The 72,089-nt window shown below is 41.4% G+C and overlaps 1 protein-coding gene, 2 long non-coding RNA genes and 1 pseudogene across 6 annotated transcripts; all 4 read right to left on the bottom strand.

The window, feature by feature from the left end:
• Nucleotides 1–10,295: 10,295 nt before the first annotated feature.
• Nucleotides 10,296–15,171, bottom strand: LOC113015110 (zinc finger protein 836-like; annotated as a pseudogene).
• A 20,650-nt stretch (nt 15,172–35,821) lies between these two features.
• LOC113011016 (uncharacterized) lies at nt 35,822–40,201 on the bottom strand. Its single transcript, XR_003270418.1, has 3 exons — nt 40,168–40,201; nt 36,252–36,343; nt 35,822–35,852 (listed from the first exon to the last, which is right to left on the bottom strand). It is a non-coding gene; the product is annotated as an uncharacterized LOC113011016 (long non-coding RNA).
• Nucleotides 40,202–42,216: 2,015 nt separating this feature from the next.
• LOC113010669 (uncharacterized) lies at nt 42,217–49,587 on the bottom strand. 4 transcript variants are annotated; one of them, XM_026149864.1, is made up of 10 exons: nt 49,562–49,587; nt 45,043–45,158; nt 44,952–44,993; nt 44,791–44,862; nt 44,643–44,708; nt 44,290–44,378; nt 44,062–44,173; nt 43,873–43,981; nt 43,717–43,787; nt 42,217–43,180 (listed from the first exon to the last, which is right to left on the bottom strand). In XM_026149864.1, the coding sequence occupies exons 1-10, from the start codon at nt 49,575–49,577 to the stop codon at nt 43,088–43,090; spliced, it is 786 nt and encodes a 261-aa protein (XP_026005649.1). In that variant the 5' UTR covers nt 49,578–49,587; the 3' UTR covers nt 42,217–43,087. The 4 variants fall into 4 exon arrangements, with proteins under 4 accessions (XP_026005649.1, XP_026005639.1, XP_026005643.1 ...); XM_026149854.1 differs by lacking the exon at nt 49,562–49,587 and having other exon boundaries at nt 45,043–46,125; XM_026149858.1 differs by lacking the exons at nt 44,791–44,862; nt 44,952–44,993; nt 49,562–49,587 and having other exon boundaries at nt 42,218–43,180; nt 45,043–46,125.
• Nucleotides 49,588–65,705: 16,118 nt separating this feature from the next.
• LOC113011360 (uncharacterized) lies at nt 65,706–66,171 on the bottom strand. Its single transcript, XR_003270531.1, has 2 exons — nt 65,980–66,171; nt 65,706–65,900 (listed from the first exon to the last, which is right to left on the bottom strand). It is a non-coding gene; the product is annotated as an uncharacterized LOC113011360 (long non-coding RNA).
• Nucleotides 66,172–72,089: the final 5,918 nt, after the last annotated feature.

Genomic DNA, 72,089 nt, shown 5'->3' with positions numbered 1-72,089 from the left:
GCACCCTAGTAACCTCTCCACTCAGAAGGTAGTGTTTGGCAAACTGTAAAATATGTTACAGTAATTGCAAATGATTAACTTAATTCTAGTTAAATACATTAAATACAGTTGCTTATTAAATACCTTCAACACTAAAACTCCACAACTGCTGGAGTCCATCTGCTTGTTGTGTGGCAGAGTCTCCATTCTCCAATCCACTCGGGACTCTTCCTTTCCTTTCATCTTCAGAAAATTCCTAATAAAAACAAAACAAGTTTTTAAAATGTAGCCAGCATTTTGCTCTAAATAAAAAGAAAAAAAAAGAACCCCACAAACCAAACAACCTAAAACAGATAATTAATGAATGATGAATACCTCCAGTTACGCATAACTTTCCTTTCATAACAACCTTCATTTCCAAGAGGGTCTAACAGCAGTACAGATTGTGAGGAGATTTTGACAACCTAAAATAAAAATTGTATTTAGTAGAATATGTGTATTATTATGTGTGTGAATGTGTGTGTGTATGGGTGGATGACTGGATATGTAAAGCGCTTTGGGGTCCTTAGGGACTAGTAAAGTGCTATATAAATACAGGCCATTTACCATTTTATTACACTCACTTAAGTAAGCATAATCAATTGTAAGCATTTTCAAAATAAGAATATGCTGCTAAAAAGAACAGTAAAACAAAAAAGAGAAAAAACACATGAGGTGTGAACATGTACCACAAGGATCCAGTGTGCACCAGAGTTCAGTGGGCACAACCAAATGTCCTCAGCCGGAAACAACATCTGTGGAATATTTTTAAGTTTATAAAGGTTTAGATTTATTTACATAACATACACTATATAACCAATATAACATCTACATTACCTTGCTGACACATTTAAACTTCACAGAAAACAGAGAGGTTGCAACAACGCAAGACAACTGATACACGGGGTTCTGAAAAATGCAAGATTTTTTTTTTTTTTAAATGATTACAAAATTGTATAAAATACTTTTGTGAAATAACTGGCATACGTTCTTACTTGCCTTTTGTTTCTTAATGAGGCAGTGCAGGTATGCATCAATGACCTTATTTTTACAGACCACCACTAGGACCAAAAATGATTATTTCACTTACCTCATCAGAAAGCCACCCACTATCCTCCAGTGTGCGAAAAGAAGAGTCATACAATTTGTATGGCCCAACGACTGCCTCAACACGCCCGGTGTCTTTTGCAGCCCAAAGCCACTTCACTAAAAAACAAAATATGATAAGTTTCTTTAGTAATAACAGTTGCCATTTGAAAATCACGGTCAATGGCCAACGGGCCACAAGCAGACAAGGGCCAACGGGCCACAAGCAGACAAGGGCCAACGGGGCAACAACATAAACATGCCAGAGGGGAGTAGCTTTATGTAAATCAGAAATTAGCCAAAATTGGACCAAGAGGTCAACATTAGCAAGAGGGGAGAAAAAAATCAAACATTCTATCCATTTGACTAGCCAAACAGGCAACAATTGACCAACCGGTCAGAATGAGATTTTTAGCTATGCCATCTTTTTCTTGCGTGCTGGGTTTCTGGGGGGTCACTGGTACAAGCTCTTCTGGTGCTTGGACTGATTTTACCTGAGCTATTTTTGGTGCAAACTGAATGACAGAGGATCTGTTATTTTGCAGCGCTTCATGTTGATGCTGAGGACTGCAAGGCCACATCTCAGAAGATGGGCTACTCTCAACAGGTTCAGCAGGAGTTGAGACTTGGACAGGGTGGCTTGTTCTATAGGGTTTAATGTGGTCAATACTGTATAGACTTTTTAAAGTATTTCCCTCAGTGTTTTTCAGTCTAACACATTTTCCACTGAAGTCATCAATTGTGTAGGGACCTGAAAAATCCGGTTCAAGTCTTCCTCCTTTTCGCCCATGTTTCCTCATATTTAGAAGCAGAATTTGATCCCCTACATTGTACACAACATTTTTGTACTTTTTCAGGGCCCGCTTGGCGTATGCAACCTTTTGCTTGTCTTGTGACTTCACAATGTTTTCTTGTGCAGTTTCTTTAACTGCATGTTGTGCTTCACTTTCAGACTGTACATAGTCTCTGTACCTTTTGTCGTCTGGCAGAATGATGTTGGAAATCTAAAATTTTGTAGATATTAGCAATTAAAACAAGATGATATCATATTCATAAAGACATTACTGGGTTTTTTTCTTAAATGGTTTCAATTCTTAGTTCTAACATAGAAAGAATTTGACAAACACTCACCGGCACTTGAGCAGGCGCTTCTGATGGAAATACTGCCTCTCTTCCATACATCAGAAAAAAAGGTTTGTATTTTGTTGTGGTGTGTACTTTTGACCGAAGTGAAAACAGGGTGGGCTCTAGATACAGATCCCAGTTATTCTGCTGGTCATTCACCAGTTTTCGGAGGGCTCTAAATGCAGGCATAGAAATATGTAAACACAGTAAGACAGAAAGTTTAATTAGAAGTAAAGAAATTAATAAATTATTAAGTAACAATTAAGTTTGAATAACATAAGTAATGTTATTAAAAACTGATAGATAAAAATTAGGCATACCTTTTTATGTTGTCATTGGTCTTTTCATCTAGACCATTGGTCTGTGGATGGTATGCTGCTGTGACACTTCTTTCAATTTGCAATAACTTGCAAAGATCAGAGTTGAGCAGATAAGGACAAGGTTATACTGCTTATACAAGCACACAAGAAAAAATCTTTGACCCCAGTGAAGTAAAGTTAAAAAATGTAACTGAAAATTATTTAACACTTACTTCATTCACAAACTCTCTGCCTTGGTCTGACAAAATCCTTTTGGGGCAGCCATGTCTATATATAATGGAGCACAAGTGCTGGGCTACCTCAGATGCAGATTTCGTTTTTAATGGGAAAGCTTCAACCCATTTTGAAAAGTAGTCAGTTGCAGTAAGTATATACTGGAAGCCGCTTGAAGTTTTAGGAAGAGGTCCAGTAAGATCTATACCAATAAGTTCCCACACTTCAGACACCTATCAAGGACAAATTAATAATTTGAATAACAATTTGTATAATGTACACATTAACATTGATGGTTAAAATTAGTTGGCAAACCCTCCTGCCTTTATGAATATGAGCTACAAGCATAGTTTGATGGGTAAACGGGGCATAATATTTACCTGAATACACTGCAACGGTTGCACAGCAGTCAGTGGTTTCCCAACTTTTTGACACTGGTCACATTCCTGAATCTTTAAGGTAAAAATATTTATGGAGTTCACGTAAATGTTCAACATTCTCATTTGTAAAAAACAAAAACACTTAATGACATATTCTCTAACGAACAAACTATTTAGCAACAATAGTTTGTGTGCGTGTCTTCAAATCTCTGCCAGGCCTACAGGTTATTACTGTAATATCACTAATTAACCATATTTATTTATATTTTGCAAGTGTACAGTTTCTCTTTTAACTGATATAAAAAAAATTGCTTATTTTAAACACTATTTAACAACAGTACAAACAGTTAATACATACCCATGTTTTAATGTCAACTGTCATACCAAACCAGTAAAATCTGGAACACACTGCATTTAGCGTTTTGTGTGTGCCAGTGTGTCCTCCAATTGGAGATGAATGAAACTCATGAAATATCTTCCTGGCACCATCCATGGTTTTTACTACTCTTCTGGTTCCAACAAAGAGTTCTCCATCTGCAGTAAAACAATATATATTTAGAAATTAATTTAACCACATATATGAGTTGTTAGTATTAACAGTAAATTACTGACCCTTTTGTTTGAATTTTGAGGCATATCTTCTGAGGTTTTGCCTCTGAGCCTTGTCATATCCTGAAGGGTAGGAGCCCGCAGAAATGAACGCGTAAATCTCTTCCCACTTCTTCTCCATATCTACGAATGTCAGTAAACATTTTCTTATGAGCTTCAATATGTGCAGTTGACAATGCAAATAATTAAACTTATTAAATAACGAGATTACCGAAAAAGCCTTAAAACACCGAAGCTGCGGACTCAAAAGTGTTGTGTAAATACCACGTGTCCAGTAACTTGACAGCAGACTTCACCGAATCTGCAAATTCGACAGTTTTGTGCAGAAAGCAGATAGCAACTTCACTTTAATATTGACAAACAATCACAAAGGCTTAAAAAATCAAGTATCAACGTCAATAAAAAGTACTAGTACTTACTACTTACCTATTCTCCTGCAAATATGACAATGGAGTAGCGTGAAATCACAGCCGGATGCGCTTAGCTTCCCTTTTTGTGTTGTGTGCATGCGCGCACATGCTCAGGAACAACGGGTAGGACGGTTTACGGGGTAGGAGAAATTCCCAGAACACCGGCTCCCAGAAGAGCCTGGCTCTCCCATCGCAACGTTCGGGGAAAGGTTTGTGACTGTTTGTTTTCATAATTTGCCTCACTTTACAAATCTGTCACTTCTATAACATATAAAATTAAATATATAATACAATAAGTACTTTGTGAAGGACTTTGCTGACATCTTGGCTGAATACATGCCAAAATATGATTGTGTTTCTATTGTTGGGGGTTTTGATATTCATGTGTGTTGTCCTGATATGCCCATTGCAAAGGGCTTTTAAGGCCTTATTGATTCTTTTAATGTTGTGCAATGTGTGACCTGTCCCACACATGAATGTGGACACACACTTGATCTTGTTTTATCTCATGTTTTGTTTTGGGTTTTTTGTTTTGTTTTTAATGTAGAGATTTGTGATGCTGTGTTTTCTGACCACAGTCCTGTGATGTTTGAAGTTCCTCTTGCCTGTACCTCAGTTAAACCTCACGCTGCTGCTCGGCGCTGTCGAGTTTTTAACTCCTCCCTTGCTGAGCAGTTTTCAACAGTTTTAACCAGAACTGCAAAATCCCAGATTTTTAATGCAGCCAGAACTGAGCTCATGATTTTATTCCACCTGCCAGACTGCTTTGGACTGCTTTGCACATGGCTTAATTAAAATCCAGCCATTCTAAAACTAAATCTGAGCCCTGGCTGAACGACACGACCCGAGCTGTCAGACACGAGTGCCGTCGAGCTGAGCACATTGTCAGATGTAGCCCCCAAAATTTTTTACACACTGTAGTCAAACACCTGTTTAAAAAAACCTGTTCTTGATCTTACGATTCTTGCAAATTACAGGCCTTTCTTCTAACTACCTTTTCTTTCCAAAATTCTTGAAAAGAGAGTTGACAGTCAATGAATGACCTTCCTGAAAAAGCAAAATGTTTTACACATTTTCCAATTTGGTTTTAAACCCTTTCATAGCACTGAATCAGCCATTTTACAAGTTTTTAATGACATATTTTTAGCCACTGATGCTGGGGACTGTGTTGTTCTTGTACTTTTAGATTTGACAGTTGCATTTGATACTGTGGATCATGCATTTTACTCTGTCATTTGGAGCACTGGGTGGGCACTTGAGTGGTTCAGGTCCTACTTGGCGGGGCAAACATTTTGTGTCAGTCTCTGTGACCGTGTGTCGTCCTCCGCTCCTCTCTTGTGTGGTGTCCCACAGAGCTCAGTTCTAGGCCCCCTTCTCTTTTCTTTGTATCTGCTCTCTCTTGGATCTATACTGAGAAAACACAGCATTGCATTTCACTTCTATGCTGATGACTGTCAGATATATGTCCCTCCACAGAAAAAAGGCACATATTCCTTACAACCATTACTTCAGTGTCTTGATGACATTAAGGCTTGGATGTCTCTTAACTTTTTAAAATTCAATGATAAAAAGACTGAGGTGATGATTTTTGGTAGCCCCACTGAGATGCCAAATGTATATTTAGATTCCTTGGCTCAGTATGTTAAGCCAACTGTCACAAACCTGCTGGTCAAAGTGGACTGTAATGAGAAAAGATGACATTATATGCCACGGTAAATGCACTGCCTAATTGTTACCTCTCCCCACTGCCTTCAGTGGCAGGCAGCAGGAAACAGATCAGGAGGCAGAGATGATCTTTAAGTTTAACATTACTCACAATATTGCCAAAGAGTGATATGGAATTTAAGCACAAGTGCGTTTCAGTAACTTATCTTTCTTGTAGATCTGTGCTCCAAATAAAGAACTTTATGCTGACAAGATTATTAGTTAAAATAACAAATTTTAAGTTACAAATCAATATTGTCAGCATGGACAGATATTCCACATTCCATATATCATCATTCAGGTCCTGCATCAATACATTTCCATATTTTTATATCTATAAAAAAAGCTGACACTTGCTAGACTCTATCAAAGGTGTGAGCATCACAGCAGATGCCTTTGTGTCAAAGTAGCTGAGGATAAAACACAGAAGAAACACGAAGTTGATTTTCCTGGCCTGGGATTTTATAAAAATATTCAGCAGTACATCAAAAACGAAAGAAAACCATTAATCAACATATGAACCTCAGCTGCTGCTGCTGAAGTGAAGCAGAGCAAAGTTACAGAGGTTTTATTAGAGACACAGCTAAGCGTTTTGAAATTTCGCATAATTTTAAAAAGTTTAATTTTAAAAAGAATTTGTTCAGTAGCCTATTGAACAGCAAAAACGAGACTTTCTTTTCAGAATTATGTAAAAGGGAAAAAACAGCGGCCGACAGCGCTGTAAACAACGGTAGACTTGTGCGTAATAAACAAGCGAATAATGCAGAAAATAGATTTTTTTGACGGGAAACTGTTCTTGAAGTACACATAGACAGAAAGAGAGAGAGAGAGGGAGAGAGCTGTGCATGAAGTGTGATTTTATTGTTGTGGAAGTAAAACAGCAAAAGTCAGAGGAAATTATCACGATGTTTATGTGAAGGGTTGGATCTGCTTTTGCTGCTGGTTTAGTCAATATTGTTTTGAGAGAGAAAAAACCTGCAGCTTCAGAATCTAGTGGACAAAGGGTATGAACACAAAGCACGGACCCACCGAAACATCAGCGAGCTGTCGGCTTTCAGCCCCGACCGTGTCCGTGCTGTCGTGAGAGAAAGGCGACATCTCGCTGATTCTGATCCGTCGGTGGATCCACGCTTTGTGTTTACGTCTTTGTGCAGAATCGTGTTCCTGCTCTCATTTACTATTTCAGCTGTTTGGTTGTTGTTATTTGTTGAAATTTTGTGAGGTTTATCCTGAAATTCTGGCATTTTGGTCAAAATAAATTTGTATTAAAAAATCTATTCAGGATTTTAATGAATCGATGGTAAATGGCCTGCATTTGTATAGCGCTTTTCTAGTCCCTAAGGACCCTAAAGCGCTTCACACTACATTCAGTCATTCACCCATTCACACACACATTCACACACTGGCGATGGCAAGCTACATTGTAGCCACAGCTGCCCTGGGGCGCACTGACAGAGGCGAGGCTGCCGGACACTGGCGCCACTGGGCCCTCTGACCTCTGAATCGATATCACATTATCCAAGCCAGAACCGATTTTAATCGATAAATTGATAATTAAAAACCCACCCCTATACATAACTTTGTGGACATGTAGCCAACAGTAATGTTATAACGTTCTTTGCAGATATATAAGTGATCTAAAATTTAATACTTGCTTTTAAAAGTTTATTCTTTGGCCACCACGCTTCAGCCATCTGCTGGGGTTTTTTCTTTTTTGAAAAAAATAGCCACAGCCACCACTGCGCTATGAATTCTGGCCTATGTTGGGACATAATCAGCCTTCAAATGGGGCCTCGAGGGATGCAGACGAAGTATAGATAGATAATATAAGTGTAGATACTTACATGAAAACAAACATAATAACTTGATACTGTCACTGGGTTTAAACTAAAGGAGTGTTCACAAGAAATCATCAGTATCAAACTGTGACAATAACACAATGTTCATTAAAGCAATCAAGAATGAGTTTGATGTGAATCTTTGGTAATGCATGGGGGAAGCTCTGTGCCAATTTTATCAACAGCTACGGATTTTATTCTTTTCTGGATGCAATACCTTGGCCTCCAGTAACACTATATGGAATCTTAGAGTCATTTTGACCAGGATTTCTCCTTTAATGGAAATATTAAGCAAATATTTATGACTGCTTTCTTTCATTGCTGCAATATCTTGAAAATCAGAAATATCCTGTCCCAGAGTGATGCTGAAAAACTCATTCATGCATTTATTTCTTCTTGTCGGGAATATTGTAATTCATTATTATCAGGATCTTCTGTTTTGCGTTGGGACACAGGCAGGATGCGATGGCTGCTGTTTTATCCATGTGTGGATGCACATACCCAGCTCCCAAATTGTACCCAAATACTGTACGTCCCTCCATCCAACCACACACTTTAGGGACTGTGACCACCCACTGCACATGCTCCACCGTGGTATCACTATGAATGACAACATCATCCAGGTGGCAAACAGCATATGCAGTGTGAGGACGCAGCTATCGCTACAGGAGGTGCTGAAAAATGCCCGAGTCTTCAAACAAACCTAACAGAAGTGTGATGAATGGTACGAACCCTGCACTCACTTCTTAATTACCTGGAAGCACCTTAAAGACAACCGGCCCCTCTCAATTGTGACAAATCATCTGGAGAAAAGGTAAGCATAGGAGACCAAACACTGAGGAACAAATCCTCGTTTCATCCTATGATAACAGCATTTTCACCATTTCAGCCAATTCCTTTTGCACAATTTGTCTCTTGTGCTTAGGCAACCTGTAGGGCCATGAACGCACTTTCCAGGCTGTGTTTCAAATTGGTGCTGCATGAGAGTCTTGCAGATGATCGGGGGATGACCACATCTGCAAACTACTGTTGCAATGCAGGAACATCTGCTTTATTGGAACGTGTGAGATGCTATTCACAATGCATCTTAAACACACTCGTTAAAACTTCATTCCCACACCTTGTTTTTAAGAAAAATTAATCATCTTTTCCTTGAAGATCATTTCAGAGTTTTTAATGAGCTGCAGGAACCGTGCCGAGAGCAGCCAAGTCTCCTCCTCTGATAAACCTCCACATGTACCACTAAAAACATTTAAATTAGTTTGAATCGGAAATCATGGCTCAAACTACTTGCTGTGAGACCATTTCTTTATTTTTCACACCAAACTATTTAATAAACTTTACACAGAGTTCATCAATTATAACTGATGCTTTAACAGTATCAGGATTTCATAATGCAAACTTCAAATCAAAAGGCAAACAGCTGCAGAACATGTGGATCAAAATGAATTCATTAAAAAAACAACGTGGACTTCAAGGATATAGTAAATACACTAAAGTGAAAGGAGCCAAAAATAGATGTTTAATAGGATTTAAATTAACTAAAAGTAGTCACCTGTGATCTTTAAAATGGTTCTGATGTGTGCTGCTGTTTTTAACTTTTAACAGTTCTTTGCTGCCACTGTGAATATTGTGTTCTTTGCCTAATTAAATAAAGGTTACACAGCATCACTGCTCCATCTTCTGGAAAAAAAAAAAAAAAAAAAAAGGTATTACATGGAAATACAGCCCAAAACCAGTTCAGCTTGAGTTTCTTTTTTCTGGACATAAAGTCACAGCAGGTGTTGTTTCAAAGCTGGTGGACAGATTTAGTTCATTTTGGAAGTTTTAAGAGCAACTGCTGTGAAAATATTTGCTTGTTTTGGGAGAAAAGGATTTAAGAGAAGATTTTACCACAGCAAAAGTTTAAATATGAATGAAGGATTGAAATTTAACTGAGGTGAAACATGCAATGAATACATAAAAAAATAAGTTAATTTTGGAAAAGCTAAAAAAGTTCAAATAAAAGAAATGATTTACATATCCATATTTGATTTTTGATAGAATACCAGTTTGGTTAAAAAAAAGAAAGAAAAGACATTCCTATAACTTTAATAGTACAACTACTAAACACTACTGTGTCCTAAGGGAACAAATGTTAAAATGTAACAGGGATAACATTTTAGAGAATTAAAATCCCTCAAAGGAAAAAACATAAACTTGATATACATATCTATACATGCAGCTTCCTAAATGTAACATTCAGGATTATTCACTGCAGGTCCAGAAATCAGAGCTACCTCATCAGATCCAAGTGTGACATCAGCTGACACTCTTTACAGGAGATTCCATCTGAACTCTGTGGAGCCTGATCTCAAGGTTTTTAAGTCTGAGCCTGAAACCAGAAGATTCATTGTGATCCAGTGATTTCAGTCCTGCATGATCAGGCTGATGTTTGTACAGAGCAGATAATGAAGGTTTTTGCACATTGGTAACAGTGAAACAGTTTATTTACAGCGTGGGATCGTTTGTGTTCGGAGTATGAACTGAGATTCCTGAAACTCTTGTCACACTGGTCACAGCTGAAGTTCACTTCCATGTGTGTACGTTCATGTTTGTTACAGTGACCTGATTGTGAGAAGCTTTTGTCACAGTGTCTGCACTTGTATGGTGTCTCTACTGTGTGGATTTGCTTATTCTTGTTCTTTAAGCTCACGTGGAGTGGTGACGGATGACCCACACTGGTCACAGTGCTTTTTGAACACACTGTGGAATAGTTCATGTATTTTTAATGCACTTGGTGTGTGGAAGCCTCTCCCACATTCTTTGCAGTGGTTCATTTTGTCTCCAGTGTGGATACGTTGATGTGGTTTTAGGTCCCGTTGATGATTGGAAGTTTTTCCACAAAGGTCACAGAGAAACGTTTTCCCACCACCACAGTGACGACAGGGTTGAGAACTGGATCCATCTGTGTTGCTCTGCTTCTAAACAATGACAGCGTAAGTGATCTCTGCCAATGTCCAATTACGTTTTACTGTTTACATTATAACACTCAGCTTACCGAGCGAAAATGATTCTTCATTTTCCAAAACAGTTCTATCAGGATACCTCCATAGGTTTACTGATCAGACTTGTTCCAAACAATCAGGTTAAAATGACAAGATAAAAAATCAATACTTCCTAACAGTATCTGCACTTGTAGAGTTACTTTCTGGTGTGGATCTGTTGGTGTTTTTTCAGGTAATGTGGAGATTTAAAAGTCTTCTCACACAGGTCACATTAATAAGGTCTCTCCTCAGTGTGGGTAAACATGTGTATTTGTAGTTGTGCATCTGTTGTAAACAGTTTCCCACACTGATCACAGTAGGAAAGATCATTTCCGGTGTGAATGCGTAGGTGAATATTTCGGTACCTTTTTTCACTGAAAGTTTTTCCACAAAAGTCGCAGCGTGGGTATTCCAGAGTGGGTAACTAGATGCTTCTGTAAGCTTCGACTTTGACCAAAAGCTTTACCACACAAGTCACAGCTGTAAGGTTTAACTCCACTGTGGATGACTTGGTGTTTTTTTAAGTCTCTAGCCCGGGTAAAAGACTTTCCACACAAGTCACAGCTGTAAGATTTAACCCCACTGTGGATGATTCTGTGGTTTTTTAAGTCTCCAGCCTGGGTAAAAGACTTTCCACAAAACTCACAACTGTACGCTTTAACTCCACTGTGGATGAGTTGGTGTATTTTTAAGCCTCGAGCCCGCGCAAAAGACTTTCCACACAACTCACAGCTGTAAGGTTTAAATCCACTGTGGATGATTCTGTGGAGTTTTAAGTTTCCAGCCTGCAGAAAAGATTTTCCACACAAGTCACAGCTGTAAGGTTTAAATCCACTGTGGATGCGTTGGTGTGTTTTTAAGTTTTCAGCCCGGGCAAAAGACTTTCCACACAAGTCACAGCTGTAAGGTTTAAATCCACTGTGGATGATTCTGTGTTTTTTTAAGTTTCCAGCCTGCACAAAAGATTTTCCACACAAGTCACAGCTGTAAGGTTTAACTCCACTGTGGATGACTTGGTGTCTTTTTAAGCCTCCAGCCTGGGTAAAAGACTTTCCACACAACTCACAGCTGTATGCTTTAACTCCACTGTGGATGAGTTGGTGAGTTTTTAAACTTCCAGCCTGGGTAAAAGACTTTCCACACTCATCACAGCTGTAGGATTTCTCTCCCTTTCTTCTTTGACGTTTGTCAGCCTCCTGAGAGCGCTGACTTCTTGCTCCATGTTGGTCCTGCAGTGACAGAGATACAAACAGAGGCAGTGAGTGAAATGCAGTCCTGGAACAAACTGAAACTCCCTCCATTGGTGGAATCAAACATGTCAACAAACACCTTGTTGGTGTGTTACCACCACCTTCTGGTGATGGTGTCACATTACAAAATGTGACACAATGAGAGGTATAATTAAAATGACATTAGGAAATATTGATCAGCAGAGAAAATCTTTTATTTCATAAAAAATTCAAAGTTCAACTGATGATATTGTTGTTTCAATGTGTGTAGATAAAATATGATCTTTGTATTTTCTTGTGACTTCTGTGGTTTCTGATTTTGAATGTAGATTCTTTATATATGGAGGAGCCCAGGATGGAAGCTGCTCTTAACAGAAAACTCTAATACTTTTCTCACCTTTTGTGTTGAAGACATTGTTTCCACTGTAGTGGCTGAGCTGAGTCCAAATGGCTGAAATTGTTCCTCTGCTGCACCACCAGACTCGTCTCCTGTTACTCAGCAAAAAAGAAGTACACACACACACACACACACACACACACACACACACACACACACACACACACACACACATATATGTATATATACACACATACACATATATACACATACATACACATATATACATATATTAGGGGTGCAACGATACAGAAAATTCATAGTTCGGTTTGATAATTTGGTGTCACGGTTTGATATTTTTTCGATACAAAAAAATGTTCATGCATTTTTAATTTGTCATTTATTAAAATTATAAATATATATTTTAAATCAAAAGTACAGTTTTTAAATTTAATGTTGCTGAAACAATAAAGTAATAAAAAATAAATCTGATCGAGAAATCACTCATCTTTGGAAAAGAGAGTTTATTACAGAGAAATGGCTCTTTCCAAAATAAAAGCTATACTATACGCTTCTTCAGGGCTATATTCTCATCAGCATATTAAACATATCAGGTCCCCATAAGGAGAATCATGTGCTAACGGCTGTCTAAATGACTCGGGTAAAGTTTGTAGCATGCGTGCTTGTTGTTTTTGTCTGCTTCCACTTGTCTTTGCACTAGGATGATGTCGGCGTAAATGTGCAGTCATATTCGTTGTGTTCCCACTAGTGCTGTCAGCGTTAATCTGAAATGACGTTAACGCCACAACACGGCAAATCTCCGTTAACGAGCTACCGCGGATCGCCCCGCGCGTGGGGCTGGATGGCGTCAACACGTTAACGAGCAAACTGCGCTAACGCAGTAGTTTCCACCCATGTAATTGAGCATTGCGTGGCACATCCGACATACTGTTTTACTTTTGTCCATGACGCGTGTAGAACATCTGACCAATGTTGTTCATTAATGCTACTTTAATATACCTGATCCGTATTAGTATGCTGCGCATGCACGCAGTGAGATGGGGGCAAGAGAAGGAGGGACCCGGCCCCTGGAATGGAATGACTAACGTGTAATGGTTGCTTTGTTTCGAAGTAAATGATGCTCGATGATATTCACGAACCCTGAGTCATTATTAAACGACAAACATGGTGTCAGAAGTTGTGGTTCGGTCATCTACTCCAGCACTGCTGACGGAGTGGTAAGACTAAAGTTTTCCCAACACTTTACGGACGAAGCAAGCAAGTAACCAGCTAGCGTTGCTAGGCTATCGTAGCAAGAGACTATTAAACGTCAACGACCATGTCAGACGGATTCCGTAGACCAGACCCATTGGTGTTTTGTGGAAACATCGCCGAGAAGTGGCGTATATTCGAGCAGGAATACGACATATTTATAGCCTCATTCCGATAAGGATGCTCGGACCAGAGCGTTCATCCTGCTAAACCTAGCCGGCTCTGAAGCCATCGAGCGGGAGTGCGCATTCGTTTATACACCCGCTGCGCACGCGGGGGAAGGAGAACACAGACGACTGGTGACCGAAGCAGAATCGAGAGAAGACCCGGAATGTCTAAAGCGCAAATTTCGTGAACTCTGTAATCCCCAAACAAACATAACAATGGAAAGGCACAAGTTTAACACCAGAAACCAACGGCCAGATGAAACAATTGAGTCTTATGTGAGTGACTTAAAAAGTAAGGCAGGCAGTTGTAAATTTGGCCAGCTTAAAGACAAGCTCATCAGAGATAGACTCGTTTGTGGCATAAACAGCGACAGCATGAGAAAGCAATTGCTGCGCGACAGCGACTTAACTTTGAACAAAGCAATTGAAATGTGCCAGATATTCGAGCAGACAGATCGACATACGAAAGCTCTAGCGGCTCCAAAGCAAATGGCAGCAAAGGTCGACACTTTGCATCACACAATAAAGAAAAAACATCCACACAAAGTCAAGACAAAGACAGGCAATGAACGGCGTGCAACGCATCCAGAACATAGGCTCGCTCACGCAATCACAAACTGTAACAACTGCGCCCCCCCCCTTGCCACGAGGCAAAAAGGGACAAATGCCCAGCATATGGCCAGCAATGCCATAAGTGCCAAAAATGGAATCATTTCCAGAAATGCTGCAAGTCATCACAAACACGGCAATTCAAAAAGAGACCCGTAAACCACATTGAAATGCAGGCGCACGGCAGCGATGAAGAAATGTTCTATGTGAATGGAATTGACATAGACACTATAAATCCCTGCTTTCCATACAAGAATGACATTTTCACCACGGTGCATATTAATGGAAAACCCTTAGAGCTCAAACTGGACACTGGCGCCAAATGTAATGTCATACCAGCTAACCTTTTTGAACAACTGAGACATGATGAAAAACTCATGCCATCACGAAACACTAAACTGGTGGCATATGGGGGAGAGGAAATTCAAACAGCTGGCACAGCAACACTCTCATGCCACTCTGCAGGCAAGGACTACCCTCTGCAGTTCTTCATAGTGAAACGAGACGTACAACCCCTACTTGGCTTACCAGACTCACTTCACTTACAATTAATCACACTAAACAAAGAAGTCCACCACGTGACTAAGGAAGTGGAAAGCACCTTTTCAGAACAGATCTTCTCAGAGTATTCAGACCTCTTCGAAGATAAACTTGGTAAACTTCCGGTTACCTATTCCATGAAAATAGACCCAGAAGTCACACCAGTAATAAAGCAGCACGCAAAATACCGGTTCCAATGCTAGACAAGGTTAGAGCAGAATTAACCCGTATGGTCGAGTTGGGTGTGATCACCCCTGTCACAGAGCCAACAGAATGGGTGTCGTCCATGGTGGCGACCCACAAGAAAAATTCAGATGAGATCAGACTCTGCATCGATCCAAGAGACTTGAATAAAGCACTAAAACGCCCACATCATCCTATGCGTACTATAGAGGAGATAGCCGCCCAAATGCCTAACTCCAAAGTCTTTTCCGTCTTGGATGCGAAATGCTCCTTTTGGCAGATAACACTTGACCACCAATCATCCATGCTCACAACTTTCAGCTCACCGTTTGGCAGATTCCGCTTTCTAAGAATGCCATATGGAATTAAACTCAGCCAGTGAGGTGTTCCAGCGTGCAATGGAGCAGATCTTTGCTGGATTCCCCTGTGCTATCATTGTTGACGACATACTCATCAGTGGAAGAGATATGAAAGAGCATGAACACAATCTCAGAAAAGTACTCGACCGTGCAAGGGAAGTCAAGCTGAGACTTAACCCCCTGAAGTGCAAATTCAGTCTCAAAAAAGCCTGCTACGTTGGCCACGTCTTCACAAGCGAGGGCTTGAAGCCTGACCCAGCAAAGACCAAAGCAATTGAAGAGATGCCCACACCTGAAAACGTCACAGCTCTCCAACGCTTCTTAGGGATGATTAATTACCTAGGAAAGTTCATTCCTAATTTCAGCGAGCTTTCAGCCCCACTTCGGGAGCTAACGTGCAAAGACGTACAGTGGTGTTGGCTCAAGCAGCATCAAGATGCATTCCATGCTTTAAAACGAAGCCTGATCAGTCCTCCTACCCTCAGATACTACGACGTAAAGAAACCCGTCACGCTAACGTGTGACGCATCGCAGCATGGACTCGGGGCTGCATGCCTCCAAGAAGGCGCCCCAATTCCCTACTCATCTCGTACTCTGACACAGACAGAAACGCGCTATGCGCAGATTGAGAAGGAGCTTCTTGCAGTCGTATTTGGTTGTTCCAAGTTTAATGATTACATCTATGGGAAACAAATCCAAATTGAAACCGATCATCAGCCATTAGTCACTATCTTGAACAAGCCAATACATTCAGCTCCAGCCAGACTGCAACGCATGATGCTTAGGCTGCAAAAGTACAACTTTCAGATAGTGTACAAAAAAGGCTCGCAGATGTACCTCGCCGACACTTTATCCCGTGCTCCCACAACCTCGACGGATCAAAATAGTGATGAAACAGCTGACTACGACATCATGTCGATCCAGCAAATCTCTTCTTACAGGCTGATGCAGCTAAAGGAACACACTGCCTCAGATCCAGAGCTACAGAAACTGAGCACTGTCATAATGAGAGGATGGCCTTGCAGACAAACTCAGCTGCCCACAGAACTTCGTCAATACCACCCATATCGAGACAAACTCACTCTAGAAGATGGCATTGTCATGAAAGGGCTGAAAACAGTGATTCCCAAATCTTTGCAAAAAGATTATATCGTCATCCTCCACAGAGGGCACCCAGGCATGGAAGCTACTAAACACAGGGCCTGTGGCATTGTGTTTTGGCCCACAATGACAGCAGATATTGAGCAAGAAACAGCTGCGTGTCCAGTGTGCAACAGCACAAGGCCACATTAACAGAAAGAGCAGTTAAAGCTACATCCAGTGCCGGACATACCCTGGTCAACCGTCGCCACCGACATCTTCGAGTGGAACGGTCAACATCACCTGGTTGTAGTCGACTCTTACTCAGGTTGGTTCGAAGTAGACCTGCTTCCAGACCTAACCGCCAACACTGTCATCACAAAGCTCAAAAGACACTTTTCTGTCCATGGCAGCCCGCACAAAGTAATATCAGACAACGGCACTCAGTTCACCAGCCAACGCTTTGCAGACTTTGCTTCAGCATGGGACTTTGTTCATGTGACAAGTAGCCCAGAATACCCGCAGGCCAATGGATTGGCTGAACGTGCGGTTCGCAGTGCAAAGCAATTGATGGAAAGATCAAAGAGAGATGGAACGGATGTCTTCCTTAGCCTACTCAATCTCCGCAACGTGCCACGTGACAACACACTATGTTCCCCAGCTGAAAGGCTGATGTCAAGACAGACGCGCACGACCCTACCGGTGTGTAGACGTCTGCTCGTTCCCAGCCCCAAAAGCAACAAAACAGTTAAAACAAACCTACTTCACAAGCGCCAGGCACAAAAGAGATACTATGACAAGTCCAGCAGACCCCTCTGCCCCCTCATGCCAGGTGAGGTTGTGCGGATGCAAACGCGTCAAGGACATGACTCCTTAGGAACCATCAAGGAAGCCTGCGAAGAGCCCAGATCATACATCGTCCAGTCAGGAGCTGGAGAGTACAGGCGAAACCGCAGACATATCCTCCCAGTCTCTGAACCGCCACCACCACACGGAGATTCCCGTGATGATTACACCGCAGCCCAACCACCAACCACTGACTCCCCACAGCACATCCAAGAACCCGTGACACACACCGACGAACAAACACATAGCCACACGCAACACTTCACACAAGCCCCAGTCCAGTCCCCCTGTCGCCCGGCACGTGATGCTTACATCACATGATATGGGAGAGTCTGCAAACCGAACCCCAAGTATGAACACTAAGGCATAAGAGATGGACTGTAACACGAAAGAAAAAAAAAAAAAAAAAAAGTGGACAGTACACATGATGTGATGTCAGCAAAGTTAAATGCTCACCGTGTCCTTACCAATGACACAGTTCAAGGTGTGAAGTAATTCGTTAATGTTTAGGATAGAATGTTATGATATGGACATGTTGTTAATGTGTTATTGCTAAAGGTGTTGTTAGCAGCTTATACAGCCATAAGCTAAAGAGAGGGGATGTAGAACATCTGACCAATGTTGTTCATTAATGCTACTTTAATATACCTGTTCCGTATTAGTATGCTGCGCATGCACGCAGTGAGACGAGGGCAAGAGAAGGAGGGACCCGCCCCCTGGGATGTGATGACTAACGTGTAATGGTTGCTTTGTTTCGAAGTAAATGATGCTCGATGATATTCACGAACCCTGAGTCATTATTAAACGACAAACAACGCGCATACCTTCAGAGTCATAGGTCACATGAAGACCAAAATAGTTCCAAAGGCCAGATCTGAATGAGGGTGGGGGAGGTTCAATTTGCCATGTTGCAACCAATGACTGTATAAAAGATGGACGACGCGACACCGCCTCCTCCCATTATGCAAAAATGAAGCCAAAATATCCCGTTTGTGGAGGCTGCCATCTTGCAAATTTGGAGCCAGAGTCTGCGCAGTAATGACTTGAGGTGGAGCGACTGTGTAACACTCCCGCCCACACACCCGCTGGACGTGACCGCAAACACGCCCCCTACACTTTTTACGTAGCACCTGTGGCTCAAGTTTTTTGCTGGTTTACCACAACTGACGACTCGTTTAATTAAGGTAAATACAACCATGTCACTGTTATAAGAAAAGACACACAGCTTATCATCTTATAGTTCTAAAATCGCTCTGTTGTTAATTCGTTTGCTAGATTAGCCGCTAGCATACGCACTGTGTTGGAGGCTTGTTGCTAGCTAGTTAGCGATGCTACACACCTGTTACTCTAATAGTCTGTGTTATTGAAGGATTCAGCACTCCTTATGTTTTTTTATCCATTTTTAGACAGCGATGAGATCAGCTGCACACTCCACAGAGGCCCAGAGTTACTGTTAATATCAAAAATATAATGCTGTCCTTTGAGATTTTAACATTTAAGACTGAGTATGATGGATCTAAAACGGTTTAAATCTCTAGTCTACAGCCTGGTAACATGAAACTTTAAAAACAGCAGCAGAAGGTTTCAGTAGAGTAGTCTAATGTGTTTTTTTCATTTAATAATAATCCGTATTATGTATAACAGCTACATTCACCCTGGAGAGAAATTAGTGAGGGAGACCATCAGGACCGAGCTGGGTTTCTGGGCCCAGAGGTTTGGAGAAACTTCTTCCCTTTCTTTCATCACAGCTGTCCTGTGCCAGAAGTTCTGTTGACCCACTGAAAGAGGCTTCATTTAAGAAACACCAGGAACACTGAAGCTCATCGCATTGATCAAGCAGGACTCATGATCTTCACCAGCAGCTCCCTCACAGGGAAATCTTCAGCACTCCTCTGTAGGCCCGCCCCAGAAGATGGATAAACCCAGCGTTTCATGAACACTGTGATGAGACCTCTGGTTTGTGTAATGTTATAAATACTCAGATACTCCCCAGAGGCTGTAGAAAGTTATATATTTAAAAATATATGATCCTCTCTGGTTACTCTGGTATGAATAACTCTGCATCACTTTATGGTAAATAACACACTATGTGCAAAAAACTGCAAAAAACTGTAGTTCAACATACAAGTGACGACCTTTGACCTTCATAAGGTTTTATTTAATTGTGTTTGAGAAACTCAAGCATGCTCTTCATGCAGCTGAGTACATCAAGTGTTTAAAACTATGACCTCAGAGCGCATCGAAAGCCTTTTGGCCTCCTTCTCAGCAAGCTTCCACTACTCTCACCCTGGGGTTGCGCTCCCCCAGGCTTGTACCTGTGGCTTCATGTCCTGGGGTGGGGGTTGGTTGTTCTCCTGCCCTGCACCCCATCCTTTTGTTCATATTCCAAGACTATTTTTCTTTATGTATTCTTTTCCCCCAGCAACCGCCATATTATGATGTTGCAAGCAATCACAAACTCTACAGTCTGTCTAACTCCAATGTCTACCAAGCAATCTATTATTCTCAACAGAGCTAAACTCAGCATAAACTGAACCCACATTAAATTTAGCTCGATGCTTACCTTTAGACGAGCCCACAAACCGAGAGAAACTCCGTGATGAAGCTGGAACTCTTTCCAAACACAGGAAACAAATCAGGGAGCAGAGACCCACGTGGTTCACGCTGATCTCAGCTAGGATCCAGGAGACAAGGGTGTGCAGATCGATGCAGATATCGATCCAAACGTTGGTAGTGGTATATGTTCCAGTAAGTTTACTACTTTACTCCCGTTTCATGAAAAAGCAGCTCTCTCTGCTCGACTCCTCTCCTGCACACACACTTTGCTCCGCCCCCTTTATCTGGCTCCGCTGTGATTTGTTGCTGTGCGGTCACGTGACTAAGCTGCACAATGCAACCCCGTGGAGTGTTATTTCAAAAGTAGCGCCAATCTCCTTTTCCTAAACTCTTTTCCTTGGCCTCGATGAAAACGTCATCGTGGGGAGGACAACTGCTGAGAAGTCAGGGAAAGAGAGGAGCGGTGCTGAGAATTGGAACAGCCATACACTCGCCTCTCTGTAACAACGTGACACCGGATGTCCGCCTGTTGAAACTACATTGTGCAGAAGATGGACTACAAAACAAACATCTTACTTTGTCACAATGTGTTCTAACCCTGTTGTTTTATGGAGGTTATATAAACAGGAACAGCCTGTTAAAAATATTGCTTCATTATTAAGTTTGAATTTTAAAGAAGAACGAACCGTTAGGGTCAGATTTACTAACATCTGCAGCAGTTCAAACATGTCTTTTGATGTTAAAGAGCTGCGATTTACTGAAGAGACTGTCCTAAAACTCTCCAGTCAGTCCTCAAGCTGTGTTTTGAGGTGAGCCCCACTTATTTTTCCTCCATGATACAGTTTATATTAAGCTGAAATGAATTACGCTTCTTATTTTTTAATAGTGCACACAGCTAACTCTCTGCTGAATATGTAAAAAATAAAAGTGTTACTGTGTTACATGCCTGACTGTTGCTCATGGTCTGATGGGAAATCATGTTTTCTGTTCTTTAGCACATCGAAGAGTCAGCTGTTCACAGCTGCTCTCCAGCTGATTTTTACTGAACTGAAGTGGCTTCTTCATAGAGAGATTAAAGCACACTGTTAGTAGATCATCCTGTAATTGTGACATTGTGGTGGACCACTGGAGGGCTCCACTCACACCCAGTTCTCAGGAAGTATTGTTGCTGTGTTTTGGAGGGAAAGTGTTCAGTTCTGTGGTGATGAGTAATAAACGAGCAGTATTTATCGAGAGCTCTCGTGTTGTCTGTGTTTACCTCCACATTGGTGACCCCTGACTCGAACATGCTGCAGTCCGATGGTGGCGCCGACTCCGCTCTGGATGCATCAGCAGCCGCCAGCCCTCTGCCTCCGGCCGCAGCTACGTTTGCTGTGGCGCTCGAGCTGCCGGACTTTTGGCTTCACGATCCCCCGTCGTGGATCACCATGTGGTGGCTTCTCTCGACCCGCTAGCCACCCGTCGTGCGTTGACTCTCCACCCACCCGAGAGAAGTACGCCGCCCTTAAGGAGCTGCTTCTTCGGCGCTATGCCCTCACCGACGCAGAGCGAGCCGAGAAGCTCCTCTCCCTCTCAGGCCTGGGTGGTGGTACGGCTCTCGAAGTGATGGAGCACATGCTATCCTTTCTCAGACCGGACGACGGGGGATTCCTCTTCGCCCACATTTTCCTCCGACAGCTGCCGGCGGCCGTGAGAGCCGGCCTCGCCAACTCTCCGATTCTGGGCACGAAGGATTATCGCTCCCTGGCTGAGGACACGGATCGTATTCTCCTGGCTACCCGCACTTCCCACGATCACGACCTAGTTCCAGCCTCGCCGGTGGCGCCTTCCACTTCCCCGCTGACCTGCCACGACGTACCCAATCCTTCGCTGACGGCAAAGATCGCGGCACAGCGACACCACGGACGGGACCTCTATTTCTACCATCAGCGTTTTGGCGCCGAAGCGCACCGCTGCCTGCCGCCGTGCGCTTTTCCGACCCTGGGATATGGACCCCGCCAGCGCGCTGTAGCGGCCGCGACCGCTGGCGACAAAGAAAAACTGCTCTTCATAGAAGACTCGCGGTCTGGGAGACGTTTCCTGGTCGACTCCGGTGTTCTGACAAACCATCCTACTTTGGCAAACCGTCCTACCAGTAGGAGAATTTTACGCTGCCATATGACAAACTGCCCTACTTTGGCAAAATGTCCTACTGTATGTAATTTATGCACATTTCTGCTGCCAAACAATAATTCCAGCACAAATTTAAGTAGGTATGACGGTTTGCCACTTAACTTTGCCCATCAGAGTATGTTTGTAGCTGATATTCATAAAGCCAGTTCGGTTTGACACTTTTTTTTACCCATTAAAGTGTGCTTGTAGGTCACATTCACAAAGGTAGCATGTTTTGGCACGTAATTCTTCCCGTCAGAATTATGCTTCTACTTTATAATAACAAAGGTAGCATGTTTTGGCACGTAATTCTTCCTGTCAGAATTATGCTTCTTGCTCTTATTAACAAAGGTAGCATGTTTTGGCACGTAATTCTTCCTGTCAGAATTATGCTTCTACTTTATAATAACAACGGTAGCATGTTTTGGCACGTAATTCTTCCCGTCAGAATTATGCTTCTTGCTCTTATTAACAAAGGTAGCATGTTTTGGCACGTAATTCTTCCTGTCAGAATTATGCTTCTTGCTCTTATTAACAAAGGTAGCATGTTTTGGCACGTAATTCTTCCTGTCAGAATTATGCTTCTACTTTATAATAACAACGGTAGCATGTTTTGGCACGTAATTCTTCCCGTCAGAATTATGCTTCTTGCTCTTATTAACAAAGGTAGCACGTTTTGGAATGTAATTCTTCCTGTCAGAGTATGCTTCTACTTTATAATAACAACAGTAGCATGGTTTGGCACTTGTTTGTAGAAGCAGTCTGCATGCCAAGGTGCTTAAGTTATACAGCTGTCACCACTGAAGTGACTGGAACACCTGACTATATAAACTTTGACAATGAACTCACTCCATTATAGTTACAGTATATATTTACTGAATATATTTACAGATACATATATTTGACATTTATAGATCCAACAGAACACAGGGAGAAAGAACTGAAAAAGAAACAGTGTACAAATTATGCACATTTGTTGCACAGGTACTTGACCAGGCTGCTCTCATATTGAGCACATCCAAAATGTGCCCATCTGGAACAAAACTCGCACTGCACCTGAAGAGGGAGAAGGTGGGGGGGGGGGGGGGGGGGGGGGTGTAAGTGTGTTAACCAACATAATGAATTTGATGAGAAAATAATTACTACAGTGGCTTGCAAAAGTATTCGGCCCCCGTGAACTTTTCCACATTTTGTCAGATTGCATTCACAAACATGAATCAATTTTATTGGAATTCCACGTGAAAGACCAATGTCTCTACCAGTCTCTAGCTGGTAGAGACAGACCCTAAAAGACTGACAGCTGTAATTGCAGATAAAGGTGGTTCTACAAAGTATTGACTCAGGGGGCTGAATAATTACGCACACCCCACTTTTCAGTTATTCATTTGTAAAAATTGTTTAGAATCATGTATGATTGTTGTTCCACTTCTCACGTGTGCACCACTTTGTATTGGTCTTTCACGTGGAATTCCAATTAAAATTGATTTGTGTTTGTGGCTGTAATGTGACAAAATGTGGAAAAGTTCAAGGGGGCCGAATACTATTGCAAGCCACTGTATATTGCATTTGTGGTTTATTTGTTTTACCATTTCAATCATACTGGACTCAGGATCGGCTTCCAGCATGGAACAAACCACACAGTAGTCATCAGCATTACCTAGAAACACACTGACGTTCAACCTAACAGTTTTAAACAAAACTGAAAGTGCTATTGCAATACAAAAGCACATGACTCAACTTACTTTGATGTTCTAGCAGTTCGCAAGCAATTTCAGTGCGGTGCAGCCCAATGGCTTCTGGAGTGGACAGCACCCTAGTAACCTCTCCACTCAGAAGGTAGTGTTTGGCAAACTGTAAAATATGTTACAGTAATTGCAATTGATATACTTAATTCTAGTTTAATACATTAAATACAATTGCTTATTAAATACCTTCAATACTAAAACTCCACAACTGCTGGAGTCCATCTGCTTGTTGTGTGGCAGAGTCTCCATTTTCCAATCCACTCGGGACTCTTCCTTTCCTTTCATCTTCAGAAAATTCCTAATAAAAACAAAACAAGTTTTTAAAATGTAGCCAGCATTTTGCTCTAAATAAAAAGAAAAAAAAAGAACCCCACAAACCAAACAACCTTAAACAGATAATTAATGAATGATGAATACCTCCAGTTACGCATAACTTTCCTTTCATAACAACCTTCATTTCCAAGAGGGTCTAACAGCAGTACAGATTGTGAGGAGATTTTGACAACCTAAAATAAAAATTGTATTTAGTAGAATATGTGTATTATTATGTGTGTGAATGTGTGTGTGAATGGGTGGATGACTGGATATGTAAAGCGCTTTGGGGTCCTTAGGGACTAGTAAAGCGCTATATAAATACAGGCCATTTACCATTTTATTACACTCACTTAAGTAAGCATAATCAATTGTAAGCATTTTCAAAATAAGAATATGCTGCTAAAAAGAACAGTAAAACAAAAAAGAGAAAAAACACATGAGGTGTGAACATGTACCACAAGGATCCAGTGTGCACCAGAGTTCAGTGGGCACAACCAAATGTCCTCAGCCGGAAACAACATCTGTTGAATATTTTTAAGTTTATAAAGGTTTAGATTTATTTACATAACATACACTATATAACCAATATAACATCTACATTACCTTGCTGACACATTTAAACTTCACAGAAAACAGAGAGGTTGCAACAACGCAAGACAACTGATACACGGGGTTCTGAAAAATGCAAGATTTTTTTTTTTTTAAATGATTACAAAATTGTATAAAATACTTTTGTGAAATAACTGGCATACGTTCTTACTTGCCTTTTGTTTTCTTAATGAGGCAGTGCAGGTATGCATCAATGACCTTTTTGGATTAAAAGAAGATTATTTTTACAGACCACCACTAGGACCAAAAATGATTATTTCACTTACCTCATCAGAAAGCCACCCACTATCCTCCAGTGTGCGAAAAGAAGAGTCATACAATTTGTATGGCCCAACGACTGCCTCCACACGCCCGGTGTCTTTTGCAGCCCAAAGCCACTTCACTAAAAAACAAAATATGATAAGTTTCTTTAGTAATAACAGTTGCCATTTGAAAATCACGGTCAATGGCCAACGGGCCACAAGCAGACAAGGGCCAACGGGCCAACAACATAAACATGCCAGAGGGGAGTAGCTTTATGCAAATCAGAAATTAGCCAAAATTGGACCAACAGGTCAACATTAGCAAGAGGGGAGAAAAAAATCAAACATTCTATCCATTTGACTAGCCAAACAGGCAACAGGCAACAGAATGAGATTTTTAGCTATGCCACCTTTTTCTTGCGTGCTGGGTTTCTGGGGGGTCACTGGTACAAGCTCTTCTGGTGCTTGGACTGATTTTACCTGAGCTATTTTTGGTGCAAACTGAATGACAGAGGATCTGTTATTTTGCAGCGCTTCATGTTGATGCTGAGGACTGCAAGGCCACATCTCAGAAGATGGGCTACTCTCAACAGGTTCAGCTGGAGTTGAGACTTGGACAGGGTGGCTTGTTCTATAGGGTTTAATGTGGTCAATACTGTATAGACCTTTTAAAGTATTTCCCTCAGCGTTTTTCAGTCTAACACATTTTCCACTGAAGTCATCAATTGTGTAGGGACCTGAAAAATCCGGTTCAAGTCTTCCTCCTTTTCGCCCACGTTTCCTCATATTTAGAAGCAGAATTTGATCCCCTACATTGTACACAACATTTTTGTACTTTTTCAGGGCCCGCTTGGCGTATGCAACCTTTTGCTTGTCTTGTGACTTCGCAATGTTTTCTTGTGCAGTTTCTTTAACTGCATGTTGTGCTTCACTTTCAGACTGTACATAGTCACTGTACCTTTTGTCGTCTGGCAGAATGATGTTGGAAATCTAAAATTTTGTAGATATTAGCAATTAAACCAAGATGACATCATATTCATAAAGACATTACTGGGTTTTTTTCTTAAATAGTTTCAATTCTTAGTTCTAACATAGAAAGAATTTGACAAACACTCACCGGCACTTGAGCAGGCACTTCTGATGGAAATACTGCCTCTCTTCCATACATCAGAAAAAAAGGTTTGTATTTTGTTGTGGTGTGTACTTTTGACCGAAGTGAAAACAGGGTGGCCTCTAGATACGGATCCCAGTTATTCTGCTGGTCATTCACCAGTTTTCGGAGGGCTCTAAATGCAGGCATAGAAATATGTAAACACAGTAAGTAAGACAGAAAGTTTAATTAGAAGTAAAGAAATTAATAAATTATTAAGTAACAATTAAGTTTGAATAACATAAGTAATGTTATTAAAAACTGATAGATAAAAATTAGGCATACCTTTTTATGTTGTCATTGGTCTTTTCGTCTAGACCATTGGTCTGTGGATGGTATGCTGCTGTGACACTTCTTTCAATTTGCAATAACTTGCAAAGATCAGAGTTGAGCTTCAACAGATAAGGACAAGGTTATACTGCTTATACAAGCACACAAGAAAAAATCTTTGACCCCAGTGAAGTAAAGTTAAAAAATGTAACTGAAAATTATTTAACACTTACTTCATTCACAAACACTCTGCCTTGGTCTGACAAAATCCTTTTGGGGCAGCCATGTCTATATATAATGGAGCACAAGTGCTGGGCTACCTCAGATGCAGATTTCGTTTTTAATGGGAAAGCTTCAACCCATTTTGAAAAGTAGTCAGTTGCAGTAAGTATATACTGGAAGCCGCTTGAAGTTTTAGGAAGAGGTCCAGTAAGATCTATACCAATAAGTTCCCACACTTCAGACACCTATCAAGGACAAATTAATAATTTGAATAACAATTTGTATAATGTACACATTAACATTGATGGTTAAAATTAGTTGGCAAACCCTCCTGCCTTTATGAATATGAGCTACAAGCATAGTTTGATGGGTAAACGGGGCATAATATTTACCTGAATACACTGCAACGGTTGCACAGCAGTCAGTGGTTTCCCAACTTTTTGACACTGGTCACATTCCTGAATCTTTAAGGTAAAAATATTTATGGAGTTCACGTAAATGTTCAACATTCTCATTTGTAAAAAACAAAAACACTTAATGACATATTCTCTAACGAACAAACTATTTAGCAACAATAGTTTGTGTGCGTGTCTTCAAATCTCTGCCAGGCCTACAGGTTATTACTGTAATATCACTAATTAACCATATTTATTTATATTTTGCAAGTGTACAGTTTCTCTTTTAACTGATATAAAAAAAATTGCTTATTTTAAACACTATTTAACAACAGTACAAACAGTTAATACATACCCATGTTTTAATGTCAACTGTCATACCAAACCAGTAAAATCTGGAACACACTGCATTTAGCGTTTTGTGTGTGCCAGTGTGTCCTCCAATTGGAGATGAATGAAACTCATGAAATATCTTCCTGGCACCATCCATGGTTTTTACTACTCTTCTGGTTCCAACAAAGAGTTCTCCATCTGCAGTAAAACAATATATATTTAGAAATTAATTTAACCACATATATGAGTTGTTAGTATTAACAGTAAATTACTGACCCTTTTGTTTGAATTTTGAGGCATATCTTCTGAGGTTTTGCCTCTGAGCCTTGTCGTATCCTGAAGGGTAGGAGCCCGCAGAAATGAACGCGTAAATCTCTTCCCACTTCTTCTCCATATCTACGAATGTCAGTAAACATTTTCTTATGAGCTTCAATATGTGCAGTTGACAATGCAAATAATTAAACTTATTAAATAACGAGATTACCGAAAAAGCCTTAAAACACCGAAGCTGCGGACTCAAAAGTGTTGTGCAAATACCACGTGTCCAGTAACTTGACAGCAGACTTCACCGAATCTGCAAATTCGACAGTTTTGTGCAGAAAGCAGATAGCGACTTCACTTTAATATTGACAAACAATCACAAAGGCTTAAAAAATCAAGTATCAACGTCAATAAAAAGTACTAGTACTTACTACTTACCTATTCTCCTGCAAATATGACAATGGAGTAGCGTGAAATCACAGCCGGATGCGCTTAGCTTCCTTTTTTGTGTTGTGTGCATGCGCGCACATGCTCAGGAACAACGGGTAGGACGGTTTACGGGGTAGGAGAAATTCCCAGAACACCGGCTCCCAGAAGAGCCTGGCTCTCCCATCGCAACGTTCGGGGAAAGGTTTGTGACTGTTTGTTTTCATAATTTGCCTCACTTTACAAATCTGTCACTTCTATAACATATAAAATTAAATATATAATACAATAAGTACTTTGTGAAGGACTTTGCTGACATCTTGGCTGAATACATGCCAAAATATGATTGTGTTTCTATTGTTGGGGGTTTTGATATTCATGTGTGTTGTCCTGATATGCCCATTGCAAAGGGCTTTTAAGGCCTTATTGATTCTTTTAATGTTGTGCAATGTGTGACCTGTCCCACACATGAATGTGGACACACACTTGATCTTGTTTTAACTCATGTTTTGTTTTGGGTTTTTTGTTTTGTTTTTAATGTAGAGATTTGTGATGCTGTGTTTTCTGACCACAGTCCTGTGATGTTTGAAGTTCCTCTTGCCTGTACCTCAGTTAAACCTCACGCTGCTGCTCGGCGCTGTCGAGTTTTTAACTCCTCCCTTGCTGAGCAGTTTTCAACAGTTTTAACCAGAACTGCAAAATCCCAGATTTTTAATGCAGCCAGAACTGAGCTCATGATTTTATTCCACCTGCCAGACTGCTTTGGACTGCTTTGCACATTGCTTAATTAAAATCCAGCCATTCTAAAACTAAATCTGAGCCCTGGCTGAACGACACGACCCGAGCTGTCAGACACGAGTGCCGTCGAGCTGAGCACATTGTCAGATGTAGCCCCCAAAATTTTTTACATACTGTAGTCAAACACCTGTTTAAAAAAACCTGTTCTTGATCTTACGATTCTTGCAAATTACAGGCCTTTCTTCTAACTACCCTTTCTTTCCAAAATTCTTGAAAAGAGAGTTGACAGTCAATGAATGACCTTCCTGAAAAAGCAAAATGTTTTACACATTTTCCAATTTGGTTTTAAACCCTTTCATAGCACTGAATCAGCCATTTTACAAGTTTTTAATGACATATTTTTAGCCACTGATGCTCGGGACTGTGTTGTTCTTGTACTTTTAGATTTGACAGTTGCATTTGATACAGTGGATCATGCATTTTACTCTGTCATTTGGAGCACTGGGTGGGCACTTGAGTGGTTCAGGTCCTACTTGGCGGGGCAAACATTTTGTGTCAGTCTCTGTGACCGTGTGTCGTCCTCCGCTCCTCTCTTGTGTGGTGTCCCACAGAGCTCAGTTCTAGGCCCCCTTCTCTTTTCTTTGTATCTGCTCTCTCTTGGATCTATACTGAGAAAACACAGCATTGCATTTCACTTCTATGCTGATGACTGTCAGATATATGTCCCTCCACAGAAAAAAGGCACATATTCCTTACAACCATTACTTCAGTGTCTTGATGACATTAAGGCTTGGATGTCTCTTAACTTTTTAAAATTCAATGATAAAAAGACTGAGGTGATGATTTTTGGTAGCCCCACTGAGATGCCAAATGTATATTTAGATTCCTTGGCTCAGTATGTTAAGCCAACTGTCACAAACCTGCTGGTCAAAGTGGACTGTAATGAGAAAAGATGACATTATATGCCACGGTAAATGCACTGCCTAATTGTTACCTCTCCCCACTGCCTTCAGTGGCAGGCAGCAGGAAACAGATCAGGAGGCAGAGATGATCTTTAAGTTTAACATTACTCACAATATTGCCAAAGAGTGATATGGAATTTAAGCACAAGTGCGTTTCAGTAACTTATCTTTCTTGTAGATCTGTGCTCCAAATAAAGAACTTTATGCTGACAAGATTATTAGTTAAAATAACAAATTTTAAGTTACAAATCAATATTGTCAGCATGGACAGATATTCCACATTCCATATATCATCATTCAGGTCCTGCATCAATACATTTCCATATTTTTATATCTATAAAAAAGCCGACACTTGCTAGACTCTATCAAAGGTGTGAGCATCACAGCAGATGCCTTTGTGTCGAAGTAGCTGAGGATAAAACACAGAAGAAACACGAAGTTGATTTTCCTGGCCTGGGATTTTATAAAAATATTCAGCAGTACATCAAAAACGAAAGAAAACCATTAATCAACATATGAACCTTAGCTGATGCTGCTGAAGTGAAGCAGAGCAAAGTTACAGAGGTTTTATTAGAGACACAGCTAAGTGTTTTGAAATTTCGCATAATTTTAAAAAGTTTAATTTTAAAAAGAATTTGTTCAGTAGCCTATTGAACAGCAAAAACGAGACTTTCTTTTCAGAATTATGTAAAAGGGAAAAAACAGCGGCCGACAGCGCTGTAAACAACGGTAGACTTGTGCGTAATAAACAAGCGAATAATGCAGAAAATAGATTTTTTTGACGGGAAACTGTTCTTGAAGTACACATAGACAGAAAGAGAGAGAGAGGGAGAGAGCTGTGCATGAAGTGTGATTTTATTGTTGTGGAAGTAAAACAGCAAAAGTCAGAGGAAATTATCACGATGTTTATGTGAAGGGTTGGATCTGCTTTTGCTGCTGGTTTAGTCAATATTGTTTTGAGAGAGAAAAAACCTGCAGCTTCAGAATCTAGTGGACAAAGGGTATGAACACAAAGCACGGACCCACCGAAACATCAGCGAGCTGTCGGCTTTCAGCCCCGACCGTGTCCGTGCTGTCGTGAGAGAAAGGCGACATCTCGCTGATTCTGATCCGTCGGTGGATCCACGCTTTGTGTTTACGTCTTTGTGCAGAATCGTGTTCCTGCTCTCATTTACTATTTCAGCTGTTTGGTTGTTGTTATTTGTTGAAATTTTGTGAGGTTTATCCTGAAATTCTGGCATTTTGGTCAAAATAAATTTGTATTAAAAAATCAATTCAGGATTTTAATGAATCGATGGTAAATGGCCTGCATTTGTATAGCGCTTTTCTAGTCCCTAAGGACCCTAAAGCGCTTCACACTACATTCAGTCATTCACCCATTCACACACACATTCACACACTGGCGATGGCAAGCTACATTGTAGCCACAGCTGCCCTGGGGTGCACTGACAGAGGCGAGGCTGCCGGACACTGGCGCCACTGGGCCCTCTGACCTCTGAATCGATATCACATTATCCAAGCCAGAACCGATTTTAATCGATAAATCGATAATTAAAAACCCACCCCTATACATAACTTTGTGGACATGTAGCCAACAGTAATGTTATAACGTTCTTTGCAGATATATAAGTGATCTAAAATTTTATACTTGCTTTTAAAAGTTTATTCTTTGGCCACCACGCTTCAGCCATCTGCTGGGGTTTTTTCTTTTTTGAAAAAAATAGCCACAGCCACCACTGCGCTATGAATTCTGGCCTATGTTGGGACATAATCAGCCTTCAAATGGGGCCTCGAGGGATGCAGACGAAGTATAGATAGATAATATAAGTGTAGATACTTACATGAAAACAAACATAATAACTTGATACTGTCACTGGGTTTAAACTAAAGGAGTGTTCACAAGAAATCATCAGTATCAAACTGTGACAATAACACAATGTTCATTAAAGCAATCAAGAATGAGTTTGATGTGAATCTTTGGTAATGCATGGGGGAAGCTCTGTGCCAATTTTATCAACAGCTATGGATTTTATTCTTTTCTGGATGCAATACCTTGGCCTCCAGTAACACTATATGGAATCTTAGAGTCATTTTGACCAGGATTTCTCCTTTAATGGAAATATTAAGCAAATATTTATGACTGCTTTCTTCCATTGCTGCAATATCTTGAAAATCAGAAATATCCTGTCCCAGAGTGATGCTGAAAAACTCATTCATGCATTTATTTCTTCTTGTCGGGAATATTGTAATTCATTATTATCAGGATCTTCTGTTTTGCGTTGGGACACAGGCAGGATGCGATGGCTGCTGTTTTATCCATGTGTGGATGCACATACCCAGCTCCCAAATTGTACCCAAATACTGTACGTCCCTCCATCCAACCACACACTTTAGGGACTGTGACCACCCACTGCACATGCTCCACCGTGGTATCACTATGAATGACAACATCATCCAGGTGGCAAACAGCATATGCAGTGTGAGGATGCAGCTATCGCTACAGGAGGTGCTGAAAAATGTCCGAGTCTTCAAACAAACCTAACAGAAGTGTGATGAATGGTACAAACCCTGCACTCACTTCTTAATTACCTGGAAGCACCTTAAAGACAACCGGCCTCTCTCAATTGTGACAAATCATCTGGAGAAAAGGTAAACATAGGAGACCAAACACTGAGGAACAAATCCTCGTTTCATCCTATGATAACAGCATTTTCACCATTTCAGCCAATTCCTTTTGCACAATTTGTCTCTTGTGCTTAGGCAACCTGTAGGGCCATGAACGCACTTTCCAGGCTGTGTTTCAAATTGGTGCTGCATGAGAGTCTTGCAGATGATCGGGGGATGACCACATCTGCAAACTACTGTTGCAATGCAGGAACATCTGCTTTATTGGAACGTGTGAGATGCTAATCACAATGCATCTTAAACACACTCATGTTAAAACTTCATGCCCACATCTTGTTTTTAAGAAAAATTAATCATCTTTTCCTTGAAGATCATTTCAGAGTTTTTAATGAGCTGCAGGAACCGTGCCGAGAGCAGCCAAGTCTCCTCCTCTGATAAACCTCCACATGTACCACTGAAAACATTTAAATTAGTTTGAATCGGAAATCATGGCTCAAACTACTTGCTGTGAGACCATTTCTTTATTTTTCACACCAAACTATTTAATAAACTTTACACAGAGTTCATCAATTATAACTGATGCTTTAACAGTATCAGGATTTCATAATGCAAACTTCAAATCAAAAGGCAAACAGCTGCAGAACATGTGGATCAAAATGAATTCATTAAAAAAACAACGTGGACTTCAAGGATATAGTAAATACACTAAAGTGAAAGGAGGAGCCAAAAATAGATGTTTAATAGGATTTGAATTAACTAAAAGTAGTCACCTGTGATCTTTAAAATGGTTCTGATGTGTGCTGCTGTTTTTAACTTTTAACAGTTCTTTGCTGCCACTGTGAATATTGTGTTCTTTGCCTAATTAAATAAAGGTTACACAGCATCACTGCTCCATCTTCTGGAAAAAAAAAAAAAAAAAAAAGGTATTACATGGAAATACAGCCCAAAACCAGTTCAGCTTGAGTTTCTTTTTTCTGGACATAAAGTCACAGCAGGTGTTGTTTCAAAGCTGGTGGACAGATTTAGCTCATTTTGGAAGTTTTAAGAGCAACTGCTGTGAAAATATTTGCTTGTTTTGGGAGAAAAGGATTTAAGAGAAGATTTTATCACAGCAAAAGTTTAAATATGAATGAAGGATTGAAATTTAACTGAGGTGAAACATGCAATGAATACATAAAAAAATAAGTTAATTTTGGAAAAGCTAAAAAAGTTCAAATAAAAGAAATGATTTACATATCCATATTTGATTTTTGATAGAATACCAGTTTGGTTAAAAAAAAGAAAGAAAAGACATTCCTATAACTTTAATAGTACAACTACTAAACACTACTGTGTCCTAAGGGAACAAAGGTTAAAATGTAACAGGGATAACATTTTAGAGAATTAAAATCCCTCAAAGGAAAAAACAAACTTGTTATGCATATCTATACATGCAGCTTCCTAAATGTAACATTCAGGATTATTCACTGCAGCTCCAGAAATCAGAGCTACCTCATCAGATCCAAGTGTGGCATCAGCTGACACTCTTTACAGGAGATTCCATCTGAACTCTGTGGAGCCTGATCTCAAGGTTTTTAAGTCTGAGCCTGAAACCAGAAGAGGATCTTTCTCTCTCTTCAGATTCATTGTGATCCAGTGATTTCAGTCCTGCATGATCAGGCTGATGTTTGCACAGAGCAGATAATGAAGTGAATGTTTTTGCACATTGGTAACAGTGAAACAGTTTATTTACAGTGTGAGATCATTTGTGTTCGGAGTATGAACTAAGATTCCTGAAACTCTTGTCACACTGGTCACAGCTGAAGTTCACTTCCATGTGTGTACGTTCATGTTTGTTACGATGACCTGATTGTGAGAAGCTTTTGTCACAGTGTCTGCACTTGTATGGTGTCTCTACTGTGTGGATTTGCTTATTCTTGTTCTTTAAGCTCACGTGGAGTGGTGACGGATGACCCACACTGGTCACAGATGTGCTTTTTGAACACACTGTGGAATAGTTCATGTATTTTTAATGCACTTGGTGTGTGGAAGCCTCTCCCACATTCTTTGCAGTAGTTCATTTTGTCTCCAGTGTGGATACGTTGATGTGGTTTTAGGTCCCGTTGATGATTGGAAGTTTTTCCACAAAGGTCACAGAGAAACGTTTTCCCACCACCACAGTGACGACAGGGTTGAGAACTGGATCCATCTGTGTTGCTCTGCTTCTAAACAATGTCAGCGTAAGTGATCTCTGCCAATGTCCAATTACGTTTTACTGTTTACATTATAACACTCAGCTTACCGAGCGAAAATGATTCTTCATTTTCCAAAACAGTTCATTCAGAATACCTCCATAGGTTTACTGATCAGACTTGTTCCAAACAATCAGGTTAAAATGACAAGATAAAAAATCAATACTTCCTCACAGTATCTGCACTTGTAGAGTTACTTTCTGGTGTGGATCTGTTGGTGTTTTTTCAGGTGATGTGGAGATTTAAAAGTCTTCTCACACAGGTCACATTAATAAGGTCTCTCCTCAGTGTGGGTAAACATGTGTATTTGTAGTTGTGCATCTGTTGTAAACAGTTTCCCACACTGATCACAGTAGGAAAGATCATTTCCGGTGTGAATGCGTAGGTGAATATTTCGGTACCTTTTTTCACTGAAAGTTTTTCCACAAAAGTCGCAGCTGTACGCCTTAATTCCAGAGTGGGTAACTAGATGCTTCTGTAAGTTTCGACTTTGACCAAAAGCTTTACCACACAAGTCACAGCTGTAAGGTTTAACTCCACTGTGGATGATTCTGTGGTTTTTTAAGTCTCCAGCCTGGGTAAAAGACTTTCCACAAAACTCACAGCTGTACGCTTTAACTCCACTGTGGATGAGTTGGTGTATTTTTAAGCCTCGAGCCCGCGCAAAAGACTTTCCACACGACTCACAGCTGTAAGGTTTAAATCCACTGTGGATGATTCTGTGGAGTTTTAAGTTTCCAGCCTGCAGAAAAGATTTTCCACACAAGTCACAGCTGTAAGGTTTAAATCCACTGTGGATGCGTTGGTGTGTTTTTAAGTTTTCAGCCCGGGCAAAAGACTTTCCACACAAGTCACAGCTGTAAGGTTTAAATCCACTGTGGATGATTCTGTGGAGTTTTAAGTTTCCAGCCTGCACAAAAGATTTTCCACACAAGTCACAGCTGTAAGGTTTAACTCCACTGTGGATGACTTGGTGTTTTTTTAAGCCTTCAGCCTGGGTAAAAGACTTTCCACACAACTCACAGCTGTAAGATTTAACTCCACTGTGGACGACATGGTGTTTTTTTAAGTTTCCAGCCTGCACAAAAGATTTTCCACACAAGTCACAGCCGTAAGGTTTAACTCCACTGTGGATGACTTGGTGTCTTTTTAAGCTTCCAGCCTGGGTAAAAGACTTTCCACACTCATCACAGCTGTAGGTTTTCTCTCCCTTTCTTCTTTGACGTTTGTTGGCCTCCTGAGAGCGCTGACTTCTTGCTCCATGTTGGTCCTGCAGTGACAGAGATACAAACAGAGGCAGTGAGTGAAATGCAGTCCTGGAACAAACTGAAACTCCCTCTATTGGTGGAATCAAACATGTCAACAAACACCTTGTTGGTGTGTTACCACCACCTTCTGGTGATGGTGTCACATTACAATAATGTGACACAATGAGAGGTATAATTAAAATGACATTAGGAAAATATTGATCAGCAGAGAAAATCTTTTATTTCATAAAAAATTCAAAGTTCAACTGATGATATTGTTGTTTCAATGTGTGTAGATAAAATATGATCTTTGTATTTTCTTGTGACTTCTGTGGTTTCTGATTTTGAATGTAGATTCTGTATATATGGAGGAGCCCAGGATGGAAGCTGCTCTTAACAGAAAACTCTAATACTTTTCTCACCTTTTGTGTTGAAGACATTGTTTCCACTGTAGTGGCTGAGCTGAGTCCAAATGGCTGAAATTGTTCCTCTGCTGCACCACCAGACTCGTCTCCTGTTACTCAGCAAAAAAGAAGTACACTCAACAAAAATATAAACGCAACACCTTTGTTACTGCTCCCATTCCCCATGGGATGGACGTAGAGACCTAAAATTCATTCCAGATACACAATATAACCATCCCTCCCAAACAGTGGTCACAAATCAGTCCAAATGTGTGGTAGTGGGCACATCTGCTATATTGAGATAGTCCATCCCACCTCACAGGTGTGCCACATCAGGATGCTGATCTGACATCATGAGTAGTGCACAGGTGTACCTCAGACTGCCCACAACAAAAGGCCACCCTGGAATGTGCAGTTTTTTGCGCTATTGGGGGTCTGGGGACCCAGAACCGGTCAGTATCTGGTGTGACCACCATTTGCCTCATGCAGTGCAACACATCGTCGCATGGAGTCTATCAGATTGTCAATTGTGGCCTGTGGAATGTTGGTCCACTCCACTTCAATGGCTGTGCGAGGTTGTTGGATATTCGTGGGAACTGGTACACGCTGTCGTATACGCCGGTCAAGCACATCCCGAACATGCTCAATGGGTGACATGTCCGGTGAGTATGCTGTCCATGCAAGAACTGGGACATTCTCAGCTGCCATCTGCCCTGAACAATGTGAACCATGATTCATCCGTGAAGCGCACACCTCTCCAACGTGCCAGACGCCATCGAATGTGAGCATTTGCCCACACAAGTCTGTTACGGCGACGAGCTGGAGTCAGGTCAAGACCCCGATGAGGACGACGGGCATGCAGTTGAGCGTCCCTGAGACGGTTTCTGACAGTTTGTGCAGAAATTGTTTGGTTGTGGAAACCAATTGTCCCAGCAGCTGTCTGGGTAGCTGGTCTCAGACGATCTTGGAGGTGAACCTGCTGGATGTGGAGGTCTGCGGTTGTGAGGCCGGTTGGATGTGCTGCCATATTCTCTGAAACGCCTGTGGAGACGGCTTATGGTTGAGAAATGAACATTCAATGCACGGGCGACAGATCTGGTTGACATTCCTGCTGTCAGCATGCCAATTGCACGCTCCCTCATTGCTTGTGGCATCTGTGGCATTTTGCTGTGAGACAAAACTGCACATTCCAGGGTGGCCTTTTGTTGTGGGCAGTCTGAGGTACACCTGTGCACTACTCATGATGTCAGATTAGCATCATGATGTGGCACACCTGTGAGGTGAGATGGATTATCTCAATATAGCAGATGTGCCCACTACCACACATTTGGACTGATTTGTGACCACTGTTTGGGAGGGATGGTTATATTGTGTATCTGGAATGAATTTTAGGTCTCTACGTCCATCCCATGGGGAATGGGAGCAAAAACAAAAGTGTTGCGTTTATATTTTTGTTGAGTGTATACACACACACACACACACACATATGTATATATACACACACACATACACATATATTAGGGGTGCAACGATACAGAAAATTCATAGTTCGGTTATGATACTTTGGTGTCACGGTTCGATATTTTTTCGATACAAAAAAATGTTCATGCATTTTTAATTTGTCATTTATTAAAATTATAAATATATATTTTAACTCAAAAGTACAGTTTTTAAATTTAATGTTGCTGAAACAATAAAGTAATAAAAAATAAATCTGATCGAGAAATCACTCATCTTTGGAAAAGAGAGTTTATTACAGAGAAATGGCTCTTTCCAAAATAAAAGCTATACTATCCGCTTCTTCAGGGCTATATTCTCATCAGCATATTAAACATGTCAGGTCCCCATAAGGAGAATCATGTGCTAATGGCTGTCTAAATGACTCGGGTAAAGTTTGTAGCATGCGTGCTTGTTGTTTTTGTCTGCTTCCACTTGTCTTTGCACTAGGATGATGTCGGCGTAAATGTGCAGTCATATTCGTTGTGTTCCCACTAGTGCTGTCAGCGTTAATCTGAAATGACGTTAACGCCACAACACGGCAAATCTCCGTTAACGAGCTACCGCGGATCGCCCCGTGCGTGGGGCTGGACGGCGTCAACACGTTAACGAGCAAACTGCGCTAACGCAGTAGTTTCCACCCATGTAATTGAGCATTGCGTGGCACATCCGACATACTGTTTTACTTTTGTCCATGACGCGCATACCTTCAGAGTCATATGTCACATGAAGACCAAAATAGTTCCAAAGGCCAGATCTGAATGAGGGTGGGGGAGGTTCAATTTGCCATGTTGCAACCAATGACTGTATAAAAGATGGATGACGCGACACCGCCTCCTCCCATTATGCAAAAATGAAGCCAAAATATCCCGTTTGTGGAGGCTGCCATCTTGCAAATTTGGAGCCAGAGTCTGCGCGGGAATGACTTGAGGTGGAGCGACTGTGTAACACTCCCGCTGGACATGACCGCAAACACGCCCCCTACACTTTTTACGTAGCACCTGTGGCTCAAGTTTTTTGCTGGTTTACCACGACTGACGACTCGTTTAATTAAGGTAAATACAACCATGTCACTGTTATAAGAAAAGACACACAGCTTATCATCTTATAGTTCTAAAATCGCTCTGTTGTTAATTCGTTTGCTAGATTAGCCGCTAGCATATGCACTGTGTTGGAGGCTTGTTGCTAGCTAGTTAGCGATGCTACACACCTGTTACTCTAATAGTCTGTGTTATTGAAGGATTCAGCACTCCTTATGTTTTTTTATCCATTTTTAGACAGCGATGAGATCATCTGCACACTCCACAGAGGCCCAGAGTTACTGTTAATATCAAAAATATAATGCTGTCCTTTGAGATTTTAACATTTAAGACTGAGTGTAATCGATCTAAAACTGTTTAAATCTCTAGTCTACAGCCTGGTAACATGGAAACTTTAAAAACAGCAGCAGAAGGTTTCAGTAGTGTAGTCTAATGTGTTTTTTTCATTTAATAATAATCCGTATTATGTATAACAGCTACATTCACCCTGGAGAGAAATTAGTGAGGGAGACCATCAGGACCGAGCTGGGTTTCTGGGTCCAGAGGTTTGGAGAAACTTCTTCCCTTTCTTTCATCACAGCTGTCCTGTGCCAGAAGTCCTGTTGACCCACTGAAAGAGGCTTCATTTAAGAAACACCAGGAACACTGAAGCTCATCGCATTGATCAAGCAGGACTCATGATCTTCACCAGCAGCTCCCTCACAGGGAAATCTTCAGCACTCCTCTAGGCCCGCCCCAGAAGATGGATAAACCCAGCGTTTCATGAACACTGTGATGAGACCTCTGGTTTGTGTAATGTTATAAATACTCAGATACTCCCCAGAGGCTGTAGAAAGTTATATATTTAAAAATATATGATCCTCTCTGGTTACTCTGGTATGAATAACTCTGCATCACTTTATGGTAAATAAGACACTATGTGCAAAAAACTGCAAAAAACTGTTTGTAGTTCAACATACAAGTAACGACCTTTGACCTTCATAAGGTTTTATTTAATTGTGTTAGAGAAACTCAAGCGTGCTCTTCATGCAGCTGAGTACATCAAGTGTTTAAAACTATGACCTCAGAGCGCATCGAAAGCCTTTTGGCCTCCTTCTCAGCAAGCTTCCACTACTCTCACCCTGGGGTTGCGCTCCCCCAGGCTTGTACCTGTGGCTTCATGTCCTGGGGTGGGGGTTGGTTGTTCTCCTGCCCTGCACCCCATCCTTTTGTTCATATTCCAAGACTATTTTTCTTTATGTATTCTTTCCCCCCAGCAACCGCCATATTATGATGTTGCAAGCAATCACAAACTCTACAGTCTGTCTAACTCCAATGTCTACCAAGCAATCTATTATTCTCAACAGAGATAAACTCAACATAAACTGAACCCACATTAAATTTAGCTCGATGCTTACCTTTAGACGAGCCCACAAACCGAGAGAAACTCCGTGATGAAGCTGGAACTCTTTCCAAACACAGGAAACAGATCAGGGAGCAGAGACCCACGTGGTTCACGCTGATCTCAGCTAGGATCCAGGAGACAAGGGTGTGCAGATCGATGCAGATATCGATCCAAACGTTGGTAGTGGTATATGTTCCAGTAAGTTTACTACTTTACTCCCGTTTCATGAAAAAGCAGCTCTCTCTGCTCGACTCCTCTCCTGCACACACACTTTGCTCCGCCCCCTTTATCTGACTCCGCTGTGATTTGTTGCTGTGCGGTCACGTGACTAAGCTGCACAATGCAACCCCGTGGAGTGTTATTTCAAAAGTAGCGCCAATCTCCTTTTCCTAAACTCTTTTCCTTGGCCTCGATGAAAACGTCATCGTGGGGAGGACAACTGCTGAGAAGTCAGGAAAAGAGAGGAGCGGTGCTGAGAATTGGAACAGCCATACACTCGCCTCTCTGTAACAACGTGACACCGGATGTCCGCCTGTTGAAACTACATTGTGCAGAAGATGGACTACAAAAACATACATCTTACTTTGTCACAATGTGTTCTAACCCTGTTGTTTTATGGAGGTTATATAAACAGGAACAGCCTGTTAAAAATATTGCTTCATTATTAAGTTTGAATTTTAAAGAAGAACGAACCGTTAGGGTCAGATTTACTAACATCTGCAGCAGTTCAAACATGTCTTTTGATGTTAAAGAGCTGCTAGATTTACTGAAGAGACTGTCCTAAAACTCTCCAGTCAGTCCTCAAGCTGTGTTTTGAGGTGAGCCCCACTTATTTTTCCTCCATAATACAGTTTATATGAAGCTGAAATGAATTACGCTTCTTATTTTTTAATAGTGCACACAGCTAACTCTCTGCTGAATATGTAAAAAATAAAAGTGTTACTGTGTTACATGCCTGACTGTTGCTCATGGTCTGATGGGAAATCATGTTTTCTGTTCTTTAGCACATCGAAGAGTCAGCTGTTCACAGCTGCTCTCCAGCTGATTTTTACTGAACTGAAGTGGCTTCTTCATAGAGAGATTAAAGCACACTGTTAGTAGATCATCCTGTAATTGTGACATTGTGGTGGACCAGTGGAGGGCTCCACTCACACCCAGTTCTCAGGAAGTATTGTTGCTGTGTTTTGGAGGGAAAGTGTTCAGTTCTGTGGTGATGAGTAATAAACGAGCAGTGTTTATCGAGAGCTCTCGTGTTGTCTGTGTTTACCTCCACATTGGTGACCCCTGACTCGAACATGCTGCAGTCCGATGGTGGCGCCGACTCCGCTCTGGATGCATCAGCAGCCGCCAGCCCTCTGCCTCCGGCCGCAGCTACGTTTGCTGTGGCGCTCGAGCTGCCGGACTTTTGGCTTCACGATCCCCCGTCGTGGTTCGTGCACGTGGAGGCCCAGTTCGCCCTTCGTGGCATCTCGGCTGACGACACGAAATATCACCATGTGGAGGCTTCTCTCGACCCGCTAGCCACCCGTCGTTGACTCTCCTCCGGGACCCACCCACCCGAGAGAAGTACGCCGCCCTTAAGGAGCTGCTTCTTCGGCGCTATGCCCTCACCGACGCAGAGGGAGCCGAGAAGCTCCTCTCCCTCTCAGGCCTGGGTGGTGGTACGGCTCTCGAAGTGATGGAGCACATGCTATCCTTTCTCGGACCGGACGACGGGGGATTCCTCTTCGCCCACATTTTCCTCTGACAGCTGCCGGCGGCCGTGAGAGCCGGCCTCGCCAACTCTCCGCTTCTGGGCACGAAGGATTATCGCTCCCTGGCTGAGGACGCGGATCGTATTCTCCTGGCTACCCGCACTTCCCACGATCACGACCCAATTCCAGCCTCGCCGGCGGCGCCTTCCACTTCCCCGCTGACCTGCCACGACGTACCCGATCCTTCACTGACGGCAAAGATCGCGGCACAGCGACACCACGGACGGGACCTCTGTTTCTACCATCAGCGTTTTGGCGCCGAAGCGCGCCGCTGTCTGCCGCCGTGCGCTTTTCCGACCCTGGGATATGGACCCCGCCAGCGCGCTGTAGCGGCCGCGATCGCTGGCGACAAAGAAAAACTGCTCTTCATAGAAGACTCGCGGTCTGGGAGACGTTTCCTGGTCGACTCCGGTGTTCTGACAAACCATCCTACTTTGGCAAAACGACCTACCAGTAGGAGAATTTTACGCTGCCATATGACAAACTGCCCTACTTTGGCAAAATGCCCTACTGTATGTAATTTATGCACATTTCTGCTGCCAAACAATAATTCCAGCACAAATTTAAGTAGGTATGACGGTTTGCCACTTAACTTTGCCCATCAGAGTATGTTTGTAGCTGATATTCATAAAGCCAGTTCGGTTTGACACTTCTTTTTACCCATTAAAGTGTGCTTGTAGGTCACATTCACAAAGGTAGCATGTTTTGGCACGCAATTCTTCCTGTCAGAGTATGCTTCTACTTTATAATAACAAAGGTAGCATGTTTTGGCACGCAATTCTTCCTGTCAGAGTATGCTTCTACTTTATAATAACAAAGGTAGCATGTTTTGGCACGCAATTCTTCCCATCAGAATTATGCTTCTTGCTCTTATTAACAAAGGTAGCACGTTTTGGCACGTAATTCTTCCTGTCAGAGTATGCTTCTACTTTATAATAACAACAGTAGCATGGTTTGGCACTTGTTTGTAGAAGCAGTCTGCATGCCAAGGTGCTTAAGTTATACAGCTGTCACCACTGAAGTGATTGGAACACCTGACTATATAAACTTTGACAATGAACTCACTCCATTATAGTTACAGTATATATTTACTGAATATATTTACAGATACATATATTTGACATTTATAGATCCAACAGAACACAGGGAGAAAGAACTGAAAAAGAAACAGTGTACAAATTATGCACATTTGTCGCACAGGTACTTGACCAGGCTGCTCTCATATTGAGCACATCCAAAATGTGCCCATCTGGAACAAAACTCGCACTGCACCTGAAGAGGGAGAAGGTGGGAGGGTGGGGGGGGGGGGGGGGGGGGGGTGTAAGTGTGTTAACCAACATAATGAATTTGATAAGAAAATAATTACTACAGTGGCTTGCAAAAGTATTGGGCCCCGTGAACTTTTCCACATTTTGTCAGATTGCATTCACAAACATGAATCAATTTTATTGGAATTCCACGTGAAAGACCAATGTCTCTACCAGTCTCTAGCTGGTAGAGAAAGACCCTAAAAGACTGGCAGCTGTAATTGCAGATAAAGGTGGTTCTACAAAGTATTGACTCAGGGGGCTGAATAATTACGCACACCCCACTTTTCAGTTATTCATTTGTAAAAATTGTTTGGAATCATGTATGATTGTTGTTCCACTTCTCACGTGTGCACCACTTTGTATTGGTCTTTCACGTGGAATTCCAATTAAAATTGATTTGTGTTTGTGGCTGTAATGTGACAAAATGTGGAAAAGTTCAAGGGGGCCGAATACTATTGCAAGCCACTGTATATTGCATTTGTGGTTTATTTGTTTTACCATTTCAATCATACTGGACTCAGGATCGGCTTCCAGCATGGAACAAACCACACAGTAGTCATCAGCATTACCTAGAAACACACTGACGTTCAACCTAACAGTTTTAAACAAAACTGAAAGTGCTATTGCAATACAAAAGCACATGACTCAACTTACTTTGATGTTCTAGCAGTTCGCAAGCAATTTCAGTGCGGTGCAGCCCAATGGCTTCTGGAGTGGACAGCACCCTAGTAACCTCTCCACTCAGAAGGTAGTGTTCGGCAAACTGTAAAATATTTTACAGTAATTGCAATTGATTGACTTAATTCTAGTTAAATACATTAAATACAATTGCTTATTAAATACCTTCAATACTAAAACTCCACAACTGCTGGAGTCCATCTGCTTGTTGTGTGGCAGAGTCTCCATTCTCCAATCCACTCGGGACTCTTCCTTTCCTTTCATCTTCAGAAAATTCCTAATAAAAACAAAACAAGTTTTTAAAATGTAGCCAGCATTTTGCTCTAAATAAAAAGAAAAAAAACCCCCACAAACCAAACAACCTAAAACAGATAATTAATAAATGATGAATACCTCCAGTTACGCATAACTTTCCTTTCATAACAACCTTCATTTCCAAGAGGGTCTAACAGCAGTACAGATTGTGAGGAGATTTCGACAACCTAAAATAAAAATTGTATTTAGTAGAATATGTGTATTATTATGTGTGTGAATGTGTGTGTGTATGGGTGGATGACTGGATATGTAAAGCGCTTTGGGGTCCTTAGGGACTAGTAAAGCGCTATATAAATACAGGCCATTTACCATTTTATTACACTCACTTAAGTAAGCATAATCAATTGTAAGCATTTTCAAAATAAGAATATGCTGCTAAAAAGAACAGTAAAACAAAAAAGAGAAAAAACACATGAGGTGTGAACATGTACCACAAGGATCCAGTGTGCACCAGAGTTCAGTGGGCACAACCAAATGTCCTCAGCCGGAAACAACATCTGTGGAATATTTTTAAGTTTATAAAGGTTTAGATTTATTTACATAACATACACTATTTAACCAATATAACATCTACATTACCTTGCTGACACATTTAAACTTCACAGAAAACAGAGAGGTTGCAACAACGCAAGACAACTGATACACGGGGTTCTGAAAAATGCAAGATTTTTTTTTTTTTAAATGATTACAAAATTGTATAAAATACTTTTGTGAAATAACTGGCATACGTTCTTACTTGCCTTTTGTTTCTTAATGAGGCAGTGCAGGTATGCATCAATGACCTTATTTTTACAGACCACCACTAGGACCAAAAATGATTATTTCACTTACCTCATCAGAAAGCCACCCACTATCCTCCAGTGTGCGAAAAGAAGAGTCATACAATTTGTATGGCCCAACGACTGCCTCCACACGCCCGGTGTCTTTTGCAGCCCAAAGCCACTTCACTAAAAAACAAAATATGATAAGTTTCTTTAGTAATAACAGTTGCCATTTGAAAATCACGGTCAATGGCCAACGGGGCCACAAGCAGACAAGGGCCAACGGGCCACAAGCAGACAAGGGCCAACGGGGCAACAACATAAACATGCCAGAGGGGAGTAGCTTTATGTAAATCAGAAATTAGCCAAAATTGGACCAACAGGTCAAAATTAGCAAGAGGGGAGAAAAAAATCAAACATTCTATCCATTTGACTAGCCAAACAGGCAACAATTGACCAACCGGTCAGAATGAGATTTTTAGCTATGCCATCTTTTTCTTGCGTGCTGGGTTTCTGGGGGGTCACTGGTACAAGCTCTTCTGGTGCTTGGACTGATTTTACCTGAGCTATTTTTGGTGCAAACTGAATGACAGAGGATCTGTTATTTTGCAGCGCTTCATGTTGATGCTGAGGACTGCAAGGCCACATCTCAGAAGATGGGCTACTCTCAACAGGTTCAGCTGGAGTTGAGACTTGGACAGGGTGGCTTGTTCTATAGGGTTTAATGTGGTCAATACTGTATAGACCTTTTAAAGTATTTCCCTCAGCGTTTTTCAGTCTAACACATTTTCCACTGAAGTCATCAATTGTGTAGGGACCTGAAAAATCCGGTTCAAGTCTTCCTCCTTTTCGCCCACGTTTCCTCATATTTAGAAGCAGAATTTGATCCCCTACATTGTACACAACATTTTTGTACTTTTTCAGGGCCCGCTTGGCGTATGCAACCTTTTGCTTGTCTTGTGACTTCACAATGTTTTCTTGTGCAGTTTCTTTAACTGCATGTTGTGCTTCACTTTCAGACTGTACATAGTCACTGTACCTTTTGTCGTCTGGCAGAATGATGTTGGAAATCTAAAATTTTGTAGATATTAGCAATTAAACCAAGATGATATCATATTCATAAAGACATTACTGGGTTTTTTTCTTAAATGGTTTCAATTCTTAGTTAAGATAAGATAAGATAAGATAAGATAAGATAAGATAAGATAAGATAAGATAAGATAAGATAGAACTTTATTAATCCCTCGGATGGGTTCCTCTGGGAAATTCGATTTCCAAAAAAGCACAGCACCGACAGAAGTTACAGAGTTATACACACACACATATATATAAATACAGAGACAATATAAATAAAATATACGAAGGGGATAAATAGAATAAATAGGAATAAAAATAAAAATACAAGTGAATTGCACATTTCAAGTATTGAGTCTATTGCACTGTTGACTATTTACAAAAGTATTGCACAAAAGGTATTGTACAGTGAGGTGAAGAGGCACTACAGCTTAGTTGTTCCCCCCTCCTTTGTCCTCCTGTTTCCCCTCCCTCTCCCCTCCAGAGAGGAGTTAAACAGTCTGATGGCGTGTGGGACAAAGGAGTTTTTAAGTCTGTTAGTTCTTGTCTTTGGGAGAAGCAGCCTGTCACTGAACAGACTCTTCTGGTTGTTAATGGCCGTGTGCAGAGGATGCCTGGCATTGTCCATAATGTCCATCAGTTTCTTTAATGTCCTTTTCTCTGCCACTGTCACCAGAGTGTCCAGCTTCATGCCGACCACAGAGCTAGCCCTCCTGATCAGTTTCTCCAGCTTGGATGAGTCCTTCTTTGCTGTGCTGCTCCCCCAGCACACCACAGCATAGAAAAGTACTCCAGCAACCACCGACTGGTAAAACATCCTCAGGAGCTTCCTGCAGATGTTAAAAGACCTCAGCCTCCTGAGGAAGTACAGTCGGCTTTGGGCTTTTTTATACAGGTGCTCTGTGTTGCATGACCAGTCCAGTTTATTGTCCACCCACAGCCCGAGGTACTTGTACTTGTTGACCACCTCCACCTCCTCCCCCTCTATCTGAACCGGCAGTGGACCTTCTCTGGACCTCCCGAAGTCCACAACCAGTTCCTTAGTCTTTGAGGTGTTGAGTTGCAGGTGGTTTGTGTGACTCCATGCGACAAAGTTCCTCACCAGACTTCTGTACTCCTCTTCCTGATCATCCCAGATACACCCCATGATGGCTGTGTCGTCTGCAAACTTCTGAATGTGGCATAATTCAGAGTTGTAGCAGAAGTCAGAGGTGTACAGGGTGAAGAGAAGAGGGGACAGCACAGTTCCCTGTGGTGCTCCTGTGCTGCTGACCACTGTGTCAGACGTGATGTCCTTCAGTCTGACGTACTGTGGTCTGTCGGTGAGGTAGTCGGAGATCCAAGCCACCAGGCAGGGGTCCACCTCCATCCTGTTCAGTTTTTCCTGAAGCATACAGGGCCGGATGGTATTAAAGGCACTGGAAAAGTCAAGAAACAGGATCCTGACCGTGCCTTTTCCCCCATCCAGGTGTGAGTGGGCTCTGTGTAGGAGGTACAGGATGGCATCCTCCACTCCGACACCTGCCTTGTATGCAAACTGTAGTGGGTCCTGGGCATGTTGTACCTGTGGTCGGAGGAGGTTGAGGAAGAGCCGCTCTAGAGTCTTCATAAGATGTGACGTCAGTGCCACCGGTCGGAAGTCATTCAGCTCATTGGGCCGGTTCTTTTTGGGGACCGGGACGATGCAGGATGTCTTCCATAGGGCGGGCACTCTCCCCAGTCGCAGACTGAGGTTGAAGACTCGTTGTAGCGGCTCCCCAAGTTCAGCAGCACACGCCTTTAGCATCCTAGGACACACCTTGTCTGGGCCTGCTGCCTTTCTGGGGCGAAGCTTCCTCAGTTGTCTCCTGACCTGATCCACTGTGACACTGGGAGATGTTTGGGAAGAGGGGAGGGGGGGAGATGTCTTGCTGCTGAGAGAGGGATTGGAGGAGGGGGGTGTCATGGTGTCAGGAAGGGGGGGAAGCGAGGGAGGCAGGAGAGTGGGGAGAGGACTCTGTAGTGAAGGTGAGGGTGAGGGTGGGGGGGTTGTGGGCTGGTCAAACCTGTTGAAGAAGTTGTTGAGTTTGTTTGCCTTCTCCACAGTCCCCCCCACTGTGCTTTTCTTGGTGTTGTGGCCTGTGATGGTTTTCACACCATTCCAGACCTCCCTCATATTGTTCCTCTCCAACTTCTGCTCCACCTTCCTCCTGTAGGTGTCCTTTGCTTCCCTCAGGCAGCGTTTCACCTCCCGCTGTGCTGCCTTCATCTCCTCCTTCACTTTGCTCCTGAAAGCCTTCTTCTTCATGTTGAGGACAGCTTTGACTTCCTGTGTTACCCACGGTTTGTTATTAGGATAACACTGTACCGTCTTAGCAGGGGCGACCGTGTCCACACAAAAGTTGAGGTAGTCTGTAAGACAGTGTGTCGCCCCCTCTATGTCCTCACCATGTGGGCTCAGGAGCACATCCCAGTCTGTGGTGTCATAGCAGTCTCTCAGAGCATCCTCCTTTTCTGGGGTCCATCTCCGGATGGAGCGCGTTGTGACAGGCTGCCTTTGGACGAGGGGTGTGTATTGTGGCTGTAGTTAAACCAGGTTGTGGTCTGACTTCCCTAGTGGGGGGAGGGGGGTGGCTCTGTATGCATCTCTCACATTAGCATACAGTAGGTCAATTGTCCTGTTGCTCCTTGTGGGACAATTCACAAACTGGTGAAAAGCAGCCAGAGTAGAGTCCAGTGTGGCATGGTTAAAGTCTCCAGATATAATAATGAAAGCCTCGGGGTTTTGTGTCTGAAGTCTTGCTGTGACTGTGTGTATTTTCTCACAGGCAGCTGTTGCGTCGGCCCTCGGAGGGATGTAAACACACACACAGATCACATGACTGAACTCCCGAGGTAGATAATATGGCCGCAAGCTAACAGCTAGCAGCTCCAGGTCCGGACGGCATACCGAAACTTTAACGGAGACGTGTCCAGGGTTACAGTATCTGTTGTTAACGTAGACAATGAGTCCCCCACCTCTGCTTTTTCCGCTGGCCTGCGTGTCCCTATCGGCTCTCACGGGTGTGAAACCGCATAGGTCTACGTTAGCCTGCGGCGTTAGCTCGGTTAGCCACGTCTCCGTGAAGATAAACAAGCTGCACTCACGGTATAGTCTGTGGTTGTTCAGAGCGCACAGTTCGTCAATCTTATTCTGTAACGAGTTCACGTTGCCCATGATCACTGTCGGGATTGATGGTTTGAATCGCCTCCGGTGATCCGCTCTCCTCGCTCCAGCTTTGCAGCCTCTGTAGCTCCTCTTTAGCTCGGCCGGGATGTTGTGTCGCATGCCGGTGTTCCAGATCAACTGGCGTTTAGATCAACTGGCGTTGGTCGGACAGATGTGCGGCAGTCTTGCGTTTCAGGAGCTGCTACCGACAAACCAGCAAAAAAACGGCAAATGTGTCACCTGTGACACTTGTGAGGTTGTCTCAAACACACTCCGTCAGTCTTGATGCTGTTGAACAACAAAATGTTTAAAAATGTGGCGAGTTTACCTGGTGATATCCTCATGCGCGACGCGATCGCGAAAACAGCAAACAAGTAACACCACGCCGTTGTTGTTCACAGGACAGCAAGAGTAAACGATCGGGAGACCCTTGTCGTCGTTATCGTTCCACTCGCACGGTTTATTTCACCGAATTCAGCGTTTTTGCTCCACAACTAAAGCGAGCAGTTTGCTCTGTGCACCAACATGGAGTCGAGTCAACCAGCGCCACCTCTGGCCAAGTGCCACAGCCTACAGCCAGATCAACTGGTGACACACATCTGCACCACGTTTGAATTCGTGTCATGCACATTTGTACCTTTCAATTGTGTCTGTTTGTGCGTCATGCAAATAAACCTTTGAAATGATATCATGTATTTATTATCAGCCTACATTTGTACAAAATGCCAAATGACATACACATAAGAATCACCATCCTGATATCAACACTTTTGCCCATAAGAAAAATGTCGTGAACAAATATATGACACACCAATATTTCACCAGTGTTGTAACTCACATGTCGTTAGCGTAGTCTGTCTGTGTCTTCCCTCTGCAAACAAACATGTTAGAGTTGGTTGTGATATACAGTCTGCATAAGTGTGGTCAATCTAATAAACATTTATAAGGAGATGGCAGTTACTGTGAATGTACAGCAGTTACACAGTGATTAGTAATAAACAGTCAGACAATGACCCTGACAATCTCATTCAATCTTGCAGACTGAATGCACCTTCTGTGGAAAGTGGTACCACACGGTGTGTGTGGACTTCCCCTGTGCAGAAGGCGACTACAAATGTTGTGGGTGCTAAATAAACAGAAACAAATGATCCCTGTTGTCTTTGCTTACTGATTGTTTGTAGTGTTGACAATCCACATTGCTGGCATTGCATGTTTCAACATATTTGTGGGTAGATTTAGATGCACCACGTGTGAGTGCAGCCACTCAGCCTTTACTCAATGTGATCATAGCAGCAGGTCCAGATGTGTGTCACAAGTTAATCTAGTGGTAGGCTATGGTACTTGGCCACAGGTGGCAGCAGTGGACTGACCTGCATTGGGGACTGGTCCAGCTGCTATGTGGTAGTCAGTAGATGGGCTCCACATTGGGGATTATATGCAAGTTTTGGGGACTGTTTATTGCTGATCACTGTGTGACTGCTGTACATTCAGCGTAGCTGCCATCCCCTTACGGATCGTTATGGGATTGACCACACTTATGCAGACTGTATATCACATCCAACTCTGAAATGTGCGTTTGCAGAGGGGGGACACAGGCAGACTATGCTGGCGACATGTGAGTTACAACACTGGTGAAATATTGGTGTGTCATATATTTGTTCACGACATTTTTCTTATGGGCAAAAGTATTGATATCAGGATGGTTATTCTTATGTGTATGTCATTTGGCATTTTGTACAAATGTAGGCTGATAATAAATACATGATATCATTTCAAAGGTTTATTTGCATGACGCACAAACAGACACAATTGAAAGGTACAAATGTGCATGACACGAATTCAAACGTGCTGCAGATGTGTGTCACCAGTTGATCTGGCTGTAGGCTGTGGCACTTGGCCAGAGGTGGCGCTGGTTGACTCGACTCCATGTTGGTGCACAGAGCAAACTGCTCGCTTTAGTTGTGGAGCAAAAACGCTGAATTCGGTGAAATAAACCGTGCGAGTGGAACGATAACGACGACAAGAGTCTCCCGATCGTTTACTCTTGCTGTCCTGTGAACAACAACGGCGTGGTGTTACTTGTTTGCTGTTTTCGCGATCGCGTCGCGCATGAGGATATCACCAGGTAAACTCGCCACATTTTTAAACATTTTGTTGTTCAACAGCATCAAGACTGACGGAGTGTGTTTGAGACAACCTCACAAGTGTCACAGATGACACATTTGGCGTTTTTTTGCTGGTTTGTCGGTAGGAGCTCCTGAAACGCAAGACTGACACACATCTGTTCGACCAACGCCAGTTGATCTAAACGCCAGTTGATCTGGAACACCAGCAGCTCCGCTCTCGAATAGATGAAGGAACTGGTTCCAGAAGTTTTAAAAAGTGCATTATCCATCTTGTATCGCTATATCTAAGAGGTATAAGTAGAGGAAGGTGAAAAAAAAAGTTTGAAAAACCTAGTCTAAAAAGTTAAAGTTAACAAAAAGGTGCGGTGTTGCAGAGCTACTTGGAAAGGCTGCCGTCACTCCAGCGCCATCTAGTTCTAACATAGAAAGAATTTGACAAACACTCTGTTTGTCAAACATACTGCCTCTCTTCCATACATCAGAAAAAAAGGTGTGTATTTTGTTGTGGTGCGTACTTTTGACCGAAGTGAAAACAGGGTGGGCTCTAGATACAGATCCCAGTTATTCTGCTCGTCATTCACCAGTTTTCGGAGGGCTCTAAATGCAGGCATAGAAATATGTAAACACAGTAAGTAAGACAGAAAGTTTAATTAGAAGTAAAGAAATTAATAAATTATTAAGTAACAATTAAGTTTGAATAACACAAGTAATGTTATTAAAAACTGATAGATAAAAATTAGGCATACCTTTTTATGTTGTCATTGGTCTTTTCATCTAGACCATTGGTCTGTGGATGGTATGCTGCTGTGACACTTCTTTCAATTTGCAATAACTTGCAAAGATCAGAGTTGAGCAGATAAGGACAAGGTTATACTGCTTATACAAGCACACAAGAAAAAATCTTTGACCCCAGTGAAGTAAAGTTAAAAAATGTAACTGAAAATTATTTAACACTTACTTCATTCACAAACACTCTGCCTTGGTCTGACAAAATCCTTTTGGAGCAGCCATATCTATATATAATGGAGCACAAGTGCTGGGCTACCTCAGATGCAGATTTCGTTTTTAATGGGAAAGCTTCAACCCATTTTGAAAAGTAGTCAGTTGCAGTAAGTATATACTGGAAGCCGCTTGAAGTTTTAGGAAGAGGTCCAGTAAGATCTATACCAATAAGTTCCCACACTTCAGACACCTATCAAGGACAAATTAATAATTTGAATAACAATTTGTATAATGTACACATTAACATTGATGGTTAAAATTAGTTGGCAAACCCTCCTGCCTTTATGAATATGAGCTACAAGCATAGTTTGATGGGTAAACGGGGCATAATATTTACCTGAATACACTGCAACGGTTGCACAGCAGTCAGTGGTTTCCCAACTTTTTGACACTGGTCACATTCCTGAATCTTTAAGGTAAAAATATTTATGGAGTTCACGTAAATGTTCAACATTCTCATTTGTAAAAAACAAAAACACTTAATGACATATTCTCTAACGAACAAACTATTTAGCAACAATAGTTTGTGTGCGCGTCTTCAAATCTCTGCCAGGCCTACAGGTTATTACTGTAATATCACTAATTAACCATATTTATTTATATTTTGCAAGTGTACAGTTTCTCTTTTAACTGATATAAAAAAAATTGCTTATTTTAAACACTATTTAACAACAGTACAAACAGTTAATACATACCCATGTTTTAATGTCAACTGTCATACCAAACCAGTAAAATCTGGAACACACTGCATTTAGCGTTTTGTGTGTGCCAGTGTGTCCTCCAATTGGAGATGAATGAAACTCATGAAATATCTTCCTGGCACCATCCATGGTTTTTACTACTCTTCTGGTTCCAACAAAGAGTTCTCCATCTGCAGTAAAACAATATATATTTAGAAATTAATTTAACCACATATATGAGTTGTTAGTATTAACAATAAATTACTGACCCTTTTGTTTGAATTTTGAGGCATATCTTCTGAGGTTTTGCCTCTGAGCCTTGTCATATCCTGAAGGGTAGGAGCCCGCAGAAATGAACGCGTAAATCTCTTCCCACTTCTTCTCCATATCTACGAATGTCAGTAAACATTTTCTTATGAGCTTCAATATGTGCAGTTGACAATGCAAATAATTTAACTTATTAAATAACGAGATTACCGAAACAGCCTTAAAACACCGAAGCTGCGGACTCAAAAGTGTTGTGCAAATACCACGTGTCCAGTAACTTGACAGCAGACTTCACCGAATCTGCAAATTCGACAGTTTTGTGCAGAAAGCAGATAGCAACTTCCCTTTAATATTGACAAACAATCACAAAGGCTTAAAAAATCAAGTATCAACGTCAATAAAAAGTACTAATACTTACTACTTACCTATTCTCCTGCAAATATGACAACGGAGTAGCGTGAAATCACAGCCGGATGCGCTTAGCTTCCCTTTTTGTGTTGTGTGCATGCGCGCACATGCTCAGGAACAACGGGTAGGACGGTTTACGGGGTAGGAGAAATTCCCAGAACACCGGATACCTTTCTAAAGTGACGTTGCTGTCCCTGGCTCTTTCTCTCCCTCTCCCTCTTGCTCTTTACCTGTGCTACTGAGTATAACTACCGCCCCTCCTCCCTCTTCCCAGCGTAAAGCACAAGACTCGCATGCTGAGTGAAGCGGAAAAAAGTGCGAGAGAGAGGGTGAGACAAAAAAACAAAACACGACTTGCGATAAGGAGCCAGCTTGCGTCGTTCACGTCAAAGACCCGGCTCTAAGAGCCATTTCGTTCGCGCTGATCAGGGCTGATTGCAGGAGAAAAAAAAACTGACCGTTGAGTCGATCAAGAGAGGGTGTAAAGGTGAATGAATCGGCCGGGTTATTGCACGCTGTCAACTGATATGTAATCTGTAATTTGTCAATATCTGACAAGAACGCCAACCACCTCTCAATTTTAAATCCATGTAGACATTGAGGGTTCTCGGGAGGGGCCGTGCTAACACCTGCTGCTCTCTAGCAGCAGCACCATGCTCTCCCTTGTTTTAAATGCACTTTAGAACAACACGCAGCAACACTACACATGAGCGGGAGGTATGGGGTCTTCACACACCCCCGTTCTCTACTAGCCATCGGGGCAGAGGGGCTGGGAAAAGATGTTGGCTGTCCGATTGGCCTCCCTGCTGCTGCGGAGCCTGGGACGGTCTGCATGCCTCTACCCTGGAGGGAAGGGTAACATCTCTTGGGTCTGGGTGCCGTTTCCCCCTCTGGGGGTGAGGGTACCTGGACCCGGGGTATAGAGTATGTTTAGGGAGTGTGATTGTGTGTACATGTTCATTTATGTCAATCCTTACGTTGGGTGAGTGCTGAGGGTGGGAATGCATGTTTGTGTCTGTGTGTGCCCGTTTGTCTGTGTCTATATGTCAGGTCGGGTCTTAGACTCCACCTCTTTGGGAACTCCCAGGCCCTCCAAGGCCTATCTCCCCTCACCACACTCCCTGCCGGTGACTGATGCCCTCAGGGGTCGGTGCATTGGTGGTTCACTCCCGGTGGCTACTTGGCGGGGCCTGGCGCTTTTTTGCTCGGTCAGGCTTTTTCTGGGGCGCGGGGGGCCCTCGGGCCTCCGGCCTCTGGGCCTGCGGCTCAGTCCACTCTGGCACAGCTGGCTGTCGGCAGAGCCGGCGGGCACGCCGGTGCAGGCCCCTCTAGCTTCTGCTCGGTGGCTACTGGGTGACGCCTCATCTGAGGATCCTCAGCCTTTCCCATGAGGGTGGCACAGATGCCCCTCCGGTGGTCCTCCTTGGGTTCTCGCACTCTGGGGCCTCTGGATGTCTGGGGCCTGGATCTCCTCCATGCCTGCTTCATGCCCTGGGGGACGGGGCTATGGCTCTCTACATCCTCTTGCAGACCATTACATGGGGAAACCATTTGAATACAAGTGCGCTGATCCACACAGGTGTGCACACAGGTGTACACATGGGATGTTCACTGCTCGTAGACTTAAATTACACCTTTCTTGGCTGCTACTTCAAAGCACATTGTGCGCTGTCTGTCCTGCGTGCTGCACAACGACATTCAATATTTAGTATTTACTGCTGTTTACACTTAGCTAGATTAATGCGATGGTGTTGTGTTTAGTATGTTGCTTTGTTTTTTTTTTTTGCTTGTTTTCTATTCTTTTTCTCTCAACAGGTGATCCAGGAGATTTTTTTTTCTTTCTCACTGTCCCTCTCCCCTTCTGTTTTTCTTTTCCTTCCTCTTTCTTTCTCCCTTTCCTATCCCTCACTCATGTCTGTCCCGTCTCTAACAATTGAAAATAAAATAAAATAAATAATAAAAACAAAGGTCGATCTAATGGACCAATACGGCAATGCCATGATGATCCATTTGGCAAAATAAATCCATTGTTGGTATTCAGACAACAATTCTGACGGCTAAAGAACCAAATGGGACAGGCAAAAAAAAGAAAAAAAAGAAAGCCAACCACAGGGACAACAGCAGCCAGGGGAGCAGGGAACATGCAGCTGATTGACCCGGAACTTATACGGGGTTCATTCTCGCCACAATAAAGGGATTCGCGGAAGTGGGGTCAGGTGGTACCGTGTTTACATTTGACTTTAAGCTTTTCTGTATAGTTTCTGGGATGCTTTGAACTCAAACTGCACTGCTGGAAATAGTTTATTTTGATGCACATGCTTTTTTTTTTTTTTTTGCATTATAATATTAATTTTTGTTTTTCATGCAGTGTATATACAAATTTATTTATCTTAAAAATAAAACTATTTTCTTGTGTTGGGAAACTATTTTGTGCATCTTTTTTGTATCTACAGTTTTGAGGGATAAACCTCTTAAATTTCTCTAACCAGAAAGATATGTAAAAAAAAAAAAGATTTTTTAATTTTTTAATTTTTGTAGTTTAATGCACTGTTTTGCAAGTTATGTAGTTAATATGGACTTATTGCATACATATTATTACAATTTTGGCTATAACAGTTGTATTGATGTAAAGCAACTTGAAATGCTCCCAAAAATGGCACTACAGCATGTAAAAATATAAATATAAGCTCTGGCGGACTTGGTTCTATAGTAGGTCTTAAAGGGTTACCACATAATGAGTTAGAAAGGTGACTCAAGAAGAAACATCTATTGCTGCAAAACTATGGGAGGATTCAGGGTCACCTCATCCAGCCCTAACTTTTTTAAGCATAGGCAGTTTTAAGCCTAATCTTAAAAGTAGAGATAGTGTCTGTCTCCCGAATCCAAACTAGAAGCTGATTCGACAGAAGAGGGGTCTGAGAACTAGGGATGGGTACCGGTGTCCGGTGCCATGATGGCACCGGTTCTGACATAAACGGTAGTAACCAGACCGAAAAGCAGTGCACATTTCGGTGCATTTTTTTTCCTGAGATGTGATACACTTTGAATTCTAGCCAATCATTGTACGTTTCCGAGGATAGTAGGCGGGGCCAGGTACGTACGTTCTTTTAGCTACAGATTAAAAATGCCCAAGGCGAAGCGCTCGAAAGTCTGGCTGTACTTCACAGCAAAAGATGCAAACTCAGCAGCCTGCAACAAGTGCTTTAAGCTGATACTGTGATACTGTCAAAGGAGGTAACACCTCAAATCCGATGAAACACCTGGCGATGCATAGCGTTTTTTTTTAAAAGCCGAGAAATGTGCCGTATTTGATAGCTTGCTGCGAGACCTCACACCGAGTACATCTACTGCGGGTGGGTTGCCAGTTATCGGACCCGGAGTTAGCAACATCCCCCAAAAACACGAAGAGTAGAGTCCTGGCCCGTAGCCCTGCCAGTGTAGCAGAAATGATGAGGATGATGATGCAGCAGCAGCCGTTCTTCTCTGCGTGAGTAGCTTAATGTTGTTCGTGTGTAATTTACGCTGAGTAGGCTAACCACGTTATTACATTAATGCATGTAAGGTGAACTAGCAAACATCTTAGTAGTTACATGCGGCTGTCTTCTTGTTTGATGGCAGATACTCCCTTCACCCTGGCCAAAAAGGCTAAAATGACCAAAGAAAAAGTGGAAAACAGTTAAACATGAGAGGTTTTTGGACAGAGTTTGTGTTTTTTCCATTGTTTAAGCACTGCTTCCAGCCAAGAGTGATACCATATATGCCCTATAGCTGCAGAAAAGGCTAACATTGTTATCTTTTTACAAAAAAACAGCTGAACATGAGAGGTTTTTGGACCAATTTTGTGTTCTCCATTCTTTAAGCAGCGGTTTGAGCACCGTTTAAGCACCGGCACCGTTTCAAAAGTACCGGTTTGGCACCGGTATCGGATAAAATCTAAACGATACCCATCCCTACTGAGAACTGAAGGCTCTCCATCCCATTCTACTTTTAAATACTCTAGGGACAGCAAGTAAGCCTGCAGTGCGAGAGTGAAGTGCTCTAATTGGGTGATATGGTACTACAAGGTCATTAAGATAAGATGGGGCCTGATTATTTAAGACCTTGTATGTGAGGAGGAGGATTTTGAATCCAATTCCAATTGTCTTCCAATGTGAAGAGGACTCTCCATTTATATTAACAAATTGGAGTCTATTAGATGATGACCTGTAACTAGAGTTGGGCAGTAATCCCATTACATTTTTCAAGTAAGGAGTAAAGTAAGGGATTACTATTGCAAAAAAGGTAATTAGATTCCTGTTACTTTCCTGTAAGCATGCTGCTTTACTGCATTACTTAACGGTTTCTGCTGTGTTTTACTTGCATCTACTTGAAAGTGTGAGTGTAAACACAAAAAACTATTTTATTTTATTTTATGTGCTGGAATGTGCAGAAAATAGGTTAAAATTTAAAAAAAATTTCTTCCAGTCAGAGAATGTTGCATATAATTTAATTTTTGCTTGATGCATAAAGTTCAAAGATTAAAACTAATAAAACAAGTTTTAAAAAATATAATACTTTTTTCTTTCGATTACATTTTATATTATGGATTATACAGAAAAAGTAGAATTGGGCTGAAAGATGTATTGCTTTATTACCTATTCAGGTTGAAAATTATGTTTTAAAAAGTTACTAAGTAACTAAGTAACAAATTACTTTTGAAAATATGTAATCAGTAAAGTAACAGTATTACTTTTTGGGGAAGTAATCAGTAATTAGTTACTGATTACCTTTTTCAAGTAACTTGACAAACACTGCCTGTAATACCTACAGCGTGCTCTAATCGCTCTAATAGGATATTATGGTCAACAGTATCGAATGCTGCACTAAGGTCTAGCAGGACAAGCACAGAGATGAGTCCACTGTCAGAGGCCATAAGAAGATCATTTGTAACAAGCACAGAGAAATAAGGCACTCCTCTGCAGACTCTTTCAAGAATTTTTGAGATGAAAGGAAGGGTGGAGATTGGCCTCAATTGGCTTAAACAAGCACAAATAACCATGACACATGGAGTCCACCACCAAAGACTATGACTATATCCAATAAACACCATCAAATGCACCCACCCTACTGCAGAAGCACACTGCTGATCTACAGCTATTAAAGAGGCCCAAACTTACGATCAAATCATTGCTTAATTTGGGCTTCCCCAGCAACAACCTGCAATCCATAGAATAGAATCCAGAGAATCATTCTGATAAAGTAAGACTTCACAGGCAATTTCTGTGAGAAATATGGAAGTGTGGTGAGCAGAAACACAGATGTGTACAGCAATACATGAACAAGTGTGGGATGCTCAGATAGCAGCTGCTATTTATCATCTGACCACATAGTGGAACTGACCACCAAACAAGTAATTAGCTATGCAATACTGAACAAAGGATTTATTCTCTGACAAATCTGTGGGTTCCATGTTTGTGTTTTGTGAATTCAATGGTTCATTAAGATGCAGATAAAGCCTTAGCAATATTTGAATCTGAAGCTGATGTTATTCCCAGTACAGTAAGGCTTTAGACTGTTTGTGATGCAGAGAGGTGGAGATTGGAGGTCTTGATTGAACTCCAAAGCTTGTAATCATTTATCCTGTTGTTTGATCTGTGTGTGTTTGTGTTCAGACTTTAAATTGAACAAGAAGACGTCTACCCTTCACTGAAGTAGTCCACCAGTCCAATGACTGACGTCCAGCTGCTGGTCTCTGATTGGTCACCCAGCACGTCACACCAGAGGACATCCACACATTGAAACTATTTTTTATATACTTCATGTTTTCTTCTAACCAAATTAATTAACCAAATCAACGTATTCAAAAAGACAGATCTTTTTTTTTCTGTGGAAATTTAATTGAAATTTAATCGGCCATTTACATATGTTACTATATTTTACAACTTTGCATTATCAAAAAAAAAAAAAAAAACATTTGTGGTGTGGTTCTGTGGGTTTCACTGAGATGTCGGATGGAAACTTGTTTGCCTGTGGCTAACTGATGCACATCTCTCTTCTCTGCAGGAAACAAAAACAGTGCAGGAAACAGCAAACGCATCATTTAATACTGTAAACTGCACAGCAGAGCTTCAGTACAGGATCTGTCTGTTTGAGATGGAAACACAGCAGTTTAGTTTAAGTGAGAAAAATTTCTAGTAGTTTCAAAATTACATTTTCCCTTTTTTCTCATTTTTAAATGATTAGAGATTTTAAATCAGGGGTTTTTCTTCTTTGACAGCTGACTGTAGTTTTTATATCTTTCTGCCAACCAGTGTTAGTGTTATTCCTTCTGGGAAACATTTATAAACTTGAAAACTCGTGATTTGGCCAAACACATCATCGAGATCCTGCCCTGATGTCTTTTCTGAGAACCGATTGGTCAATAGGTGATGACCAATTGTCAGGGTTTCTGGGTCTTTGACCCAGTATTCTTAGTTCATGTTCACTGTTTATATTCTGTCTGCTTCACCTCCTGTTTTATTGTGTTAGCCTTGGTCCATGTGCATTATGTTCCGTCCTCTTCCCGTTTATCATTAGGTCATTATGTTCAGCTGTGTACTCACCAGGTTCTAATCTCTCATCACTCAGCCTGTGTATTTATGTCCCTCAGTTCAACCAGTCCAATGTCGTGTCATTGATGTTATTGTGATGTTGTTCTCGCCGCTGTTAGGTTGTCCTCTGTTCAGTTCCGTCAGGTCAGCCGGTCAGATGTCAGTCAGTCTTTCATTCATCCATTCAGTCAGTCGTCCAGCCGGCCAGCCGTTTCCTACTTCTGTTCTGTTTGTTCACTCCGTTGACAATAAAACACCAATCTTCACCTACCTGTGAGTCCAGCGTTTGGGTCCTCCTTCTTTCATCCACGACCTCATCCTGACACCAATCAGCCAATTCATTTTTTTTTTCTACAGGGCTGATCTAACAAACAGGAAATATTGTAGATGTTATGATTAGTAAAAATGTTCATTAATTCATCTTCTTAACTAAAGGATCTCTTGTTTAGTTGAAATAATGCCATCTGTCAAGTTTTATGTGGACAACAATTCTCCTTAACTAATAGCATTGACTGAATCACAGGTTTACCTGGATACCTGTATTTGTAATTCTATGCTTCTGTTCGGTGTTCCACTTATTGTATGGGTCGGCAGGTTGTGTGCGTATGTATGTGGACGTCAAGCACCTGAAGGCCTGATGGGTTTGGTCCTGCTAGAGGATTTGCCACGCCTGAAGCTCCACACACACCTGCTGCTGATCAGGCTCGTCGGGGGAGCTATTTAAGAGACCGATGGAGCTCCCACCGATGTGGAATCATTGCATGAGACTCCACATTAGTCTTCAGCTTAGTAAAGTTAGTGTGTGTGTGTGTGTGTGTGTGTGTGTGTGTGTGTGTGTGTGTGTGTGTGTGTGTATGCCCGCAGTTGTAAAGTGTCCTGATGTCTGCTTCTGTTGTTTCCCCAGGAGAAGTGTGGAGTGCCAGACAGCAGCCAGCATGAGGAGTGCTGAGACACGGACTTTTCAGGGAAAGACAAAACACGGGAGCCAGGGGAGAGCACGGGGATTTATTGTTGTTTTTTCCATACACTGTAAATAAACGCACTGTTTACACACAGAGCTCAGCGCCTGGGTCCTCCTTCCCTACATCCCCACGGTTTGCCCCGGCGTCTACAAGGAAATGATGTTCGCGCCGCCGGCGCTCCTCACCGCAGCCGGATTCCCGTGCATCTCAAGAGCCGGCTGTGGTGAGTAATGAAGAGAATATTTTGTTTTCCTCACCATCTTTGTCTGTGTCTGCAGTGGATGATGATGTAGCTGACGCTGCTTTTAGCCAGCCGTTAGCGAAGGCAGCATTACCTCAGTCAGAGGTCTCCACTCCACTCGCGGCTTCACCATCTTCCGTGGCTGTACCACCGCTCTCTCATCTGCCTGCAGCCACCTTTCTGCCATCCTCTTCACCACCTGCTACGTAGTGGTTCGCAGTAATGAGGGTTCTAAACTTGGGGCGTCACAGCGCCCCTTTTATAACATCGTACAAACTCAACAGTTCTTTGTCCAACCTGGGCTGTTGCTGAACAGAGAAGACTTTCACAAATACAAATACGAGGGTTTCTACAGACAAAAATATGGTTGTGCTATGGGCTCCCCCGTGTCACCTATTGTAGCCAACTTTTACATGGAGGAAGTGGAAAGAAAGGCTCTTGGTTCCTTTAAAGGGAGAGTACCCAGCCACTGGTACAGATATGTAGACGACACCTGAGTCAAAATCAAGACACAAGAAGTGGAATCCTTCACTGCGCACATTAACGCTGTGGATAAAAACATCAAGTTCACCAGGGAAGACACAAAGGACGACTGTTTGCCTTTCCTGGACTGCGCCGTGCACATTGAAGAGAATGGCAACCTCAACATTGAAGTTTACCAGAAGCCCACACACACGGACCAGTACCTCATCTTTGACTCCCATCACCCTCTGGAACACAAACTTGGAGTAATTAGGACCCTACACCACCGGGCAGAACATGTTCCCTCTAAGCCTGAAGGAAAAAAGAAGGAACACACACATGTAAAGGAAGCACTCAAAACGTGTGATTATCCTAATTGGACATTTATAAAGTCAGCAAAGAGGCACAGAAAAGAAGATCAGACACCAGCGAGGGAGGATAAGAAGGACAGACGCAACAACATTGTCATCCCCTATGTAGCCGGTGTATCAGAGAAACTCAGGAGAGTTTTCTCCAAGCACGACATCCCGGTGCATTTCAGACCCAGCAACACACTCAGACAAAAACTGGTTCACCCGAAAGACAAAACGCCAAAACACAAACTTAACAACGTGGTGTATGCTGTACAGTGCAGCGAGGAATGCTCAGACCTCTACATTGGAGAGACTAAACAGCCACTTCACAAACGCATGGCACAACACAGAAGAGCCACCTCCACAGGACAAGACTCAGCTGTCCATCTGCATCTTAAGGATAAAGGACACTCTTTCGAGGATGCCAATGTTCACATTTTGGACAGAGAGGACAGATGGTTTGAAAGAGGAGTGAAAGAAGCCATTTACGTCCACTGTGAGCGACCATCTTTGAACAGAGGCGGGGGTTTACGACACCAACTCTCTGCCATCTATAATCCAGTTTTGAGATCCCTCCTCAGACGCTTTAACGCCCACTCACATCCTGGGCCATCTGACCTCAGGAAATCACATGATAAGGTGGGGCCAGGTTTCACAATGAGCTCACCCGAAACCCTGGCTGATTGGGACCCACACCCACTGTCACACCTTGGCTCATGTGATTAGAGGATCATCAGGGGTCCTTTTGTCCCTCTGTGGGGGGTCACTCAAACTAGGTTTAAATCTGGGACTCTCCACCATTTGACCTTAGAACTGAAGAAGGTTCTCGGATGAGAGGTGAAACGTCTTCAAGCAACTCAAAGAAGTCCAGACGCTTTTCTTTCCAAGCTCCTTAGACTACGATGACCTGGATGACTGAGAACCTTCACAGACGACTTCCACAATCTTTTCCCAGGTCAGCACCTGGCCCTCCTATGTTTTATCCTTCTGAGCATTTCCCATAACATCAGCTATGTGTAACAGAAAACATGGCTGATGAACAGTGTTGGTCAAGTGACTTGAAAAAAAGTAATCAGTAACTAATTACTGATTACTTCCCCAAAAAAGTAATCCTGTTACTTTACTGATTACTTATTTTCAAAAGTAATTAGTTACTTATTTACTTTTTAAAACACGATTTACAACCTGAATAGGTAATAAAGCGATAGATCTTTCAGCCCAATTCTACTGTTTCTGCATAATGTTCCATAATAATAATAATAATCTGCAACATGGCAAAAAACTGTGGTCAAGCTTAGGGCTGTTCGATATAACGATATATATCGGATGACGATATAAAAACGTCTATCGTTTCATTTTACACTATCGTTTGTTTCGTGGTGTCGCAAAATAACCTGCTTACGGCAATATGTTTTCATCGTTTTGATGGTCACTATAGTGGCTATATTCATTTCTTAAAGTTCTCTCTTTCTCTTATATTTAACATAACCACACTACAGACATACAAGCATTTGTTTTTATGCGTTGTCGTTAGCAACAACGAATGTAAAACCACGGCGTGTCCGCTTGTTCCACATAAACCTTTCACAATAAAGCTCAAGATCCTGTTGAGAAAGATGCAGCGTATTTACGGATGAGAAGCAAAAAAGAGCCGCCAGGTTCTAAAAAATAAACTTTAGACTCAAACGTTAGAACAGGCTTTTCCCCGCAGCACGCCGTGTAATAAATACTACAAAGAATACAGCGGCAGTTACAACCCATGTCTAAAAATGTATAGTTGTATACAAATATATACATTTAAATATATATATATATATTTATATCGTTATCGGACGATATATGTCTTATATCGCACAGCCCAAGTCAAGCTATTTATTACTGCATGCAACAGTTACACAGCAGATTTGCATTGACTGATCAGAAATATTTATTATGGTGATGATAGACATCAGTTATATTCACAAGAAAAGGAAAACTATCACTCACCAGTTACTGTGATAAGGGTAACCCAAGAGAATGGATGGATGAAAAATAACAACAATTATTATCACTATCATAATCTTCCCAACAAAAACTCCATCTCACCAGAAGCAGAAGTATCTGTGCTATAGTAAGGTCTCCTCTAGGTGCAGCTGTTAAGTTTCTTTCTTTTTTTTTTTTTTTCTTATGGCGTAATAAAGAAATCCAAAACGTAATTTTGCCACTTGCAACAATTTTGGTCACCACAGATTGGTCAAGGGGGAAAAAAGAAATATAAGATTATTTTTAAAGTCACTGGAATTATGAAAACTGCTGGAAAAATGTTCATGTATTACCATTTTTAATTTGTCTCTATGGTCACGCGCAGCGTCGATTGTCCACCAGAGGGTGCTGCTGAACCTGCAGCGTCACAGCTTCTCACAGCCGTCAGTACAAGTGTTAAAATCCAACACTGTTCCTGCTTCCCTGTTTATCGATAGTTTGATGAACACAAACAGTTTCTTTTCTTTTTTTCACTCACCACCAGGCCAGACAAAGGAAGTAAAAAATTTATTGTTGCTCTCAGTCAAACTTTGTTCCTCCCCATTAATCTTTTGTTTTTTCATCATGTGTCCTGTTGTCTTTAAAGTCGTATTTCTGCCCCTGTAATCAACTTAGTGGAATAAACAGGGAAAGTCTCATTTAATACCTCCAACCCCTCCGCTACACTTGGAGGGGTTGGAGTAGCGTTTGTCTTGGTTTTTTCTAAAAAATCTGACATTGATTAATGACTCTGACAGAAATTGTGTACAGATGATGGTAAAAACAGTATATACAGATATAAACACTGTGTTTTAAGAAGCTTTTGTTGGAGATTCATTTATAAAGTATTTCTAGTTTTGTAGCTTGAGTAAAGCAATCAGCTTGATTTGATATGATTTTGATTTTTGACTTCTGCTTTCTATCTTTTCATTTAAGGAATCATTTGAAATTATATATGTCGTAACATTTGTTTATATGTAGTTTGTGTAATATTAACTATAAATTGTCCTCATTTGTTTTGCACCTAACCATCTTGCAGAGGAAATCACCACCTTTTACTTTTATTGATTAGACTGAGCTGATCTAATTTCATAAACTGAGTGGAGTGGGAAGTTGTCTCTGCACATCTACCTGATTTATTGCAACACTTCACTTCTTCTCTGTTTCTTTGTATATGTGGTAGCTGTTTGTCACATGTGTGTACTTAGATTTGGAGAAGATAGGAATGTGGTTGCTAAGGTGTTGCTATGTGCACTGATGTCACACAGGTGAAGGGTGTGTTGTACCAAACAGGATGACACACGGATGTGTGGGTTAATTTGATCTGTGGCTCTGTGTGTCACGGGCTGCGATGGCAGACCATGGAGTGGCAGTGAAAATAGGGCCCAAAACGCGAGACTCTTAGCGAAGGACAGTGGATTTATTTACAGGAGGTGAAAAACACACAACTATATACAAAATCCCAGCACTGTGGTCCCGTGGTGATTCTCCCTGAATCCCACACAGTGCAGATGTCCGTAAAAGAGAAAGGTGGCGACTCCAAAAAAAACTCCAATTCCCACACCGTGACTTAGAAGCACACTCCGCTCCAGATTCCTGGTAACACAAAAAAACAGAAGGTTAGCAGGGGATCTATTTCCTCGGAGGTTACGCAAAAGCTCACGGCAGTACTGACAAGTTCTGACTCAAGGATCCAGCGTCGGCCTCAGCTCAGCTGCAGTCTTAAATGCCGTTCCCTTGACGAGCGTAATCTGCTGCAGCTGGCAGAGGACGACGAGCGGCAGGTGTGGCTGTCTCTGGAGCAGAAACACTTCCGGGTTCGCAGTCTCCTCAGCGAACCCACACCTCCGGAAGCTCACATGGAGACACATGGAGAAACCAAAACAACACACGGAAAACATAAACATAAACATACACTGAAAATACATGAGCCCTGGGTCCCTAGACCCAGGCCATGACACTGTGGTACAGAGGCCACTTTATACACAGACTTTAAACTTGCTATATTTTATTGTTTGATTTCTTAACTATTTTTAACTTTTTTAATTGTATTAAGTGGAATAAATATTCAATATGTCCCTATTGATACCACTTTTTTATGTCCGATACCGATATCATAAATTTGGATATCTGCCGATACCGATATGAATCCAATATAGATATAGTTTTTTTTTTATATCTTGCTGCATTTTGTACTAGTTCATACTCAAGTTTAAATAAACAGCAACACTAAAGCTATTCTGTTATACCTGTATGTAAAAAAATACACTGCACCCAAAATATTTCATAGTTCAGCAAAACTGATCAATCTAATAAACTTAAACCTACTCAATCCTTCCTATTCTGGTATTTTAAAGAGAACTTAGCAGAAATATTAAGTAACCTAACTAATAGGGTTGCAAACTCCCAACAAAAAAAAATAGGGAACCACCCCCCACCCTCCACCTCATGATGCTTAATTGACGTAATCAACCTTAATTTGATGCAGGTTGGAAAAAAAATGCACAGAAATAAATTATTTTTCAAGAATAATTAAATAGATTCAACATCTTTCTTCAACAGAATTGCAGACTGCACAGATGATATCTTCCCAAAGGAAAAAGTACTATAGCTTACTAGGGTATATATATATTAGACTTAATAGTTACTATATACAGCAATGGACTTCTTTACATCTTACATCAGATTAAAACTTTGGGTGTAAGATTCAGATAATTATTTATTAAAAGCTCGACATTTTAAATGAGAATAAGAAAGAAAAGTCTGTCTTTGTGCCCCCTTTTCCCTGTTAATGCCCTATCGGCCCCCCTGGCTAAACTTTGCTAGATCCGCCCCTGCACAGTTACCAGCCGTCAGCTACGTAGAAAAGGATCCTGGTGGAGAAAGTAATATTAAATAAATTGTAACAACAGCTTATCAAGCTTAAACGTGCTGCTGTTGTTCAGCCGCTGGTTTCCTCTTTCTGGTGCAAAGTGGGCCAAAAACAAACCAGAGAGACGGACTCGCGACAGAAAAGCCGATCAGCTGATCATTAAGCTGTTTCACGATTGAATTAGCAGTAGGAGAGGGAGGGAGAGAGAGAGAAGAGGCAGTTGCTCCATATATCGGTTGTTAAGCTTAACGTGGGAATTCAGAGATGAACTTACACACTTGCTTTACTTCTCTCTGGGATCACTTCCTCGGAGATGAAATGCCGCTCTATGATGTGAGCACACTGCTCTGACGTGCTACGGTTATGGGCTGTATTAGCAGATTTCTTTTTCTCCATGATGTATTAATCACGTATGTAATCATATCACATTAGTTATAATAATTTCATATTTTCACTTAGTTGTATGCATGTTCACTACAGAGGGGCCTTGTGCTCTACACACAGTGAGACCATTGTATTGAAGACATTAAACGATAGTGAGAGTCAAGGATGAGTTGGACTGAGGGTATATATATATATATATATATATATATATATATATATATATATATATATATATATATATATATTAGGAGAAAAGGAAAAAGAGGTGTGATATACTGTTCGGAATGATTCAATATTTCGCGTGTCTGTTTGAGACATTGCTATTGTTCTAAATAAAGTTTATTACAAAAAGAAAATCACACCTTTTGGTCCTACAGCGCAGCGTAAACACACGTCACTACAACGCGATTTTTTTCTGAGAAAACCAAGGTGTGGAGTTTGAACGGGTAGCTGAAAAACAAATATTTTATCTTTATTTAAACCTTAAATTAAATCTCATGTAGTCAGTTTTAAAACTCTGGTTTTGTTATTAACTGAAAATACCGACAGACTCAAACTTTTAGAACAAACTAAGGGTTAGATCGTCAAAAACAGAAAACACGGAAATGTCTGCGTCGCTCTGCTCGACTTTGCTGATTGTCGGTGTCTTCGTGTTTGTCTCTGCAGGTGAGGTTTATAAACCAAGCGGTGTTTCCCTCTGAGATAAAGAGGAATAAACATCAGTCTGGTTTACATGTTACTTCCCAAACATTTAGTTTCAGAGCGTCTGTTTACATGTAGTTTCATATTGAATCAGTTTGTGTGTAAATGTCATGAGGTTCGAAGAAGTGAATTTACCCGCTTGGTCAGCGGTGCAGTTTTCAGCACAGAGACAAAAAAGTGTAATGTGTTGTAGTTTCAGGAGTCAGCATACAGCCAGAGGCCGATCTACAGAGGTGGAGTGGCATGTGCCACCTTAAAATGATCTCTTACCACCTCTAGTGCCTAGATTATTTTAGGGTGGCACATGCCACCGCAGCAATTTCCTAATGTTTTAAATCTGCTCAACATTTGGCAATAAAGCCCTTTCTGATTCTGATTCTCTGTAGATCTGTCCCAATGTCCCAATGGTTGTATAAAATAAAAAAATGTCAGAATCATTGTTTACATTTCAAGGCATTCTACAGATAATATGTGTAAAGAAATACCTGTATTAAAAAGCTTTTTGTTCAGTGTATACAAACAGCTGTAGCTCCATAAAGGCAGCATGCAGAGACTCACAGTGTCTTATAATGAGAGGCTGCTTTCTCTCACACATTATGTTCACTTTCACTTATTTCACTGTATAACTGTTTATATACTGTCATCCACAGTAATGTACTCATTTATTCTAGATGCAACAACCCTTCAACCCTCTGAGTTTCCGACTTAAAATTAAACTAACTTTGACTGTCATACTGTCATAATATAAGATTTGGGAGCTTTAACAAAAAAAGCACTACTCAAATTCTATGCAGCAAAAAATAAGTAAATTTTTATAGGTAAATAAAAATAAAATAACAGCACAATTAACTGTATGAAGACATCTTGTTAATATAGAGTGATGAAGGTTGTAACTGACTTTTGTGTCAGTAGGAATAGATTAAGGTCAGATCTCTGTAGGGTGGGGTGCAGTGGTACTGTGTGATATTAACAGCATTTACTGTCATAATGATCATGTGTGTACTTTAGCATCAACAAAAGATTTTTTTTAATTCTTTTTTTATGTATATCGTGCACGGATGTACTATAATTTAATATGTGCATACACTCCTCACTCCATCTGGCTGCCAAAGTAGTGATCAGTTGCACTTTGACCTTTAACCTCTCTGCTCTGTGTCGTTTCCTCTTTCAGACCAAAAAATCATCACAGCTGAATCTGGACAGAACGTCACTCTGCCATGTCGAGCTCCAAATAACAACATCATCTTAGGTGTAGAGTGGAACAGAGCTGACCTGGAGACACAATATGTGCTTTTTTACCGAGATAACCTGTTTGATCCAGATGAACAGCATCCATCTTTTAAGGACCGGGTGGGTCTGCAGGACAGACAGATGAAGGATGGAGACGTATCTTTGATTCTGAAGAATGTGACGATTAATGACACTGGAACATACGAGTGTCGTGTCAAGACAGAAAAAAAACGTAGAGAGAATCAATCAAATGTAATCAAAGAACCAATTTTAAATGAAAACGCATTCAGCAGCATCACACTGATTGTCGTACCGCCAGGTGAGTGAGTAGAGTTGAGTGTGTGTGTGATCAGAGGTGAAGCTGCTTCCTGGTTGTTGATGTTTGTTTCTAAAGATGTTGTTGATGAGACTTTGTAGAAAGCAGCTGGTCTGAGTGATGTGATCAGAGTGCAGTAGATAATGTCTGACAGCAGTTTGAAGAGGAAATGGATTCTGTTCTGTTCTTCACTCATCACCTACCTGACAGCTGACACCTCACACCTGTTTCTCACCTGCAGGTCAGACAGGAGGAGACACAGAGGATGGAGGGAAGAAGGATGGATCTGTTGGAATGATCGTTGGCCTGACAGTACCTGCTCTGCTTCTTTTTACTGGTGTTGTTGGTTTTTTGATCTACAGAAAACATAAACGACAGACTCAGGGTCCATACTAGCCTCCTGAGTAACTGCAGCATATTTGAAATGTCTTTAGTGTTTTTGATGATGATGATGTTTGGTAAGAGAAGCATCACTACACTACATCAGTAAAATGCAGAATGGAGTTCAACTGCCCAATATGCAAATTTAAAAAAGAAATACAAGCAGGTTGAGAACCAGGAGCTGCTGATCTGTCAACCTGAGACTGGCAGAGATTTATTAAAATAGACACTTTCTTTAATATCACTGAGACTGAAATTCTAGCTTTTTTTTTTTAAATTCAGTAGGTTAATAGCACAATATGCTGTGTATTATTTGTTTAAAATGTTAAAGCCTACACTGTTTTAGTAAGTGTAAGAATATATTAGGCTTACGGTATTTTGTAAATTTGTAAATAATAATAATACTTAGCAGTAATAGCAGTAGAAAAGTACCCCGCAGCATCTCCACCACTGGTTTTATATTTTGCTAAGAAATTTGGAGTTCTGATCTACAGAAAACATAACAAAAACAACCGAGTCAGGTTTCATTCATATTAAATGGAGCATATTTTTAGATAACAGTGAAGCAAATAATTAGGAGAAAGTAAAACCGCCCAAAGACAAAAGAGATTGAGCTGCTGATCTTTCAGCCTGAGACTGGCAACAATTAAAAAAATAACACAGATATTCTTTAAAATCTGTGGGTTTAGACTCTACATGATGACGTCCTGCAAGAATAAACATTCATTTTATTCTCTAGGTTAATAAGATAAGATGCTGCCTATTAGATTAAGTTTAAGATTTTACATGTAATTTATTTCAACCTTTGAGCAGGTTTTTGTAAAACTATACATAATAATAATTGTTCGTTTTTAGCAGTAGTAAGATTACACTCTTACATCCTAAACCAAGTTTTATTTCATTATATTTTGCTATGAAAAGTGGAAGTAGGTGCAGCGATATACTGAAACAAGCACACATGTAGAGTTTGTACAGTTCTAATAAGCTGAAAGTCTGTATTTCGTATGACTGCCTTTATTCTTCAGCACAGCCTGAACTCGCTCAGGCAGCTTTCCTGTATTTCAGTAGTCTTCAGGAATAGTTCTCCAGGATATTCAAAGCTTTTCTTTGGATGTTTCTGCCTTTTGTTCTCTGCTAAGATGGTCCCACACTCCTTAATTATTGTTGCGCTCTGGGCTCTGGGGAGGCCGATGCATGAGTCATAGTTTTCCACTGTGTGTTTTTCTCTCCAGTTATGCTTTTACTACATGGTCGATGGATATGGTTTAGATTTACTGCAAATGCAGTTTGTTTGGGATCATTGTTATGCTGAGTAATGAATTTAACTTCAGTCAAATTCTTTCTTAATCGTGGATCAAATTCTAATATACTGTAAACTCAGAGATTAAGCGGGTGTTAAAGACAGGGTGATTAGTTTATGTAAAATGTAGTTTGTTGTTCTGGTTTATGTGCTGAAAATGGTTTTATTTGTGTATGTGTTAGACTTGTACATAGTTAAACATATATGGATCAAATAATGTTGAATCCTGGAATGGAAGCAATGAAATTTGAAATAAGGGGGTGGGAACAGGAAAAGTGTAAATTTCATCCTACTCCTTTTCGAGCACACATATTCTGTAGACATAGATATTTACATATTTACATGACAAGTTTCTTTTGTTTCTCTTGTTATTTCAATTATATTTGCATGTATGAAATAAAATGATATCTATCTATAATCTTGTGTTTATTGAATCATAATTCCATCATTTTTAACAAGATCTCCAACACTACTGCCTGAAATGCAGCTTCAAACCTTGACAGACTCTCCATCCTGTTTTACAAGAGGTGTAGAGATGAATATTTAAACCAAAACTTTCAAATGTGGATTGTGATTAGACTTCAGCACGCAGTAAATGAA

Source organism: Astatotilapia calliptera, chromosome 3 (genome assembly GCF_900246225.1).
Source record: "Astatotilapia calliptera chromosome 3, fAstCal1.2, whole genome shotgun sequence".
In the NCBI taxonomy this organism is placed as follows: domain Eukaryota; kingdom Metazoa; phylum Chordata; class Actinopteri; order Cichliformes; family Cichlidae; genus Astatotilapia; species Astatotilapia calliptera.
The sequence above is the reverse complement of the archived record's forward strand: the minus strand, read 5'-3'. Positions and strand labels throughout refer to the sequence as shown.

What these genes read in the sequence shown, in the direction of transcription:
- LOC113010669 (XM_026149854.1), bottom strand. Translation starts at nt 45,300, where the DNA reads ATGTTTATGTTGTTGCCCCGTTGGCCCTTGTCTGCTTGTGGCCCGTTG. An exon ending in AGTTTAAATGTGTCAGCAAG is followed by an intron (nt 44,709 to 44,790) that starts GTAATGTAGATG and finishes AATATTCCACAG; the next exon opens with ATGTTGTTTCCGGCTGAGGA. An exon ending in AGTCCAGTATGATTGAAATG is followed by an intron (nt 43,181 to 43,716) that starts GTAAAACAAATA and finishes CTCCCTCTTCAG; the next exon opens with GTGCAGTGCGAGTTTTGTTC.